Source organism: Equus caballus, chromosome 7 (assembly GCF_041296265.1).
Source record: "Equus caballus isolate H_3958 breed thoroughbred chromosome 7, TB-T2T, whole genome shotgun sequence".
Lineage (NCBI taxonomy): Eukaryota > Metazoa > Chordata > Mammalia > Perissodactyla > Equidae > Equus > Equus caballus.
In genome coordinates, this window is record NC_091690.1 from 78,588,865 (window position 1) to 78,660,953 (window position 72,089).

A 72,089-nucleotide genomic window follows, 5' to 3' on the forward strand; every position below is an offset into this window, starting at 1 on the left:
AGTGGAAGGAGCTAGCCTCCAAATGTCTGATACCATTTAATGACATTCTGGAAAAGGCCAAAATAGTAGTGACAGTAAATAGACTAGACTGGTGGCAGGGGCTTGGGTGAGAGCAGGAGATGATTACAAAAGGGCGTCAGGGAATGTGTAGGGTGGACGAAACTTCCATATCTTGATTTTGATGGTGGTTACAGGATTATATACATTTGTCAAAACTTGCAGAACTGTATACAAAAAAAAGTGAAATTTACTGTATGTAAATTATACCTTAATAAAGAGGAAAATATGTAGGAAGTAATAGTTGTAAATAAGTGAACCAGAAGTTTTTAGTATTCTGCTTCTACAGTCTTCTTTAAGAACCCATAGAAAAACTTCATTTCCGTCTTGTTATGTTTGTCAAGAATTTCAGTTTTACTGTTAAAAATACAAATATATTTATTCCTTTTATAATGAATTAAGTTTTAAAACTCATCTATTGAACCAATTCCTGGGTTCACCATTGCTCCCTGTATTGTATACACTGCCTGGACATCACTTTAAATCTTGCTAAAATTATTTTATTGGGGGTCTTTGGCATTATATTCTTTTAGTTTTTGTTTTTAGTTTGTCCTCACTCTTTAATGATGGTTTAGCTATGCATTGAATTCTAGTTGTGCAGTTATATGCCATCAGCACTTTTGAAGGTTTTCTTCCTTGCTCTATTAATGTCATTGAAAAGTCCACTATCATCTCATTGTCTTTACCTAGTGGGTAATCTGTCCTTTACCTCTGGGAACATTTAAAAGTTTTCATTAACATTGACATTCTACAGCTTCAGTACCATGTGTACTTCTTTTTATTTTTCCTGCTCAATAGTTAGAAAATTGTCCACTTTCTTCAAAAATCACTGGTGGCAGACAACAGTAACTCCAAGACACACAAACTCATGCACAGGATGCAGTGGATTGCCGAAGATCAGTGAATAAAATCTTGCAATTATAGACTCCACAAAGCACAGTCATACTAAACTGGAAATAGTCCAAGCTAAGAGGATCATAAAAGAGACCACAGGGAGGAATGTCAAAGGAGTATCCTGCAGATGCCACAAAAACCACCTAATCTCTGTGCAGGAAGGCTGACCATGAAAGGGGCCCTTGCTTCCTGGTCTATTTAGTCAGCAATTTATAAATGGGCCATCAGTGCCTCCCTTAGGGTGAGATAGAAAGCTAGAGTCGAGAAGCTCATTTAGTGAGAGAAGAGAGCAGGGATACCAGGCCAGGAAATATGCCCAAGAGGATTCATTAACATCCTGTCTCCTGGACCAGCATTTCCAGGGGAGACCATTTCAGCTGAGAAGATAAGTTCTTCTGAACTTAGGAGAAGAATAGAGAAGCCCCCCTCAGGACAGGGCCCTGGCTCACTGTTGCCCCAGGGAGAGTGAAGCCAGGCAGGGTCTCCCTTGGGCAGCTCTTCCAATATCTACTTCCTCCAGATTCCTGCTGCTTTCATCTTTGTTCCCAGAACCTAGCAAGAGTAAATGAACATCTGAGCATCTGGACCCAAGAACTCAGTCTGACAACAGTTCCATGTTGTTCCATAGAAACTACACAAGGATTATATTAGCTCTCTGTGTGTATCTACTGCATCTACAGAGAACACCTGCAGAGGAAGAGAAGGAGCAGGTGGGGCCCCGACCCCAACATTTGTCAGACTCTTCAGACTCTTAACACAACATAGCAAAAATTAAACAAATTGAATACTGTTGGAAAAGTTCTATCTTCCTTCCCCTTTTGTATGGGAACATCACTGACCTTCAAACAACTCCCAGGGCAGTCTGCATGGTCAGGTAGCTGGACTTCTCACCACCTGAGGTAAGGACTTTGTCTGTTTTTCAGGGAAGTGCGCAGCCTCTAGGAATGCTGAGTTGAGAAACAGAGCCCAAAGCAGACCCTGAGACTCAAGTTACTCTGTCTCGAGCTTTTCTAGCACTTTGGGCTCTATACCCATCCCAATTCCCTCTATTCTTGGTGTTCTAAACATGAAGAGGAATTAATAAGGATGATGAAATGGTCTGTGCTACATTCCAGGCCTGTGTATCTGCTTCCTGGTGGAAGTATTAATACCTGTCCTTAGACTCCAGTGGGCTTTTCTGGCCTCTGATAAGGCATTTGTGCACCAATCTGGTGGTAAATGCCTCCAAAGGGCCATCTAAGAGCAGATGATATGCCTGTCATACGCTCTAATATATTTTTACCATTAAAATCCTGTGGAACCATAAGAGACCAATAGAAACCAGTGAAATTTCAAAATATAGAAGCCACAATATAGGGAAATGATTTAGAGAAAGATGCTTCACTTACAGATTCTATAACACATATTCAGAGCTGGCTTTATCTGTCCAGTACCCATGATGCACGACACTGATATTTGTCAATCTCAGGTCCCTGTCTCTTCTGGCTTCTCTCTGGGATTGGGTACCTCGCTCCAACAGCAGCTTGCAGAACAAGAGCCCTTTCTCCTTGTCCCTGTGTTCCTTCAACCCAGTGTGGATACTCTGTCCCTGCAGGAAGGAGAGTGGAAATCTGGGTCAGCTGCTGGAGAGGGAACATAGGATTATAGAGCCTAAATTTAGATTCAACACATGCTCTTCTATTGCCTAAACATTTCACCATTTCCGTCAAACAGAAACACTCTGATCTTTCTGGGCAGGGCCTCATCTGCTATATTTCTGAGTCCTGCCAAGCTCACATTTTATTATAACCAGTTTAAAGAAACAAAAAAACTACGTTTGTATTGATCCTGAAGGTCTATCTCTAAAAGCAACACCATGTCAAACACACCGCCTCCTAGTCTCAGACAGTCTAGAATCCCTTCTCTCTCAGGCACATGGAGAGTGTGAGGCTGGTCCAGAGAGGCGCCTAAGATGGACACACTTTAGGTCTTCCAATGAGGCTTGTGTCTACAGCCTGGAGTGCTGCAAACAAATGTGGGCACAAGTTATACGGAAAAAGAAGTGGAATGTCTTACTGAAATCACATTTCTGTACCTATTTTAGAATTTCCTATTAAGAATAGGTCTATGCAGAACACTGGCTATTTAAATCATTAGTCAAACATTAGTCTTAAAAGATAGGTACAAAATTAATCAAGGGCATGGGTGCCAGAACATTGCTTTACTCTTAGGAGAGACATGATTTCATCTTCCCGAAAAATGACATTCAAGTTTGATGTCCTGAATAGTATTTTCATGTAGTCATCTCTTAATGTGTAGCTATTACTATAATGCTTGTTCTCCGTTTAGATGGTTTTTGCATCGAGATACAATTAAAAGAGTCAGCAACTCAGAGATCAAGAGTTCAAGTCAGTTAGTGGTGGGAAGGGCCTCACCTCATCTGATGCATGTTGCCATCCTCAGGGGCCTCTGATATTGTGAAACTAGGGGACCATCTTAGCAAAACTTCATGGAGAATCCATTTGGTTCCAGGCAAGTAAAGACACAACATAGAATGGAGCGCTGGAATTCCACCCGGGGAAGTGGCTTCATATTGACGGGGATTCGGAATGACAGTGGTTCTCCTGAGCTGCTGTGTGCCACAGTCGCAGTCCTGTACATGTTGGCCCTGACCAGCAACGGCCTGCTGCTCCTGGTCATCACAATGGATGCCCAACTCTGTGTGCCCATGTACCTCCTGCTCAGGCAGCTCTCGCTCATGGACCTCCTCTTCACATCTGTTGTCACTCCCAAGGCCATCGTGGATTTTCTGCGTGGTGAAAACACCATCTCCTTTGGGGGCTGTGCCCTTCAGATGTTCCTGGCATTGATGCTGGGCGGTGCAGAGGACCTCCTACTGGCCTTCATGGCCTATGACAGGTATGTGGCCATTTGCCATCCTCTGAACTACATGGTCCTCATGAGGCCCAGGATCTGCTGGCTCATGGCGGCCACATCCTGGATCCTGGCATCCCTCAGTGCTTTAGGACATACTTTGTATACTATGCACTTCCCTTTCTGTGCATCCCGGAAGATCAGGCACCTGCTCTGTGAGATCCCGCCTCTGCTGAATTTGGCCTGTGCAGACACCTCTAGATATGAGTTCCTGGTTTATGTGACAGGTGTTACTTTCCTGTTGTTCCCTCTTTCCATCATTGCTGCCTCCTATACACTAATCCTACTTACTGTGTTCCACATGCCCTCAAATGAGGGGCGGCAGAAAGCCCTCGTCACCTGCTCTTCCCACCTGAGTGTGGTTGGGATGTTCTATGGAGCTGCCACATTCATGTATGTCCTGCCCAGTTCCCTCCACAGCCCCAAGCAGGACAACATCATCTCTCTTTTCTACACGATTGTCACCCCAGCCCTGAACCCCCTCATCTACAGCCTCAGGAATAAGGAGGTCATGGGGGCCTTGAGAAGAATCTTGTCAAAGAACGTGCTCCTGACGTATTCTAACATCTAAGGAGGATTCGTGGCTTGACTCTCACCATTTCTTCTTCAAATCAAAATGCTATACACAACTGGTCTGTACATGACACTCTGCTGAGATGATACAAACCCTTCAAAAAATTTATTTTTAGGTTCTTTCTTGTTGTTGTGAGCATAGAGACCTTAAGCTGCACTCACATGGGACACATCACTCTGTCCTTGGAGGTCCATGTTGTGAAAGAACTAGAATGGAATGCATGGGAGTGCATCACTTTCACATAATTACCAAGTAGAGATAGTAGGGGCCTAATTTTCCATTTCAATCCAAGCAACAGTGAAAAACAGCAATAAGTTTAAGCTGACCAAACTCCAATAGCCTTTTAACATCAGAGGAGGACCCGTCTCAGTTGACCTAGATTCTTAGACAATTATTAGAAAGAAGATCCTTAGAAGATATGTTGGTCTTCTTGTTTATTAGGGAAATGATTTTTTGAGCAAATTAATAGGACAGAATAATAGATTTGTGACTGTATTTGTCCTCCAGGCTTAAGAATCAGTCCATATTAAATACATAAATAAAGATGACACCTATGTTGAGATAGTGGTAAAGGCCAATAGCGCATTTTTATATTGCCTAAAATTAAAACTAAAATAGAGAAATGAATAAAAGAGAATGTAAAGGACCTAAATTTGAAGTGATGATTAGGGACACAACAACAGTGAGGGACAACTGTTGTGTGTACTGCTTGAATCTTTAAAAAATGTGACCTTAGATGTCCAAAAACACATTATGAAACATCAAAACCATTGCAAGGAGCTTATGTTCTTGAGGTGAGCACATGTATATGTCAGTGTCCACAGGAAAGATGGGGTAAAATATATAATTCACTTTCTAGAAAACTCAATTATGCGAGGATTGAATAAGAAAATAAATGTCAGGTGCTTAGACCAGAGGCTGGCAAATGGTGCTTAAAACCTGCTGACTACTATATGAATAAACAGTAAATAGTCTTGAAAAACAATTTTTTATTGAAGTATAATTGACATATAACATTATATTGGTTTCAAGTGTACAACATAATGATATGATATTTGTGTATATTGCAAAATGATGACCACAGTAAGTATAGTTAACATCTGTCACCACACATATTTACAAAATTTTTTTCTTTTGATGGGAACTTTTAAGCTCTACTGTCTTAACAACTGTCAAATACGTAATACAATATTATTAACTATAGTCACCATGCATATATTATATCCCCCTGACTTGTTTATTTTATAATTGGAAGGAAAAAGCTTAACTTTAAATGACTAGATAATTTTCCATCATGTGAGTCCTCTGTGATATAGTTAGTCATTTACTTACATTTACTTTCGTTCCTCCCAATTTTTCTATGCGAGGGTTTGATTTTATCCTAGGTCAAATTTCTGGAAGGGGAATTAGGGGGCCATAGGCAATGACACTATTTAAAATTCTTGTTACGAAGAGTCAAATTGCTTTCCAGAAAGTTAGAAACATTTTGCATTCTGGGAGCATTATGTGGGAGTACCTGCCCCACTAGACTCTTTCTAGTCCTGTCTTATCATATGACCTCTCTTTGCCAGTTTATTAAGCATATTAATGAAATGTAGCAGATGTTTTCATTTATACTACTTTTTTTGTTTTAGCCTAGTGATTTTCTATAGTTCTTTACAGATGAAGATCATGCACTGTTTGACAGTTATATGTGGCAACATTTATTTTCACTTTATATTTTGGTACTAGTAGGATTTGTTGGATAGGAAGTGTTACGGTATTTATGTAGTTACATATTATATCCATTTCTTCCTTTGTATTTTTCAGGCAATTGTAGCCTTATAATTCCCATTTTTAGTTCAGAAAACTATCTTTATATACTTCTTTTAGATTTTCTTAGTAATTTAGCAATAAGTGATATTTATATTTATTTATAAAAATATAATTTGTAATTTATAAAAATATAAAAATAACTTTTCAATCTCTCTACAATTTATTTTCATATATGATATATGGTGAGGCTTTAAGTTAATTGTTTCCAAATAGTTGATTTCCTATTAGCATTCTTAATAATCCTTCCATATTATTTATTTATTATGATTATTTTTACAATCACTTGACTATATACTGTCTTCTTATAAATATTTATAAGAATGGCAATAGGCTGTATTTCTGGGCTTGTTTCTCTAGTTCTAGTGGTCTATTAAGACTCTTTCTGCCATTTTCTTCTCACCAACTTTTCCTTAAGTTTTATCATTGACTTATGCTTCCTGGAACTTTTGAATCATCTGCTATATGCCCCCCAAAAATCCCATTGGTATATTCATTGTGATTCTATTTAACTCATAAATTGATCTGGAAATTTTGACTCTTTGCAATCCTCAGTCTTACTTTCCAGGAACATAGTATCCTATTGCACCACCCTAATACAATCTGTTTGCTACTCTTTGAAAACACCATTTTACACCTTCACTCAGCTTACGACCTTGCATTATATACCCTTGAGAAAAGAGGAGTCCTATAGGATTTCTTCATCTTCCACTACCAAACTTACTGTGTCTTTTAAAAGAGCCCATCAGAGACCAAAACTTCCACTAGTATTCTTGATACTTAGCTCTCTTATTTCTCAAAGAAATTGATCTTGGATTTGCATGCTTCTCCTCTGCATCACCTCCATCTCTAGTGGAACATTGCTATAGGTTACACACATGCTCTCGTATCTCTCATCTTAAAGAACACTTCCATGAACCATAACACCCCCCCCCCCCCGCACATATACTCTCTTTCTCTTGAAAGATTTGTCTATACTCATATTTTCCACACCATTTTCTACCATTTATGACTCACACTACTGTAATCCGTCTCCCTCCTTGCCCCTCGCACTGCAGTTGTGCTTGTCAAAGTCAGCAATAATATTAATATTGCAAATTCAATATCAATTCTATGTCTCCATCCTACTCAAACTTTCAGCCACATTTAACACAATTGGCCACTCTTTCCTTCTTGAAATGCCTCCTTTCTCTGACTTCCAGACCACCACACACACTAGATTTTCCAAGTACTCCACTGGACTCAGTCTTCACTTGGTGCACTCTTCCTCTTCAACATGACATCTAAATATTGAATTGCCTCATAGCTCCATTGCAAGCCTCCTTTTCTTCTCAGTCAGCACTTTCTGCCTTGGTAATTTCATCGTCTCATGAGTTTAAATTCCAACTATTGATTCTTTTTATTTTACGGTGAGGAAGTTTGGCCGTGAGCTTATATCTGTGACAATCTTCCTCTACTTTGTATGTTGGTGGCCACCACAGCATGGCTTGATGAATTCTGTCAGTTTTCACAGGGGACTGAAATCTGCAAACCCAGGCTGCCAAAGCAGAGCATGCTGAACTTAACCACTATGCCACCAGGCTGGCCTCTCATCTACTGCATTTTGACTCCGAGTGATGTGGCCCCTTCTGAAGCCCAAACTCATCTAGATAAATGTTGATGGGACCTTTCTGCCTCGATGACTAATAAGCATTTCACATTTGCTCCTAAACTGAATGCTTGATTCATTCCCCTAAAATTTCTTCTTCCCATAATTTTTCTCATTTTAAAAAACAGCATTATCATCTGCACACTTACTCAAGCTAAAAATTTATATATAATCTTTGTTTCTTCTTTTTTGCCTTACTGCTCCCAAACAAGAAGGCCCTTTAAACTCTGCCTCTCCAACATAGTTCAAATCCTTTTAGTTCCTTCCATCTTAATTACTACTACTGAGTAAAATTGCTAAATCTACTCACCCAGTTGAACTTCTGGTACAAACTCCTATGCTAGGATTGAGACCGACACTAGAGTCTAGTCGTGACTTTGAAACCAGACTGCCCGGGTCTAACTCTCAGCTCTGCTTTCTTCTAACTGTGAGACTTTGACAAGACACTTTAACTCTCCTTTCCTCAAATTTTTATCTGTAAAGTGGGGTTAAAAATAGTACCTATCTGAGTTAGGACCAAGATGACGGCGTGAGTAGTCTTCTTTGTCTCTCCCCCTTCGAATCTACAACTAATTGGACGTTCATCGCTTCACAAAGGATATCCATATAGCATCTCAGGATGCCTGAGAGACCCGTGCTGCTATACATTGGAAGGCAGACAGACTTCACCCCAGGAGGAAGTGGAGATAGGTGGAAACTCTCCGACCCCCACCCCTAACAGCCTAGTACCTGCAAGCGGCTCTCTTCCAGCGGACGACCCCAGAACATTGCCACACACCAAGGGCAGGAGGGTGCGCACACCAGAGGAGCGATGGTGGAAACAGGTGACCACAGCCCTACCTAAGCCCCCCACGATTACACCTAAGCCCAGGGAGAAACTCCAGAGTTCCGCACCGGAGGCGGCAGGGAAAACTTCTACTCGCCATTAGCGGAGAGGCCCCACCCAGCATCCACAATTCCGGGAGGCTCCCGCAGAGAATCCCGAATGGGGCAGCTGCCCGCCAGCTGCCGCCGCTGGTCTCACAGACTGGGGGGCTCGGGGCAACCGGAGATCTCCTGGGAGAGGACTGGGGCTGGGTGGAATTCCAGCAGCTGGCTCCGCGGCCCAGGGGGAATCTTCAGGCTTCCGTCCCAGCAGCAGGCAAAGCCTCTAACCGCCATTAGTGGAGAGGCCCTTCCCAGCATCCAGAACACTGGGAGGCTCCCAGAGTGAATCCCAAACAGGGCGGCAGCCCGCCAGCTGCCACTGCCGGTCCCCCAGACTGCAGCTGTCACCCAGTACGGGCATGGGGCTACTGGAGATCTCCTGGGAGAGGACTGGGGCTGGGTGGAGTTACAGTGGCCAGATCCATGGCCCAGGGGGAAACTTCAGGCTTCTGCCCCAGCAGCAGGCAAGGCCTCTACCCGCTATTAGCGGAGAGACCCCGCCCAGTATTCAGAACACCGGGAGGGTCCCGAAGAGGAGAATCCCAGGCAGGGCAGCAGCTGGCCAGCCACCACTGAGCTCACGGTCTCTGGCTGTCCCCCAGACAGGGCAAGGGGCTCCCAGAGATCCTGGGGGAGAGGACTGGGGCTGAGTGGAGTTCCAGCAGCCTGGCTCCATGGCCCAGGGGGAAACGCTACAGTCTCACAGCAGCCTCAGTGAAAACCTCTGCACAGCACTAGTAGAGACCCCTCACCCAGCAAACACAAGGCTGGAAGACCCTGGAACAAAAGTAGCATAGCTAGGTGAGCTAACCACAGACTGCAGAAGATGCCCATAGCTCTGCTGTGACCTATAGTGGACAAGTGAGATTTTGTGGGCACCGACAGTGACAGAGCTGCAAATATAGGTGATCCTGCCCCTGGCCACTGGGAAAGCCTATAATACTGCTGCAGACCCTAAGGAAGGAGCACGTCTAGGTGGTCTGCAAAAGTAGGCACCAGCAGCCTGAAGCCCCCTTGTGACTGCCCCCACAGCTGAAGAGGGACTCCACAGGACCACTGTGACTATGAGGAGGGACCCAGGCCCAGTTAGCAACAGCTGATAGGGTTCCTGGTTGGTGCAGTATAAACAGCTGTTCCCCCACCACACCAGTAGAAACAAGTGCAAGCAGTAACTAAACTCTATCTCTATGTGGAGGCACAAATCTACACCATCAAGCAATATGAAAAAATATATTAAATCTCCAGAACAGAAGGAAAATGAGAAATACCCATAAAACAATCCCAAAGACAATGAAATATATAACATAAATGATGATGATTTCAAAACAGCCATCATTAAAAAACTCAATGAGTTAAAAGAGAATTCAGATAGACAACTCAACGAGCTCAGGAGCTATGTCACACAAGAGTTTGATACTATAAAGAAGAACCAAACAGAAATACTGGAAATGGAGAACACAATAGAGGAGATTAAGAAAAATCTAGATGCACTGAACAGTAGGGCTGATAATATGGAGGAAAGAATTAGCAATTTGGAAGATAGGAATATAGAAATTCTGCAGGCAGAGGAGGAGAGAGAATTAAGACTAAAAAGAAATGAAGAAACTCTCCGAGAATTATCTGACTCAATTAGGAGATGCAATGTAAGGATTATAGGTATACCAGAGGGAGAAGAGAAGGAGAAGGGGGCAGAAAGCCTATTCAAAGAAATAATGGCTGAGAACTTCCCAAATGTGGTGAGAGAGATGGAACTTCATGTGACAGAAGCCAATAGATCTCCAAACTTTATTAATGCAAGAAGACCAACCCCAAGGCATATAGTAGTGAAGCTAGCAAAAGTCAATGACAAGGAGAAAATACTAAGGGCAGCCAGGCAGAAGAAAATAACCTACAAAGGAACCCCCATAAGGCTATCAGCAGATTTCTCAGCATAAACTTTACAGGTTAGAAGAGAGTGGAATGATATATTCAAAACTCTGAAGGACAAAAACCTGCAGCCAAGAATACTCTACCCAACGAAAATATCCTTTAAATACAATGGAGAAATAAAAACTTTCCCAGGTAAACAAAAATTAAGGGAGTTCATTGCCACAAAACCTCCTCTTCAAGAAATGCTCAGGAAAACCCTCATACCTGAAAAATCAAACAAAGGAAAGGGGCTACAAAACCAAGAGCAAATGAGATAAGTAGAAGGACAACAACAGAGAGTAGCAGCTCTCCATCAGAACAGGTTAGCAAAAGTCAAATAAAACATTAAAGATTAAAGGAAGGGAAACACCAAGAATAAATATAACCCTGTCATTTTAACAACAAACTCACAACACAAGAAAGAAGGGGGAAAAATAATCTGACAATAACAACCTAGAAGGGGAAGAGAAAAGGGATAGAAGGTTTTAATTTAAGGAAATAAGAGGCTATCAGAAAATGGACTATCTCATCTATGAGATGTTCTATACTAACCATATGGTAACCACTAAACAAATAACAAGAACAAAGACACAAATTACAAATAAGAAGACACCCAGTACAGAAATTTACATACCTGAATTAGTAATCCAAAAACCATGGGACGAGAAGCAAAGGAAATGCAAGAGAACCGGAAAACAAGAGATAAAATGGCAGCAGTAGGCCCCCACATTTCAATAATCACTCTAAATGTAAATGGATTGAACTCTCCAACCAAAAGACACAGAGTGGCAGGATGGATCAAAGAACAAGACCCAACAATGTGATGCCTCCAGGAAACACACCTCAGCCCCAAAGACAAACACAGACTCAGAGTGAAGGAATGGAAGACAATACTCCAAGCTAATAATGAACAAAAGAAAGCAGGTGTCGCTATACTAATATAGACAAAGTAGACTTCAAAGCAAAACAGATAAAGAAAGACAAAGAGGGACAGTACATAATGATAAAAGGGACACTCCACCAAGATGACATAACACTTATAAATATATATGCACCCAACACAGGAGCACCAAAATTTGTAAAGCAACTCTTAACAGAACTAAAAGGAGACATCAACAACAATACAATAATAGTAGGGGACCTCAACACACCATTAACACCAATGGATAGATCATCCAGACAGAAAATAAACAAGGAAATTATAGCATTAAATGAAAAATTAGACCAGATGGACTTAATAGATATATATAGAACACTTCATCCAAAAACAGCAGGTTACACATTCTTCTCAAGTGCACAGGGAACATTCTCAAGGATAGACCATATCTTGGGAAACAAAGCAAGCATCAATAAATACAAGAGAGTTGAAATAATATCAAGCATCTTTTCTGATCATAATGCTATGAAACTAGAAATCAACTACAAGAATAAAGCAGGGAAAGGTGCAAAAATGTGGAGACTAAACAACATGCTACTGAACAAACGATGGATTATTGAAGAAATTAAAGAAGAAATCAAATATTATCTGGAGACAAATGAAAATTAAAACACTCCATACCAACTCATTTGGGACACAGCAAAAGCAGTCCTAAGAGGGAAATTCATTGAAATACAGGCTCACCTCAATAAACAAGAAAAATCTCACATAAGCAACCTTCAATGACACCTAACAGAATTAGAAAAAGAAGAACAAACAAAGCCCAAAGTCAGTAGAAGGAGAGAAATAATAAAAATTAGAGCAGAAATAAACGATATTGAAACAAAAAAGACAGTAGAAAGGATCAACAAAACAAAGAGTTGGTTCTTCAAAAAGATTAACAAAATCGACAAACCCTTAGCCAGACTCACTAAGAAAAGAAGAGAGAAATCTCAAATAAATAAAATTAGGAATTAGAGAGGAGAAATTACAACAGATATGAAAGAAATACAAGGGATCATAAGAGAATGCTATGAAAACTATATGCCAACAAATTGAACAACCTAGAAGAAATGTACAAATTCCTAGACTCTTACAACCTCTCCAAACTGAATTAGGAAGAAATCAAGAATCTGAATAGACCAATCACAAGTAAAGAAATAGAAACAGCAATCAAAAACCTCCCCAAAAATAAGAGTCCAGGACCAGATGGCTTCTCTGCAGAATTCTACCAAACATTCAAAGAAGATTTAATACCTATCCTTCTCAAACTGTTCCAGAAAATTGAGGAAGATGGAGCACTTCCTAACACATTCTATGAAGCCAACATCACTCTGATCCACAAACCTGACAAGGACAACACAAAGAAGGAAAACTACAAGCCGATATCACTGATGAACATAGATGCAAACATCCTCATCAAAATTCTGGCAAACCAAATACAGCAATACATTAAAAAGATTATACACCATGATCAAGTGGGATTTATACCAGGGACACAGGAATGGTTCAACATCCGCAAGTCAATCAACGTGATACACTACATCAACAAAATGAGAAACAAAAACCACATGATCATCTCAATAGATACAGAGAAAGCATTCGACAAGATCCGACATCCATTTATGATAAAAACCCTCAATAAAATGGGTATAGAAGGAAAGTACCTCAACATAATAAAGGCCGTATATGACAAACCCATAGCCAACATCATATTCAATGGACAAAAACTGAAAGCCATCCCTCTGAGAACAGGAACAAGACAAGGGTGCCCACTTTCACCACTCCTATTCAACATAGTACTGGAGGTGTTGGTCAGAGAAATTCGGCAGGAAAAAGAAATAAAAGGAATCCAAATAGGCAATGAAGAAGTAAAACTCTTGCTGTTTGCAGACGACATGATCTTATATATAGAAAACCCCAAAGAATCGATAGGAAAACTATTAGAAACAACAGCTACAGCAAAGTTGCAGGATATAAAATCAACATACATATATCAGTAGCATTTCTATACACTAACAATAAATTAACAGAAAAAGAACTTAAGAACTCAATCCCATTCACAATTGCAATGAAAAGGATAAAACACCTTGGGATAAATTTAATCAAGGAAGTGAAAGATTTATACAATGAAAACTACAAGACTTTCTTGAAAGAAATTGATGACGACATAAAGAGATGGAAAGACATTCCATGCACATGGATTGGAAGAATAAACATAGTTAAAATGTCCATTCTACCTAAAGCAATCTACAGATTCAACACTATCCCAATCAGAATCCCAATGACATTCTTTACAGAAATTGAACAAAGAATCCTAAAATTCATATGGAGCAACAAAAGACCGCAAATTGCTAAAGCAATCCTGAGTAAGAAAAACAAAGCTGGAGGCATCGCAATCCCTGATTTCAAAACATACTACAAACCTACAGTAATCAAAACAGCGTGGTACTGGTACAAAAACAGGTCCACAGATCAATGGAACAGAATTGAAAGCCCAGAAATAAAACCACACATCTATGGACAGCTAATCTTCGACAAAGGAGTTGAGGGCCTACAATGGAGAAAAGAAAGTCTCTTCAACAAATGGTGCTGGGAAAACTGGACAGCCACAAGTAAAAGATTGAAAATTGACCATTCTTTTTCACCATTCACAAAAATAAACTCAAAATGGATCAAAGACCTAAAGATTAGGCCTGAAACAATAAGTCTTCTAGAAGAGAATATAGGCAGTACACTCTTTGACATCAGTTTCAAAAGAATCTTTTCAGACACCATAACTCCTCAGATGAGGGAAACAATAGAAAGAATAAACAAATGGGACTTCATCAGACTAAAGAGCTTCTTCAAGGCAAGGGAAAACAGGATTGAAACAAAAAAACAGCCCACTAATTGGAAAAAAATATTTACAAGCTACTTATCCGACAAAGGGTTAACCTCCATAATATATAAAGAACTCACACAGCTCAACAACAAAAAAACAAGCAACCCGATCAAAAAATGGGCAGAGGACATGAACAGACATTTCTCAAAAGAAGATATAAGGATGGCCAATAGACACATGAAAAGATGCTCATCATCACTAATCATTAGGGAAATGCAAATTAAAACTACACTAAGATATCACCTTCACCAGTTAGATTGGCAAAAATATCCAAAACCAAGAGTGACAAATGTTGGAGGGGTTGTGGAGAAAAAGGAACACTCATACACCATTGGTGGGAATGTAAACTGGTGCAGCCACTATGGAAAACAGTATGGAGATTTCTCAAAAAGTTAAAAATAGCAATACTTTATGACCCAGCCATCCCACTGCTGGGAATCTATCCTAAGAACCTGAAATCAGCAATTCCAAGAGTCCCCTGCACCCCTATGTTCATCACCACATTATTTACAATAGCCTAGACGTGGAACCAACCTAAGTGCCCAGCAACTGATGATTGGATAAAGAAGATATGGTATATATACACAATGGAATACTAAGCCATAAAAAAGGACAAAATCTTCCCATTCGCATCAACATGGATGGACCTTGAGGGTATTATGTTAAGTGAAATAAGCCAGACAGAGAAAGACAAACTCTATATGACTCCACTCATAGGTGGAAGTTAACATATAGACAAGGAGAACTGATCAGTGATTACCAGGGAAAAGCGTGGGGCGGGGGGGGAGGGCACAAGGGAGAAGTGGTGTTCCCACAACATGACTAACAATAATGTACAACTGAAATCTCACAAGGTTGTTATCTATCATAACCTTAATAAAAAAAATAAATTAAAAAAATAGTACCTATCTCATAGAGTCATTGCAAGGTTTAAATGAGTTTATGTATGTAAAGTGCTTACACAGTGCCTAGGATGTAGTAAGCTCTCAGTAAGTATTTTTTTCTCACAGTCATCAATTCTGCTGAAACTCTTGAGTGGCACAATCCAGGCCAGTCATTTGGCCTTTAAATGTCATATGGAAACACAGTTGGTCACAGGTTGATTCTCCAGAAGCACACGTTGAAGTGGGATTTAAGATGTGTGTGAGATGTTTACTAGAGATTAACATCTGTGAAAGAAGGGAGAGGAAACAGGATTGGGCACAGGAAAAGCAGAAATTACAATGCAGGCTCCACAAAGTTTGGCCAACCTGGTGGAATGCTCTGGAGTGAGAATTGCCAGTCAGAGTTGTCCTGCACCAGGCTAAATTTGCTGGGATTTTCTGATATTCCCACCTAGATTGGTCACGGGATACTGATTGCCCCAGAAAGGTGAGATTTGAAAGGAGATGCTCTCTGCAGTTCAGACACATCCCAAGAGTTGGAAGCTGTCTGCTGAGCACACTCCCAACAGTTGTGTGCTTCCTTAAAAGAGGAGCTGGGCAGCACATCTTTCTGTCTCTCACATTATTTGGTAGACCCACCCAGGATTTTGTAATTTTCTAGGAGAATGTACCATTATTTGACCTTACTACTTACTATTAATTAAAGATGCAGACTTTTTTTTGAGGAAGATTTGCCCTGAGCTAACATCCGTGCCAATCTTCCTCTACTCTCTATACGGGTCTGGTTGCCACCATAGCATGGCTGATGAGTGGTGTGAGTCCATGCCGAGGATCTGATCTGTGAACTCGGGTCGCCAAAGTGGAGTGCACCGAACTTAACCACTACACCCCGGGGCTGGTCCCAAGGTGGAGACTTTTGTAGTTGTATCTTAGTTTGTGGTCTTGTGTCCTATGGGTTGCGAATAATTTCTCAGTAAATTAGTAAATAGTAAAAAATATAAACCACTAACCACAAGGGTTGTGATTTATTGTCCACTGGGACTTCAATCAATTTTGTATTCAACTTGACAATCTTATTTTTAACATTTAAAAATGCCTTTACTGATGCAATATATAAATCCCTGTTCCTCATACTTTTTGAATCAGTTTTGACATCTTGCAAAAGTTAATAAATATGTCATTCTATATTTATATGCATTATATTTTTAGCTTTTTTGAAAAAATTGTACTTTGATATGAGCAAAGGAAGAAGAAATAAAGACAGAGGTTTGTGATTCACCTGTCAGACAAAGAAAATGAGTGTTTACATATTGTGTAAAATGATAAATGTGAATTTTAATATCGTTGCCTATAATGGTCAATGAGCACAAAAGGGCTTAAGATTGGAAAGCTACATTCTAGTGAAATATAACAAATGTTTATAACTCACATATTTCAAAAGGTTTTAGAGCAGTTTTGTAAGAATACTTCCATCATTGCTAACTAGACAGGACTTAATTGTCATTAATATTTTTAGTCTCTTGGACTCTAAGTGTTTGTGATTGTGTGTGTGTGTGTTTGTGTGTGTGTCCCTAGATGACTTTCTGACTTGAATTGTATCTTTTTCTTTATTGCATAAATAATCCCACTTACTTCCCAAAACCCTTTTTTTAAAAAAATGCTAATTGGGAAGACTTGCAATTTAAAGCTTCAGGCAATATTCCCTTCATTTTTAATCAGAATTTAAAGAGCCTATGTTTTACAGCTTAATAAAAGCAAAATGAGAGTAATCTGAGAATGCAAAATGGTTCAGTCATTATAGAAAACAGTTTGTCAGTTTCTCATCAACTTAAACATACACTTACCATACAACTGAGCAAATTCACTCTGAGGTATTTACCCAAGAGAATAGAAAATTTACGTTCAATCAAAAACATATTCATGAATGTTTATAAAGCCTTTTTTTGCAATCAACAAACCTGGAAACATCACAAACGTCCTTCAACTGGAGAATGGATAAATGAGCTATATATCCATACAACTGGATACTACTCAGTAATCAATGGGAACAGACTACTAATAGACACAAGAATAGGATTAATCTCAAACATATTATGCTAAGTTAAAGGAGCTAGACTCAAAATTATGTCATTTATATGATGTTCTGGAAAAGGTGAAAAAAATGACAGTAAACAGACCAGACAGTGGGCAGGGGCTTGGGTGAGGGCAGGAGATGATTACAAAAGGGCATCAGAGAATGTGTGGGTGGATGAAATTTCTATATCTTGATTTTAGTAGTGGCTATATGACTATATACATTTGTCAAACTTGCAGAACTGTATATGAAAAAAGGTGAATTTTACTGTATGCAAATTATACCTTAATAAAAAATTTTTAAAATAGGAAATAATCATTTTAAATAAATTAATATGAGGCTTTTAATATTATGTTTCTACAGCTTTCTTTAAGTACCCATAGAAAAATTTCATTTCTGTCTTGTTATTTTTTAAAAGAATTTTAGTTTATACTTTTTTGAAGATACAAATATATTTATTCTCATGAATTAAACATGTCAACTCGTTTATTGAACCAATTTCTGTGTATGCCTTTGCTCCCTGTATTATATATATTCCCTAGACATCACTTTTCATCTTGCTGAAATTATTTTATTGGAGGGTCTTTCAAAATAAATTCTTTAGTTTTTTTATAATTTGTCCTCACTCTTTAATGATGGTTCAGCTATGCATTGAATTCTAGTTGTGCAGTTATATTCCATCAGCACTTTTGAAGGTTTTCTTCCTTGCTCTATTACTGTCATTGAAAAGTCCACTATCATCTCATTGTCTTTACCTAGTGGGTAATCTGTCCTTTACCTCTGGGAGCATTTAACAGTTTTCATTAACATTGACATTCTACAGCTTCAGTACAATGTGTATTTCTTTTTATTTTTCCTGCTCAATAGTTAGAAAATTGTCCACTTTCTTCAAAAATCACTGGTGGCAGACAACAGTAACTCCAAGACACACAAACTCATGCACAGGATGCAGTGGATTGCCAAAGATCAGTGAATAAAATCTTGTAATTATAGACTCTACAGAGCCCAGTCATATTGAACTGGAAATAGTCCAAGCTAAGAGGATCCTAAAGGAACCGGAGGGAGGGAAGTGGGAAACAGGGTCCCACAGATACCACAAAACCCACCGTAAGATCTGGGGCAGATGGATGACCATGAAAAGGGTGCTTGCTTCCTGGTCTATTAGTCACCAGTCTAGAAATTTGCCATCAGTACCTCCCTTAGAGTGAAATAGAAAACTAGAGTCTATAAGCTCATTTAGTGAGAGAAGAAAGCAGGGATATCAGGCCAGGAAATATGCCCAAGAGGACTCATTAACATCCTGTTCCTGGACCAGCATTTCCCTGGGAGACCATTTCAGCTGAGAAGATAAGTGCCTCTGAACTTAGAGAGGAATAAAGTACAAAGGGTGGGGTCACAGGATGAGAAGACAGAGTAGCCTCCCTCAGGAGAGGGCCCTGGCTCACTCTTGCCCCAGGGACAGTGAGGACAGGCAGGGCAGGGTCTCCCTTGGGCAGCTCTTCCAATATCTACTTCTTCCAGATTCCTGCTGCTTTCATCTTTGCTCCCAGAACCTAGCAAGAGGAAATGAATGTCTGAGCATCTGGACCCAAGAGCGCAGTCTGACAACTGCTCCAGAGCTAGATGGGCTCCCTCCCAAGGAAACTGTGTGACAGAAACAGTTTCTCCTAATTCTCCTAAGGTGGGAGAACAGGAAACCATCTTCTTGCTCCAAAGAAAGGACCCACGGACTGTATTATCTCTCTATGTGTCTACTGCATCTCCAGAGAACACCTGCAGAGGAAAAGAAAGAGCAGGCGGGGCCCTGACACCTACCTTAGTCAGACTCCCCAGACTCTTAACTCAACTTAGCAAAAACTAACCAAATTGGATACTGCTGGAAAAGTTCTATCTTCCTTCCCCATTTCCACAGGCACATCCTTGACCCTCACACAACCCCCAGGGCAGTCTGCATGGTCAGGGAGCTGGGCTTCTCATCACCTCAGGTAAGGACTTTGTCTTCCTTTCAGGGAAGTGTGCAGCCTCTAGGAATGCTGAGTTGAGAAACAGAGCCCAAAGCAGATCCTAAGACTCAAGCTACAGAGTCTTCCAGGTTCTCTAGTGCTTTGGGCTTTGGATTCCTCCCAATTCCCTCTATTCTTGGTGTTTTAAGCACGAAGAGAAATCAGGGAGAATGATGAACGTATCTGGGCTACATCCCAGGCCTGCATATTTGTTTCCTGGTGGAAGTAGCAGTGCTTGCCTTTAGACTCCCATGGGCTTTGCTGGCCTCTGATAAGGCATTTTTGCAACTATATGATAATAAATGCCTCCAAAGTGCCATCTAAGAGCAGATGATACAGCTGTCATATGCTCTAATATCTTTTTACCGTTAAAATCCTGTGGCCTCAGAAGAGATTAGTAGAAACCAGTGAAATGCAAAAATATAGAAGCCACAACATAGGGAAATGATTTAGAGAAAGATGCTTCACTTACAGACTCCCTAACACATGTTCAGAGTTGGCTTTATCAGTCCCGTACCCATGATGCATGACACTGATTTCTGTCAATCTCAGGTCCCTTGTTTCTTCTGGCTTCTCTCTGGTATTGGATACCACACTTCAATAGAGGCTTCCAGAACAGGGACTCTTTCTCCCTGTCCCTGTGACCCTTCAACCCAGTGTGGATACTCTGGCCCTGCAAGAGGGAGAAGGTGCAAGAGAGAGAAGGTAGGATTATTGAGGCTAATTACAACATACAGCACATGCTCTTTGTTGCCTACAACTTTCACCATTTCTCCCAAACACAAACACTCTGCTCATTCTGGGAAGGGCCTTGGCTGCTACTTTTCTGAGTCCTGCCAAGTTCATATTTTACCATGACCTGTTAAAAAGAAAAACAAAAAACAGAAAACTATGCTTGCCATTTATCCTGAAGGTCTATCTCTAAAAGCAACACCATGTCAAACACACCGCCTCCTAGTCTCAGACAGTCTAGAATCCCTTCTCTCTCAGGCACGTGGAGAGTGTGGGGCTGGTCCAGAGAGGCGCCTAAGATGGACACACTTTAGGTCTTCCAACGAGACTTGTGTCTACAGCCTGGAGTGCTGCAAACAAATGTGGGCACAAGTTATATGGTAAAAGAAGTGGAATGTCTTACTGAAATCACATTTCTGTACTTGTTTTAGAATTTCATATTAAAAATAGGTCTATGCAGAACACTAACTGGCTATTTAAATCATTAGTCAAATATTAGTCTTAAAAGATAGATTCAAAACTAATCAAGATCAAGGGTGCCAGAACACTGCTTTACTCTTAGGAGAGACATGATTTCATCTTTCTGAAAAATAGCGTTCAGGTTTGATGTCCTGAATAGTATTTTCATGTAGTCATCTCTTAATGTGTAGCTATTACTATAATGCTTGTTCTCTATTTAGATGGTTTTTGCACCGAGATACAATTAAAAGAGTCAGAAACTCAGAGATCAAAGTTCAAGTCAGTTAGCCGTGGGAAGCACAACACCTCATCTGATGCATGTTGCCATCCTCGGGGGCCTCTGATATTACAAAACTAGGGGACCATCTTAGCAAAACCTCACGGAGAATCCATTTGGTTCCAGGCAAGTAAAGACACAACATAGAATGGAGCGCTGGAATTCCACCCGGGGAAGTGGCTTCATATTGGTGGGGATTCTGAATGACAGTGGTTCTCCTGAGCTGCTGTGTGCCACAGTCGCAGTCCTGTACATGTTGGCCCTGACTAGCAACGGCCTGCTGCTCCTGGTCATCACAGTGGATGCCCGACTCCATGTGCCCATGTACCTCCTGCTCAGGCAGCTCTCGCTCATGGACCTCCTCTTCACATCTGTTGTCACTCCCAAGGCCATCGTGGATTTTCTGCGTGGTGAAAACACCATCTCCTTTGGGGGCTGTGCCCTTCAGCTGTTTCTGGCATTGATGCTGGGCGGTGCAGAGGACCTCCTACTGGCCTTCATGGCCTATGACAGGTATGTGGCCATTTGCCATCCTCTGAACTACATGGTCCTCATGAGGCCCAGGGTCGGCCGGCTTATGATGGCCACATCCTGGATCCTGGCATCCCTCAGTGCCCTTGCATATACCTGGTATGCCATGCACTATCCCTTTTGCAAAGCCCGGAAGATCAGGCACCTGCTCTGTGAGATCCCGCCTCTGCTGAAGTTGGCCTGTGCAGATACCTCCAGATATGAACTCACAGTGTATGTGATGGGTGTCACCTTCCTGATGCCCCCTCTTGTTGCTATCCTTGCCTCCTACACACTAATCCTATTTACTGTGCTCCACATTCCCTCAAATGACGGGCGGCAGAAAGCCCTCATCACCTGCTCTTCCCACCTGACCGTGGTTGGGATGTTCTATGGAGCTGCCACATTCATGTATGTCCAGCCCAGTTCCCTCCACAGCCCCAAGCAGGACAACATCATCTCTGTTTTCTACACAATTGTCACCCCAGCCCTGAACCCCCTCATCTACAGCCTCAGGAATGAGGAGGTCATGGGGGCCTTGAGGAGGGTCCTGGGGAAATACATGCTGCCGACACAGTCTACCATCTAGGAGGAGCTTATGGCTTCCCTCAAAATTCATTCCTCCTCAACATCAGGAGTTTTCTGCTAAGAGTCAAATACTCAGAGTATAAACACCATATTGCAGAATATATCTTTTGGTAGAAAAATGAAGGAATGTACCTTGACTTGTCAAATGATCTTTTAATTCTTCTTTCCAGGGGGTAATTTATAAGGTACGATTCATACTCTATTTAAAATTTACTCTCTATTTGCCCTAGTGGCTTCTGAGTTAAACGGGATTAGGGATTTTCACCAGCTTGGGACCTGACCTCTGACTTTTGGAGTCCAATTGGACAAACATGAGACCAAAGAAAAGAGAGTTTCAAGTGGGAGGCCTAAGCAAGGCCCATACATCAGAGGAGGGGACTTCTATTCACATAGCGTAGCACAAATTCTATGCTAAGTGACCTCGTTAAAAGATCAGGACCAATCTGGTTTTATGCCCAAACTAGTAGCATCACGTTCACTCCTTTTTATAACCATCACCCATTATGGAAACTGCCCCACCTGGATACCCAGTAAGTGTTTTTCGTGTGTGGGGTTTTTTGTTTGTTTATTTGTTTTTGACGTGGGAATATTTTATACTGCCTAAAATTCAGTTGCTACTGAAATGAATAAAATAGAAAATTAAGGCATCTCATAAGCAAGATCCATGGTAAACAACTATGCTTCTTCCTTGTCAACAGATAAACACACAAACAAAACAAAACTGGTTTCCCATTATTTCCAGGCTGTCTTCACACGTCCCTACAATTGCAAAGGGATCATATGATTGCTATGTGTGGATGTGTGAATCTGTGGATGTGTATTTGTGCTGAGAAAGGAGAGGACAACACATAAATTCGTTTTCTAGTAGCTTAAATATGCTGTTCTACTACCATTTGTTTACAAGTCTGGAAATATTTAAACAAAAGCTGGAAGTTGTCTTGAAGCTTCAGAAGATTATGGTTCATCAGAGTGGCACTATTTTAGGGAATGCTTCTTTTTCTGGAAATTGGCTAACACTTTTTCTCTTTTTTTTCAAAAGTAAAACCGCTCTGTTTCTTCTTTGACACTAAAAGAAGTTATTTTAAAAAAATTAATAAGATTAAGAATTCTAGAAATGGACAACAACCAACTAAATTCTCCTTACCCAGGGATAACCACTACACATATTTAGATGTGTTTCCTTCCTTTTTTAGTGCAGGCATGTATTTCACTGAGTTGATATGTACATGTAGGATAGAGATTTTTTTTACTTATTAATGTATAGTGAATCTTTCCCATATTATATGGTGACATATAGAGCAGTGACACAGAGCCTGGGGTCAGTTGTCAGAGTATTGAGATTTGAATTCAATACACCCCCACTTACTTATATAACTTTGAGGATGTTACTCAGCCTCTCTGTACCTAATTCTGTACATCTATAAACTGTAAATTGGCAGTAATAGTAGGACCTACTTTATAGTTGTTGTTGTTGTGAGGATTAAATAAAAGTTAGTAAATACAAATTTAAGTGTAAATATAAGTGTAGTAAATATAAGTGCTTTAGAAGAGCACCTGACGTATAACGAGTACTTAATAAATCTTAACTCCCACTTGAACAAGTAGCCTTCGAAATACTTTCACACGGTGACAATATTACATTATGTGGATGCTTTGTAATAGAATTGGCTATTTCATCACCATTATACGTTTAACATTGGTGGTGGTGGGTGGTGTGTTTGTGTAAAAACAACCATCTTGATCTCTTGTGTGTGACTGATTTTTTCCCCTCAGAATGAGTTCTCATGAATGGGATTAGTAAAACCAAGGTCAAAATCTATTTAACATTCTCAATATAAAAATACAAGTTGATTTTTTTTAAACGTTAAACCTTTTGGATTTTTACCAGCAACATATGTGTACTTAATCCACCACACATTTTTGCATGTTAATTTTAACGTATAAATATCTTTACTAATTTATTAGGTATAATATTTAAATGTACTATTTTAATTTTCATAAATTAACTTTTTTTTTCTTATTGAGTTGTTGGAATTCCTTACAGATTAGGGATACTGATAATTTGTTTTATTTGTGTTAATGACTCTTTTTCCAATTTGTTATTTGACCTTTTGTGTCTCCATGGCAAAAATGTTTAGACTGAGAGGTATTAAAATTATTTGCATAGTGAAATTTATCCATCTTTTCTTTTCTGTTTTCTTTCAGTGATTTTACTGTTAGGATGTAATTTTTCACTTTCTCTTAACTAAACAATTTATAAATTTTATTTTTTCTTAATCATTTCATAATTTGCGTTTAACTTTTTAAATTAATTTCTAATTTATCTTGATATAGTGATGTTTTAACTGTTTTCTAAGTTGTCACTTTCCTAGCAGTATTTTACAGTAATCTTTCCGTTTTCCACTAATTTCTTCTATTTCTTTTATCACATTTTGTGTTCTCATAAATGTGGTATTAAGCTACATTTCTTGGCTATCTCTTCAGTTTCAGCTTAATTCTCTTCTTGACGCTTTCTGAAGATATTTGATTCTCTCATCCACATGTTAAAAACTTATCAATAATTTGATTATCAATATATTCAACTTCTAAATTAATTTGTCATTTGGGCATTTTTTGCAGTGCTCAGCTATGCCTTCCAGAACACAGTGTACTGCTACACTTCCCAAACCCAGTCTCGATTCCTTTCTCGGAATGATGATTTCACACATTCAGTCTGGGCTGAGGATTTTACCCCATATTTCACTTGGAACAGAAAGTGAAGTGTAGGGCAAGAAGGGGAAGGGGAGGTGAAAAAGAGCAGCCCCCATCTTCCCATCTTCACCTGCCTGTATGTGTCTGCACATTCACATCTTGTTTTGCCCTTTTACAACTGTCTATCCAAGGCTGACCCCTCCACTAGTAATTTGGATCCCAATCTCACTCACCTACCAAAGATTTTGCTCCTGCAGAGTCTCTTTAATTTCTTTGATCAGAATCTCTTTAGTCATTTTCTCCCTCTCTTCTGGATCATAACCATAAGGATACAAATATGCTCTGATTATCCCATCATAAAAATCCATGTCCATGACTCCACATGCCCTTCAGATACTGACCCATTTTTTTTTTCAGCTTCTCTTCAGAGAAAAAAAATCTCAAAAGGTATGTCTATGTCCACTTTCTTCTCTGCTCATTTTCTATTCGTATTGTAATCCACAGCCAATCAAGCTCTGGTCTCTTTCCATGGACCTGTTCTTCGTCAAAATCATCACTGATGCTCCAAATAAAATGCTAATTTCTGTTCCCTCTTCCTTCAACCATTCAGCAACATTGGCACAGTTGACCACTCCCTTCCTCTTGAAATTGGTTCTTATCTTGGCTTCTAGATACCAACCACTCTTAGCTTTCCTCCTTCCTCCTTTAACTCTTTTCACCTTATGGAATCCCCTTCTCTTTCTGAATTTGGAAGTTCCCCACGGTACTAATGTGAACTTCTTTTTCTTCTCATTCCATAATTTCTTCCTGAATAATTTCATCTAGTTGCATAGGTTTAAAAGCACATGACTGCTTCCATAAACCACAGACTCATATATCTAATTACCTACTTGCTATGTCTAGTAGGAATTTCAACTAAATCCAAAACGTAAATCTTGATTAGTCCTCCTGATAATCTGTTCTACCCTCATTCTTTTTCATCTAAATCAGTAACATCATCCTTTACACAACTGATCAAACTAAAATTTAAATATAAATATTGTTTTCTCTTTTTGCTTTACTGCCCTGTCAAGTAAATCTTGTTGGCTTCATCTATACAGTACACTCCAAATCCATCACACAGTCCAAAACTGTTCCTGCTTTAGGTTCAATTAGTAGCTATTTTCCTAGCCTATGATGTTTTTTCTGTCAAATCTGCTTGGCTTAGTAGGGACGTTAGTAGGTCCCATCTTAAAAATGTTAACTTCTCGAAGAGGTTACCAAGCTAAGTGGCATGAACCTAAAGCGAATAGCATTATCACACGCTGTGTTTTGTCTCCATTGTGCTTATCATTATGTGAAACTTTCTTATTTATACTTTAGTTTACTTGCTTACTCTCTGTCTCCACCTTCCAAAATGAAAGCTCCATGAGAGCATGAACTATGCTATGTGTGTCTCATAGCTTCTTCTCCATAAAATCTAGGAAAGTATATAACAGTCTCTACAATAACAATGTGAAAAAGTGCATGCATGTGTATATCTTCACTGAAGGAAAAGAGGAATATGCTATGTTCTTAGGTGAAAAGATTTAATATTTTAATTTAAATACCTTAACTTTTGCTAAATATTCTATAAATTCACTGTAATAACCATCAAAATTCTAATGGCATTTTGAAAAGTGGGTTTTGGGGCTGGCCTGGTGGCCCAGAGGTCAAGTTCGCATGCTCTGCTTCAGCAGCCTGGGGTTCGCCGGTTGGGATCCCGGGTGCCGACCTATGCACCGCTTATCAAGGCATGCTGTGGCAGGCGAGCCACATATAAAGTAGAGGAAGATGGACACAGATATTAGCTCAGGGGCAACCTTCCTCAGCAAAAAAGAGAAGAATTGGCGGCAGATGTAAGCTCAGGGCTAATCTTCCTCACACACAAAAAAAAAAATGTAGATTTCAACAAACCGAGGAGTAGAAAGCTTATAAACTATCAAGAAAATTGTGAAATAGAAAGAAAATAAAACTTATGCCCTACCAGCTAAAGCTACAGTAATTGAAATGCAGCTAAACAAGTGCAATAATTGACAAATATGCCAATATGTGTATTGAAATTTAGTATATATTGTGGCAGCATTTGAAATTAAGGGAAAAAGAATGACTTAACATGGCTAAATATTTAGAAAAAAAATGTACCATACTATCTCACATACACAAATTCTTGCAAAAAAAAATTGCAGATATTTTAGGGATCCAGTGGTTAAAAACAAAGTCCAGTGTCAGACTGCCTACCTCAGATTCATGTCCCACTTGTTTCCCAGCATTGACATGGGGCCTTCTAATTGAGTTTCAATGAATGGAATGTGAGCAGATGTGATGTGCTCCTTCTAAGCTACAAAACTGTTCAGTGAACAACTTTTGTCTTCATCTCATGGATATTTGCATGCAGGACGACCTTGAAAACGTCAAATGGCAGAGCTCTCCAGCTTGGGCCCATGTATTTGCCACTCCATCCCTCAACTAGAATTTAATGTTAGTAAAAAAATAAACTTCTACCCTCTAAGCCACTGAGATTTCAGATTTATCTGTTAAGAGTTGGGGGTCAGCAAACATGTCCCTGGGGCTACATCTGAACTGCCTGCTTTTACAAATAAAGTTTTATTGTAACACATTTATTTTTGTATTATCTATGACTGTTTTCCTGCTACAGTGGCAGTGGTGGGTAGTTGTGATGGGGACAGTATGGCCCCAAAAGCCTAATGTTTATTATCTGGTCCTTTATAGAAAAAGTTTTCTGATCTTTATGTTAGAGCAACTAGTGTTACCTTATGTAAAGAAAAACTAGAACTAGCACTAGAACATAACACAGAAGACAATTTTTATTACTTTAGGAGTGAGAAAAGCCTGTCTTAGTAAAAACGAAAATCTGTGTACTCCCCCTAGTTTATTCTCTGCCTTCCTGACTCTTGCCCCCACCACACCTTTACCTGGTTACCTCTTTCATCCTTGAGTTTTAACCTAAAAGTCACCTCCTCAGGAAGGCACTCTGTGTGCTTTCTAAAAATCTATAACTATGTGATTTCATTATTCTGTCCTAGTAATTTTTGCAAAGTTCAATACCGAACTGGCAAATTCAACAGCCTTTTACCAAGACATAAAACTCTGAGACATTTGAGAAATCTTTCCTGGAGGGCCTCTCTTCTCACCACTTCTGACACACCCTTTCTCAGTTTCTCCTTCTCTTTCTCTGATTCTGAATGCTCTGGGCTTGACTGGTTATTCTTCATCCACCTTGAAATGTTGGTAACTCCACGGTTCTGTCTTTGATTCTTTCCCGCTGTCTTTCTCCAAAACCTGGTCTCATCCAGGATTGCACATCAGAGTTACCCTGGGATACCTTTGCAGAACATATGTAGTGCCTCCATCTTTGCTCCCCTTATGATCTGAGTAGGACTAGGTACATGCATTTTAATATAACTCTCTCAAGACTGCAAGGCGTACAATTGGTGTTCTGGTTTAAACCTTTGGCATGCATCCTTGGGTGTGTCAAACTTCACTCTCATTTATTTGCAGTAAACTTCTAAATCTATTTCTCCAGTCCATATTTCTCTCTTAAACTCCAGCTTTATTCATCCATTCAAAATGACGTTTCTTGAGCAACAGCAATGGCTAGTCACTTTATTACAATTGATAATACAGAGATCAACAAGCAGTCAGTCTTTACGCCATGGTATTTAAAGTCTAATGGAGGAGTCAGACATTAAGCAAATAATCATACAATTCATTTATGTAAAGGCCATCCCATTGCCTAAAAAGCAGTGTACAATTTTTAGTGTGCGTAAGAATCACCTGGGGCTTGTTACAAATGAGATCGACTGTCCTAATCCATGCTGTACTGAGAAATATTTTCAAACAGCAACTCAGAGACCATTTCAAATCATGATAGCAAAACTGTGGTCTACATTATAAATGTCTTACCACCAAGGCATAAAATGGTGTTCCAGCCTTCCTTTTCTTACCTTCATCCTCATTTTCCATCACTGTCCAATAAATCCCCAATGTTCAGCATTTTTAGAATTACATGATGGGCAAATTCTTTAGGATTGACTTTGAAGCATTTCTCAATCTAGACTCTCTGTCTTACTTTTCAGCTTTATATCTAACTATTTTCCTGATGTTACACATACTTTTAGAAAAATTCTACCATTTTTTGTTCCTTAACTGTGCTTTATTTTAAATTTCAGAAAGTGTTAAATTTAGAGTTTAAGGTCATGTTAGAAATAAACACTAGGAAGACTTTAATTTTTATGTCTATATCCCCAGCTTCTAGACATGTACCTGGGGTATATTATATATAATATATAATGAATATATTATATTCACAATATTTTATATATAATTATATAATATATTATTATATTATATATTATTATGTGTATTCATCAAATGTATTTTGAATATATATTTGATGAATACATGCAAAAATGAAGGAAATGTTCCATTTGCCAGAAATGTAATCTCGTATTTGTGACACTTTTATTTGTTTATTTGGTTCTTGGTTTGTTTTCTTTAGTTATAGTTGTAGGTCTACTCATCCTAATTTCCTTATTAGCTTGTATGGGCTTAGAGAGTAGAGACTGTTTACTTACCTACCTTTCATTCCTTTCCTTCTTCCCTTCATTCCTCCCTTCCTCCCTCTCTCCCTCCCTCCCTTCCTTTCTTTTTATCCCTTTCCTTTTCTTTCTATATTTCTTTCCTGTGTCTAACAAGGTATCTTGCTTTGAATAGGCAATTTGATGAATTTATCTGAGAAAAGATAGGAGAAGAAAAAAAAAGTGGAGGAATGGGATGAAAATGGGAAAAGTTTACAAGAAAATCACTTCTTTCCACATCTCTGAAATTGTCCTCATAACCATAGATCCCCACTTTCAAAAAGATTTTGTAGTCACTCGCCTGAGAGCACATTTGACATCCTTGTTCCTCAGACTATAAATGATGGGGTTCAGCATGGGTGTCACTGCTGAGTAGAACACAGAGATCATTTTATCCCTTTCATTCATTATCTTGGAGTATGGCCTCATGTAGGCAAATATTCCTGACCCATAGAAGAGGACAACGACAATGAGATGGGAGCCACAGGTGGAGAAGACCTTGAGTCTACTCTCGCCAGACTGCATCTGGATCACAGTGGAGATAATATTCCAGTAGGAGACAAGGATCAGGGAGACAGGAGTGAGCAGGATGAGCACACCCATTACAAAGATGGCCATTTCTGTGCTGTAGGTATCTGCTGAAGCCAGCTTCAGGAGGGCAGGAGGTTCACAAAAAAAATGGTTAATAACATTGTTCCCTCGGTACGGCAGATGCAGTGTGAATATGGTGTCCACCAGAGACCCAAGTGCTCCAATGGCCCAAGACCCGATGGCCAGCTGGACACATACCCAATGTGTCATGATAGTGGAGTAGTGCAGGGGCTTGCAGACAGCCACATACCTGTCATAGGACATCACTGCCAGCAGTGCACCCTCTGTACCCCCAACTAGAAGTAAAACAACTAGCTGTATTGAGCATCCAGCAAAGGAAATGGTTTTCCTCTTTGCCAGAAAGTGGACCAGCACCTGGGGGACTGTGGTAGTGGAAAAACAGAGATCAGCAAAGGATAAGTTTCTGAGAAAAAAGTACATGGGTGTGTGGAGCCTGGAGTCTATGTGAGTGAGCACAATAATAAGCAGATTTCCCAACACAGTCAGCACGTAGAGGATCAGAAAAAGGAAGAAGAGCAAGACTTGTATCTGGGGATCTTGCGAAAGGCCCAGGAAGACAAACTCAGTCACAGAGGTTTGGTTTTCTTCTCCCATGAATATTTACTGCTGTTTATATGTCAGCACCAAGAAAAGAAACACATATTGGTCAGTTATAAAAAAATAACTTAGGTGTTATTAATAAAACTGGGCTATTGATTTCTATCTCCTAACAGCTTTCACCTATCAGAAGACAGAGCTCTCTCTTTGCTCAGTAGTTCTGAAAATTGAAAGCGAGTTCTGATTTTCCCTCTCCTTGAATCTTTTGGTAGCACCAAAGGGGCGGTGCTGTCCTGAATCTGCTGTATGACCAAACCTTGACTGGACTGTGCATAGTCCTGAAAAGACTGGAGCAGAGCTCACAGTGCAGCCTTCCATTTATGTAGATTTGGGAAGCAAACAAATGGACGCCACTTAGATTTTTAAGTTAGATTTTTACGCTGCAAACTGTCTGATAACATTTATGAAGGCTGATTTTTTTCATTATTCTATTTACAAAATAATAAAAAAAAAAAAGCACTCTGAACAAGGAAGGGGAACTAAGGGACAATGTAGTAGTCTGTGATCCTGGCCCTTAAATAAATTTTTCTGTCATTTTTCTTCAATCTGAAGAAGGTGCTGGAGAACATCAGTGAAATTAGCTGCCTCATTGGTCATTCTGCACTCAGGAGCATCCTTTAAATGTGCCCTAATCTGTCCACCACACTCTTTTACCTCTCTTCACCAACGTCCTTTGGCCAAAATAATACTAACTATCATGTGTTGGGCACTCCTCTGGTGCCAGTAATTATTAATAGCTTCTTTACGTTCACTTTTTGTTTTAAATCCTCTTTTTAAGCCCATATGAGATAGTTGTTATTGCCCCCAGTACACAGACGATGAAACAACCCGCAGAGAAATTTTCAAATCAGTTCCCCTAAGCCTTCCCCACTCTTTCTGAATCCTGAAAATCTTTTTTCTAGTCAAAAGCTCATTGTAGAGATTCAACTTTTGCCCAATTCTCTTCACTTATTCCCCACATCCACCGCTTAGAAGACAAACCCACAGACCTTCTCCATTTTAAGAGTTTAGAACTAAACCACCATGGCAGAGCTATCTGTAGGCACAAAAATAACAGTCAGGCATATTTTAACAGATATTTTAAAACATTTTTGGGAGGTCTTTCCCAAATGACAATAGAAGGAATTAAAGGAACAAATGTTGAGAAAAGTGATAAAGATTATTTGCAGATAATTTGACTGCGTATCTTTAAAAAAAAATCAAAAAGAGCCAATTCAATCCTGTGATAACTGCAAAGAAATGAGGTCTGGTACAAGATGAGTAATTGAACATTCTCATGTTAAATACCAAAAGTAACCAAGCTGAAATTTTAGTAAAAAAATTCCTTCACAATCGCTAAACTTAACAAAACGTCCACTTAGGAAGCATTCAAGACCTATTAGAAGGCAACTTTGAAACATGATGCCTGAATTAATGAATAGACACTGATTTTATGACTAGAACAATATAGTCTTATAAAGTTATTCATTACCTCTGAATTAATCCATAAATTCCCTGAAATTCCAACCAAGCTCACAGAGGACTTTTATAAGGGAATTTAATAAGCTTATTATAAATTTTATCTAGATGAGTAATTTTGATAGTAAACAAGGTGTGGAAAAGAAAAATGAGGGAGTAGAGAAAACATATCCTACCAAATATAAAATAGATAATAAATTTCCCTTGCTTACTACTAGTGTATACTGAGCAGGTATAAAACATTTGACTGATAAGTATATTATAGAACTGAGGCAGATCCTAGTATGGATGCAATTTAACTTAAAGATGTCATCTTAAATAAGTATATTACTTTACAAAAGGTATGGGACAAGTGCTTATCATTTTAGAACATTATTATGCAGATGTATACATATGTATGTTTATACATACATATACTGTAAGTATAAACAATAATTAATCCCAAATGCATCTAATTTTTTAAAACATTTAAGTTTTCTATGAAATTATGTAGTGTGTTTATTTGTCTATCTATCCATCTTTGTGTGATAAAAGCTTTCCTAAACACACACACACACACACACAATCATAAACAAAAATGCTAACAAACTGGACAACATAAAAATATCAGACTTCTATGTAGTAAATACCACTATAAGTGAAATTTCAAAGTAAAATGAATCTGGGAAAATATTTGCAAAGAATTGAACAGAAATTTTTCATTATTTCTAATACATAAAGACCTCTTAAAAACCAATAATTAAAAACATAATCCATTAGAAGAATGGGGAAAGGATTTAAATACCCCATTCACAAAAAACAAGTAAAACTGAACAATAAACATGAAACAAAAAGATGAATATTAAAACAACAAATAAGATATCATGTTTTGCCTTTCAAGTAGAATTTAAAAGAATATAACATCCAGGTTTCGTGATATAGCAAGGTGACTATGATAGATTGTTCAATGAAAGTAAGCCACAAGACTTTATATATGATATCATTTTAATCTTTTAAATGGAGTGTGAATGGATGTGTGTATTTGTGGTATGTGTGTATTTCCATAGGTATGTCTCCTGCAGTGAGAGTCCACTGGTCATGGACTGCTGTCATTTGCAAGGAAACTGCATAGCTCACTGGTTGGAAGTCGGGGTTCTTCAACTAAACTGCAGGGTTTGAATACAGGGCTTTTCTAGGTGATGTGTGACCACAGAAAATTACTAAGCTTTTCTGTGCTGGGCTTTCCTTATCTGTGAAATGGTGATCTAAATAATACATATCTTATAGTATTTATGTAAACATTAAATAAAGCATAAACTATTTAAAGAATCTAGGACAGCAAACAAGCGTAGCTCATAATATTATATAACATCCCATTATAATAATGAGATCGTGACCTGGAATCAACTGCAAGATTAGGAAAATGGCTGTTAAGGACAAAGCGTAGGCATACATGGCTGCTGTATATGATTGGGGAAGAGGCTTATTCCACTATTTTTACTGTTTGCAATATTTTGCTCTCTGTTCATCCTTTATGACCGGAACTGTGTTGCCAGCAAAATTCAATGTCAAGGCCAATTGTAATAGGGGATAATGAGAGGTTTCTGAGTCTGTGGAATGAAGGACAAAGACAAGCATTAGTTTGATTTAATCATGTTATTCTCTCTTTTGTTTGAAACTCTTTTATTATAGATATTTTCAAACACATATAAAAGTAAAGAGAATAGTACAATAAAATCTCAAGTATCTAACAATAAGATTCATATCTGTTAATCAATTTTGATCTATTGATCATTTAATTTATTAGAGTTTGATTGTAATAACAAAATATACTTAAAACTACTTAAAAACTCCTTTATCGTTGAAAGTCTAAAAGATAAATTATTGTCATGTAAGTTTGAAATTAGAACCTAGCCTTTCCCCAAAGTTAAAACTTAAAAAACCAAAATTAAGCATATGTAAGGATTCTTAGGAAAGCTACTGCATCATATCAGGATAGTTTGTATATATGGTTTGTGGATCCAGAGGAAATGGTCTGTTCATGGTGATTATCCCCAGCAAGTGGGATTCTAGTGGGAGCAGGGCAAGCGGCTGAGGGGAGACTTTCATTTTTAATGCCAACCTGTATTGTTTGAGTTATTATACAACTTAGCCTGAATTTTCTACATAAAAAAGAAAATAAAAATTCTTTTAAATAATTGTTTAAAATGAAAACATGAGGGAATAACAATGATGAGACAATATGGAGACAGCACAAATTATAGCAATGAAAATAATATTAGAATAGTGAAAAAAACAGAAAGATAAATCATTGGATCAGAATAGACATTAGAACCAGCAAAGGCTGTGTAAAAATTATGTAAATGCTTCCAATAAGCCAGAAAAGTGCACATTATTCAATAAATCATGCTAGAAAAATTGAGTAAATAGTTGGCAAGCAAATGAAGTTTGCCTACCTCATTCATTATAAAAAAAACATTCCAGAGGGATTAAGGATGTATGTCTGTGTATAACGTAAAGACACACATATACAAAAACCTTAAACATTTAAAAATAAGGTGATTTTTCATTGATCTCCTGGTAGAATTTTATCTGAGCATACCAACAAAAGTATAAACTATGAGAGAAGACACTGATACATTTGACTGCAAAAATACTTTAAATCTCTACACATTTGCTCAAACAACACAATAGCAAGAAAACAAATAACGTGATTAAAAAGTGGGCAAAGGAATTGAATAAACGTTCTCAAAAGAAGACATGCAAATGGGCAACAGATATGTGAAAAGATACTTAACGTCAGTAATCACCAAAGAAACACAAATCAAAACCACAATTATATATCACCTCACACCCATTAGAAGAGCTATTATCAAAAAGACAAAAGATAACAAGTGTTGGTGAGGATGTGGAGAAAAGGAAACCTTTGCACGCTGTTTGTAGGAATGCATTTGGTACACAGATTGTGGAAAACAGTATGGAAGTTCACCTCAAGATTAAAAATACAGCTACCACATGATCCAGTAGTTCTCATTTCTGGGTATATGTTCAAAGGACATGAAATCTGTATCTTGAAGAGATATCTGGACTCCCTTGTTCATTGCAGCATTGTTCACAATAGCCAAGATAGAGAAACAACTTAAGTGTCTGTCAACGGATGAACGGATAAAGAAACTGTGGTATGCATACTACATATTTTATACATATATAGAATAGAATATTATTCAGCATTAAAAAAGAAGGAAATCTTGCCATTTGCAACAACATGGATGAACCTAGTGAACATCATGTTAACTGAAATAAGTCAGATGCAGAAAGACAAACACTGTATGATCTCACTTATACGTAGAATCTAAAAAAGCTGAACTCATAGAGGCAGAGAGTTGAATGGTGATTACCAGGGACTGGGGGATAAGGAAAATGGGGAAATGTTGGCAAAAGGGAACACAGTTTCAATAATGCAGAATGAATAAGTTCTGGAGATCTAATGTACAGCATGGTGACTATAGTTAATAATACTGTATTGTATTCTTGAAAATTGCTAACATAGTAGGTCTCAATTATTCTAACAAAAAAATTGTAACTGTGATGTGATGGATATATTAACTAGCTTGATTGTGGTAATCATTTCAGAATGTGTATGTGTATCAAAACATCACACTGTATACCTGAAATTTTAAAGTTAAAAACATGGAAAAATAACTGTAACATACACAGCAGATCAAGGATTAATATCCTTAGCATAGAAACTCTAATGATAAATTAATGAGAAAATGTTATAAATATTACAGGAGAAAAGCATAAATGTGAACTGACAATTCATAATGAGTAAAATTCAATATCAGTAACTGATATTAATCATAATGAGTAAAATTCAATATCAGTAAAATTAAACAGTGGCAAATAAGATTAGATGCTTTTTTTGGTAATCAAATGGGCATGATTTTTAAAAATGTATAATATTCAATGGTAATGAGATTCTTATTTTGGTTGCAATATAAATTAATAAGATAAATTAATGAGAAAATGTTATAAATATTACAGGAAAAAAGCATAAATGTGAATTGACAATTCATAATGAGTAAAATTCAATATCAGTAAAATTAAACAGTGACAAATAAGATTAGATGCTTTTTTTGGTAATCAAATGGGCATGATTTTTAAAAATGTATAATATTCAATGGTAATGAGATTCTTATTTTGTTGGCAATATAAATTACTAAAACCTGCATGAGGGGTAATTTGTCAATATATAGAAAGTGCATTAAAATGAGCAATATACTTTGATAAAGTAAATTTCAAACATTATTTTGTCATAAATAAATTTAATATTTGGTCAAAAAGTAATATGGCAAAATGAATCTGTGAGGATGTTTATCACAATATCAATTGTAATTATATAGCTTTGAAGAAAGACAAATATTCTTAAACAAATATAGAACATCTAAATGATGAAATACAATGCAACCACTGAAAAAATGTAAAATTATTTTATGACACCAAAAATGTTTGCATTATATTTAAGATAGAAAAGTGGTTATAAAAATATTTTACACTATAATTCTCATATTAAAATTTGTCTCACACGAAGTGTGCATGTGTTGTGTTTTTCTGAGTGATGGGATTATAAGTGACTTTTTCTTTTTATCTTTATGTGATTTTATAGTTTCCAAGTGCTCTATAATAAAAACATTGTTTAGTGATCAGAAAATAAATAATCTTTCACTCAATCCTTTGTAATCTGGAACCCGCCTACTTCTTCACTCTCGTCTCTTGCCTCTTCCTATGTTCTGACTTTATGTTCTGGAACATTATAAATATCCTTTTCTAAAAGCTGCTATTCATTGAGAGGTCCTGCATTAAACTCTTTAGAGTCATTATCTCATTAATCTTTAGAATGACCTTACTCTTTGGTAATATCATCTTTCCATTTTACGTAAATAATGAAACTGAGCCTTAGAATAATCAAGTAAATTTTCAATAACTGGGATTGGAATCCAGGTCCCTGGATCCAAGCTCCATGCTCTTAACCACTTCACATACTGTCTATTTTTCAAAACCTAAAAATGTCAAAATAACAATTAATGTGATAAAGAAGAGCAAGAGTGAAACCAAGCAGACTTCCATTTTGCTGTGCACTGACACGAACACTAGCCTTTCTTGAGACTTATTATTTTCTTGTTTTCTCTGTTTTTCTTAATTTTGCTTTCATCTCTTTAATTTCATTACTAAGTATTCTCAATACTTTTTATTCTAAAGAGAAAAAGGCAGTATAATTTACCATAGCCAAGAGGTGGAAGCAATCCAAGTATCCATCAATGGATGAATGGATACACAAAATGTGATCTATACATACAGAGGAATATTGTTCAGCCTCTAAAAAGGAAATCCTGTCACGTGCCTTAACATGAATGAGCCTTGAAGACATTATGCTAAGTGAAATGAGCCAGTCACCAAAATAGAAATACTGTATGATTCCACTTATATGAGGTGTCTAGAGCAGACAAACTCATAGAGACAAAGTAGGATGGTGATTGCCAGAAGTTAGGGGAAGGGAGAAATGATCAGTTGTTCAATGGGTAGAGAGTTTCAGTTTTGCAAGATGAAAGAGTTCTAGAGATCTGTTACACAACAATGTGAATATAGTCAACACTACTGAAGTGTACACTTAAAAATGGTTAAGATAGAAATTTTTATGTTATTTGGCTTTTTACTACTATTAAAAAAATGATATTTTCCACAGGAGAAGAAAAGTGAGAAAAGCAGCCACAACTTCCCTTGATGGTACCGTTCTTTGTTATCCATTATCTAACTTTTGCTTATGCTTTTATTACCCAATTTATCAAGTACGTGCTCAGCATTTACTACACCTACTTCTTGTCATATCATTGACTCTTCTAATCCTTTCAATCTCATTTTTATTTCCATGACTGTATTGAAACCAAAGACGCTCTTTTATCCAAGCAATAGACTTTTCTCATCCTGTATCCCCTTCAGTCTCTATGGCATTTGGCATAATTTAACCATAAATATTTCTTAAAATCTCTCCTTTCTGTGATTATAGGAGACTGTATCTCACTACTTTCCGTCTTCTCTTCTGCTGTATCTTAATTATGTTCTCTAAACATCCCCAGGTTGTTACTTCTGATTTCTTCTGGTTGTCTACATCCCATATAGGAAAAAGAATTACAAAAAATTGCAAATTATACTACTACAAAATTATGCATCCTTATCTTAGCTTCCTATCATTCTTGCAATTATTTTCAAATTCTCTGAGTGGTCTGTCTTCTGCCAACATATACGTCATAAATTTAGCCTCTTCCACATCTTTTATCCTACTCTTCAGCAAAAAAAAAAAAAATCTGCAGTTCTCCTAAACTTCACATTCCTTCACAGGAGCATTCTGGTCCCTCTGACTTTCACCATCTATTATTTGCTTAGAATCAGTATCAATATAATCGCGTTCTTAAAGTTCTTTACTCAGTGCACAAGGTACAGTTGACTGTTATCTTCACAATGTCCAGGAAAATATTTGTACATATTTCTTTTCATATAGTTGTTACACTGTCTTTTAAGTATTTGATTAAATGTTTGTCTGCCTGGACTGAGTGATTTCTTCAAGATAGTAAAACATATATCATTTATCTCTACTACATACACGTATATCAATATCACCTGACACACACACACATATACATACATATAGAGAGAGGAAGTTTAAAAGCGAGTTTAACGAGTGAATAAATAGACACATGCCAACACTCCATACCAACACGTTAGCACACCAACAGATTCATCTCTCAAGAGAAATTTAAGTGAGAAGAGGGGGCTATGTTGGCTGTTGAGATGTTGACTCCGATCTGGGTTTGGGAAGATCTTGACTGAAAATCCCAGGATTGATCACCAGGTTAAAGAGAGTGAATGAACTGACTGACAGCCACATCTGGATGAAGAAGGATGAGTTCAATGTGACAGGAGCCAAGACACCAGGACCTGTGCTTGCCTGCACATATCAGCATACTCAAACAGCCTTGTGTGGCCATCCAGGGACATCTGACCACACAGAGATCCTGTCTGTATCCTCTGGGGCAGAAGGTTCAGGTTTCATCCCCATCCTGCCTACTCCCAGTGTCCAAACCCAAGTGGCTAAAAGGATTACGGAAGGAATCCCAGAAAGGAGAGCATGGAAAAAGTGAGGGGCAAAGGAGAGTCTGGCAGATTAGCTTTTGGTGTGAAAGGAGAGGCAGTGGGTGTTCACAGCCCTTGCAGTCACTCTAGTATCCCTTGTCTATAGCTTAATCCTCCCCAGAGGAGTTGAAGAAGAGGATTCATGAGGCTATTACTCAGGAGAAGCAGCTAAAAAGAAGAGCACACATTCTCCCTAGAAGCCAGATGGAAAAGAGAGAGGGGCAGGAGAGTGATAGGCAAAGCCCACCCAATGAACGGAATCAAGACTTCAGACTTCCTAAGAGGCTTAATCCCCCGGATAACCCTACTCACTCTCACCTGGAGGACTGGCTTGAGACAAACACAGGACAGGGGGTCAGTGCTGAAGAGAGAAGTTAATGAATGGAGGAAGGTGTTGTTTCTGCAATCTGCTAATCCATTTCCTAATAGGCAGCCTCCTCTGCAGTTTACCAAATAGTCTGAAGGTTGGAACATCATCTGGAATATGAGTCTTATTCTATCCCAAGCCAAAGAGCACCATTTTATTAAAATCTCAGATTCACCAAGCAATCAGTTTAGAGGATTTTTCTGGAAGAAAGTCTTTAAACCTGAGGTCCTAAGGGCTGTTGGAAACAGAGCATTCCCTGGAGAAATCAGTGCTGTTAACTTTTTTAAACCTTTCTACAAGGAGAGAAATACCCTGGGGCATTTTTTTATTGTAATCACAAACTGAAATACTTGAATCTCATCTGATGTCAGTTTCTGTACTACTGTTTCTCAAACCAGTCTAAGGACCTCTGAGGTCTCCAAATTTTCTGTAAGAATTTTAAAATAGAGGTTTCAATAATATGTTCACATAAAAGGCAGCTGATATAAGTATATTCTGCATCATCAGGATGAGGCCCCTGAACTAAGACCTGCCAGGGGATTTCAAAACCCTTGTCTGCAGTTGTACTCGAAATGCTTTAATTGTCTTCTACTAACAGGAAAAAATAAACAACTCTAAACTACAGCTACATGACGCAGCATAAGATGTCATGACTGTTTCAATGAAGGCTTTATTGTAGCTGTAGGGGAGAATTTGATACCCTAAAATGTGTCTCTTTGGCTTGATTATTTTTAAGAACAAAAGACTCAGGAAGAAAATTTGACTTTCCCCCAACTGCCTAACAGAATTTAAGATAGAAGTCCTTTTCCAGAAAGGAGCTATCATCGTAGATAACTATACCATAATATGAACTAGACATGGTAGACAGGGAGGAATCTAGCAAGGCCCATTTGATCAAAGCCCTCTCTATGTCTTACTGTCTTTGTAAGGCACTGCAAATATTTGTTTACCAGACATTTGCCTTTCCATTTCCATTTCTGTGTGAATTACCCTCCTTCCCCTTGAAGTCCAAAACCACTATTCCCAATATTCTCCTTTGTCTTTAGCTGAAGATGGTATTTAAGGTGGTGGCTTGAGCCATTTTGTCAAGTTACTCAGTTTTCCTGGGCTTCTCCTATGTATACATGTTATTAAATTTATTTGATTTTCTCCTGTTATCCTGTCACATATTAATCTAATTTTTAGGCTAGCCAGAAGAACCTGGAAGGGTCGAGGAATATTTCTTCCTCCCTCACATAGCTATTCAAATACAGAAGAGTGGTGTGATAACTAAGTCAGCATATAACACAGGGCCATAAAAACAAATCCAAAAGAGAATTCTTGATTTCCCCACCAAACTTCTTCCTTTTTAAATGTCCCCATTATCCACAGCATTGCTCAGGTCTAAGACTTATCAGGGATACTTTATTCCTCTCTTTTTTCATCTTGTACATCTTACTTACCCACTTGTCTTACCATCTTCCCTTCTTCTCCATTGGCACAATACTAGTTAAGACCACCATCTCTCCCATGGGCTACTGTGATAGAGCTCAATCTTACTGACTGATTTTCTTATTACCTTGCTTGTCCACTTACAGTCCATTCTCCATATACACTCAAAGTGACCTTTTAAAAGCATAATGTAAGGATGAATTTTTATTGAATGTAAAACAAAATCAATAGCCTTTTCAAGACTTCTAAGACTGTAATTGGTGGAATTGTGTCACTCAAAAAGACATATCCACTTGGAACCTCAGAAAGGCACCTTATTTTGAATAAAAGTGAAAAGAATATTTAGTTAATAAATGAATTAGATATTCATTCAATAAATGAACTTATATAAACTGTGCTATTGAAATCAATGTTGTATGGATTGACTTAAAACAAAAGCAACAATTATACACCAGTGACATAATGAAGGATTATTTCCTTTAAAAGCTGAAAAACTAGGGCCGGCCAGGTGTCGCAGTTGTTAAGTGCGCACGTTCCAGTTCGGCGGCCTGGGGTTCGCCAGTTTGGATCCCGAGTGCAGACATGGCACCACTTGGCACGCCAAGCTGTGGTAGGTGTCCCACATATAAAGTAGAGGAAGATGGGCATGGATGTTAACTCAGGGCCAGTCTTCCTCAGCGAAAAGAGGAGGATTGGCAGCGGTTAGCTCAGGAGTAATCTTCCTCCAAAAAACAAAAAATAAAAACCTGAATATTTGCTCTAGAAAAATGGACAGTTCCCAGAATGTGGTGACTTCGGGATCTTGTTAGTTTCTCACATGCTATTAATCGTCTAGCCTTTACTGCACAGTCATTGATAGTCTGGCATCCAATCAGAAGTTTGTGTTTCATTTAAAAATATATGTCAGTATCTGTATTTTCTTACCCTCTTGACTCTACCAGTTTCTTATTGAGGTTAGTTATATGTTTTTATATAAAGCAAAGTGATCCATCCACTTTTTCAGTGATCATTCCAATTATGTGATATGACTTCTCTTATACTAAATAGCAAGCAAAGAGGAAGTGGTAAGGTGAGCTTTTGAATGGTCATGAGGCAACAGTATGTCTAAGGTAGGAGCTGTTATTTATAACATAGCTTCTCAAAGAATCTTTAGTGCAAGACCAATCTTTTGGTTCCCTGCATAGGTGGATGTTAGTCCACGTAATCCTAAAATAATATACATAGCATGTATACAGTGAATCTAGTATTGCTACACATTTATTCTTGCATACAAAATTATTCAATACACAATGCATTCAGTTCAATATGGACATCATCACATAAAATGAACACCTTTGGATACTCAGAACAGGCCATGAACACTGAAGCTGGAGCAGCCAGAAGTGGATGTGGCAAGCTTGACTTTCATCAGGGCTCATTTTCTGGCACGTGTCATCCTTACCTATGATCAGTTTGTTTGTAGATGCCCTAAGAGAAGGTCACGAAGTAAGAGAAGAATTCCCAGTTGAAATTGCTCCCAGTAAAAAAGTGCTCCCATACTCGTCTCACTTCGTGAAAGGAGAGTTTGAGTATGGTTAGCCGCACCATCTTTACATGACAAAATCCCTACAAACGGCTCCAAGGTAGACAGGGTGGAATGAGTCAGGGGATATATGTAAGTCTGGTAAATGAAGTACAAAGAAATGAAGTATGTTTGCGTCATGGGATTTCTGTCAGGAGCTATGAAGAAACATGGGGGGAAATGGGCAGGACAGTGATGGTCCCCAGCTATGTTTTCATGGCTCACAGGCCCTGCAACCAGGGACGGGAATTGGTAGTGTCCCTACATACAAATAAAGCATTGGGTCAATTCCACATAATACCTGGAGTTAGACCTTTAGTTGGGGGTTAGCGAGACGACAACAGTGGATTTTCTGCCATGGGAGGAGCAGTGTTCCTGATAAACATTGGTGAGAAGCTACAGGTAGGTCACCAGTGGTGCCTCTTCTGGAACATAGTAGTAATTAGGAAAGACTAAAGGGCCCATTTCATCTCACAGAAAAATCTCCACCTTCTGGGATTGCTTCTCAAATGTCATCCATTCTCTTCTTCTTCCCAAAAAGAACTTAATGGGTACTGGCACAATCAAATCTGCGAAGAGGGGAAAGCATGTCTGAGGAGGGTCAGTTGTGGTGTATTGGTGTCACAAGGGTTTCTAACCTGATGGTTCTGATGTAGGCAGGTTGCTTTTCAGTTCCAGTTCACTCAAGTTCGCAATTGTCCTTATAGGGTAGCAGTGTGTGACGTTTGAAAGATGTTTGCTGGAATATGAAATCCCACACATTATTGTCTATGCCAACAGCTCTCCCATATGTGGTTGAATTGGCTATAACAGTATGCTGGGACTCCACAGCAAAAAAAACAAAAGAAAAGAAAAGAAAAAAACAAAACTAAAAACAAGATTCCTTATCAGAGTTTCAAGGTAAAAAAAATTGTTGATATTTTCTCACGGGAAATTCTAGATTCTAGCGTACTGACATGTGGTAGAATTCCAAGATCTGTGGGTGGTTGTAGATGATGTGAACCAATAATTCAGTATAAATGAAGATTGTGTTCAATATTGTAAAATATTTATATGATATACTATAAATATAATTTATATATAATATAATAGCAAAAAAGCTGTTATGAGGCAAGCAAATTGCAACCACAGAGAAAAAGATTGAGCAAGATTCAGTAGACAAATTTGAAAACATCCTAGATGTACAAGGGTACTCTACGACCCTTACTGATATATCTGCTTAGAGAGAGTTCAGAGAGAAAGCTGTTAAAGATGTTGAACCACCTTGGAATGTTTTCATCCCCACAATTGTATATCAACATAAATCTCATTGCCTCTGAGAGGCTCTACCTTCCAAATACTTTCCTAAATGCCTCCTTCACATCCTTGTTCCTTAGGCTGTAAATGAATGGGTTCATCATGGATGTCATGACTGAGTAGAACATGGAGATCTTATCCCTCTCATTCGTTTTATTGGAATTTGGACACTGTGTAGGTAAATAATGTTGAGCCACAGAAGAAGACAACAACCATGAGATGAGAACCACGGGTAGAAAAGACCTTGAACTTGCTCTCACCTGACTGTATCCAACCCACAGTGGAGATAAAATTCCAGTAGGAGAAAAGGACGAAGGAGAGAGGACCAAGGAGAATTAGCACACCCATTGCAGAGATGGCCATCTCAGCTTTGTAGGTTTCTTCTGAAGCCAACTTCAAGAGTGCAAGAGGTTTACAAAAATGATTAATTACATTCTATCTGTGGTATGAAAGACATAAAGTAAATGTCGTGTCTACTAGAGACACACAGCTGCACTAGCACAAGATCCTGTGGCCAGGTGGACAAAAACCCTGTGGGTCATGAGGGTGGAGTAGCGAAGGGGCTTGCAGACAGGCATATGGTGGTCATAGGACATCACTGCTAGGATAGAACTCTCTGTACACCAAGCTACTAGGAATACAATCATCTGAATGGAGCGCCCGGCAAAGGAAATAGCCTGTCTTGTTACTGGAAAATAGAATAGCATCTGTAGGATGATCATTGTAGAGAAACAGAGACCAGTAAATGACAGGTTTTTAAGGAAAAAGTACGTTGGTGTATGAAGTGGAGAGTCAACATGAATTAGCAGTATGATGAGCAGATTCCCAAACACAGTCAGTCGGTGTAAGGTGAGAAATATCACAAATAGCAGGATCTGGGTCTGCTGATCTGAAGAAAGCCCCAGCAAGATGAATTCAGTCAAATAGGTTTGGATTTCTGTGCCCATTAATGTTTATTTCTGTCCACATGTCAGCATAAATAGAGCAATCAAACATTGACGATGATGAAGCACCAAATCCTGATGGGGAAGATCTCACTGGAAGAACAAATTCTTGTAAACATTTAAAACACTTGACTTTCTAAATTTCCATCTCTATGTTCCTACTAAAGCTATCTGAAAAAGGATGCTAACATGTTATATGGATTTGAAAAGATATAGAGTTCTGTCTTTAGAAGAAACCCTAGGGCTTTCTTTTTTCTAGTTTACTTTTTAGTCAGCAGACTTTCACTTTCATTTCATCAAGGAGCAGAACAAATAATTAACTTTTCATTTATGTTTCCAAGGGATCCTTTATCATCCTTCCAAGTACAAAGGGAATTTTAAGAGATCATTTTAGATCATGTTATAATCCAAGTCCTGGTCGTTTCCTAAATTCTTCACTGGATCAGAGAATCAAGCCTGGATGGCAGTACTCAAGAGTAGGTCATGATGGGATCTTATCATCACAGAGCCAAGATAGTCGAGACGATGCAAGATTTAGGCAGCACCACACACTGTGGAAGTATCTAGTGCCCTTCAGGGAGACCAAATGCAGCCACAATAGCTGTCTGCATAGCTGCAATGTCTTATCTGGCACAACAGAGTTTGAGCTCATTCATGCCACCATTTGTATCAGAATATCCAATCCGTTGAATAGGTGCATCAGTAGGAAATCAGCCAATGGTCCAATGCTTTGAAACCAGGCATGAAACACTATTCAAAGTCTATGCATTGCAGTACATCAGGAACAAGCAGAGAATAACATGGCTGAATCCAAGCTAATGGGGAAAGAGATTTGAAAGAGTTAGAGAAGGGAGCAGGGTCCCGGGAAAAGGGCTGAGACTCAGGGCTAGAGTCTGATATCCCTGGGAAGGATTGAAGTACTAGTCCTAGAACTGCTGATTAGAAGGGAGATGTCAGAGCCAAAAGACAGCCCCTCTGGCAGGGCCTTCATGAGATAGAGGGAAGTCAAAGACTGCAAACATATAAGGATTTGTTTTCATATATAAGACCATAGATCTAGCTGGCAGTATAGGAAAAGTGTGGTCACATCAGCTGTAGTTGGACGACTGACTCATGAGCTGCCAAGTATGACTTGATTTCAAGACCAATGGGTGACAGTTGCCACCTGTATTTATTAAAACTTAAATAAAACAAAATATCATCTCTTGTAATAATATAACTATAGTTAGAAAATACTTGTTTCAATTTTATTTGTACATATATTATTTGTGTGTGTGTTGTGTGTACTGGGTCACAATGTAAACTGTTTTTCTTATTAATGGTCATTATAAAATCTTTAAAAAGAATATTGATATAGGTAAAATATACTTAAGGACATCAACAAAATAATCGATTACTGATCTCATTTTCCAATAATTTTTGATAAGTGCAATTTTTTCACTGCTTTATCATGGTAAACTTACATGTAATGAACTGTGTATATTTTATGTGTACAATTTGATGAGTTTTGACATGTGTATATAATAATAAGCTTTTTAAGATTCTTATTAGTTTATTTACGATTATTTGTTTACAAGCTATCTCCCTGACATGGTTCTACATTTCTCCAGGGTAGTAGTCCTACCTCACTCCATATGTCTGCATCACTCAGCATAGAGTAAATTTTCAAGAAATATTCACTGACTGATGGAATTAATGAAAGAGCAACTGGATGCATCCTGCAATAAGCAGTCTGCATTCACACACACAGGCACTGGCACTCATACACACTCAAATACTACTGAGAACTAATCATCCTATCTAAAGCATAGTATAAAATTTGGAAGGCACAACAGATGAAAGTCCAGCTTCATGATATCCTTGGAATGAGGAGATCCTGTGACCAATCAGAAGGAGAAACACAAGGTATGATCACCTGGACTAATGGTGCAAGTGAGAAGGCATCAATGGCAGTCATTATTCCAGTAGAAATAGGAACAGGCTTTCAATATGCAATCCTGTTCTCTTTCTCATTCTTAGCCCTAGAGAGAATATATGGAATGTGGTGCCAAGCTGAATACGAGGGTACTGGGGCAAGGAGTGCCCACACACCCAGTATTAGCATTTATGGAGCTCTGGATCCTTCCCACCTCCCAGAAAATGGGTGGTGAATTTCAAGAAGCTTTTATCTTGCATCCCAGGTATTCCCTGAGCCCAGTGAGTGTCACCAAGAGAGAATATGCTATGAGTGAAAGAGGAAGAGAACACGTGTTTTAAGAGGGATGAAAAGTCAGAGTACAGCAAGATTCTGGTGTTTTAAAGGATGTAGCTAGATTGAGAGATGATAGAGCTTTGGGTTTCTTGGGCCTCTCAGCGCACAAACTGACACCCTCAGGATGAGCCCAGTGGCAAGATTTCTAAGACTGAGGAACCTAGAGAAGAAAGAAAAAGAAAAATCTCCTCGCCCAAATAGACTATGGGGTGTAAAAATAAGGAGGTTGCTTCTCCCAGGACGGACTCATGATTTCTGGTTCCGGAGAGACTTGGTCCCTTCAGCATCTTCCCCTTTCTTACCTGGAAGCCTGAGATGAATTTGTTCTAAAGATGGGGAAGTACAAGTGAGGGGACTTCACAGTGAGTATAGCAGAGTGAGATCCAGAGATCCAAGCTGCAGATCCAGAGTTGGGTATTGGATTCCTGGTGATTCTCAGCCCTCTCTCCTAACAGCTGGGCAGGAACTGGACATTTCAGTGGATTCCATTCCAAGCTCGGACTGTATTCTTGAATGAGTTAAACACTTATTTTTTGAGTGCCAGCACTGAACCGAATCTTTTTCTGAGAGGATTCTTGAAAGATGAGGCCCTGAGAGATTACGTAAACAGAAAATTCCCTAGGGTTCTCCTTGGGCACAGTTCATTTGTATTATCTCCACTCACAGTGAAATACCATGGGACATTGTGTAATTTTTTTGCAATCATAGATGGAATTCTGTGAATCTTCTCTAATTCAAAATCCTTCCCTACACAAAGGAAAAATTTTCTAGGCTCTGAGCTTGAGAAGGACCCAAGGATTCGTCCATTCTGTCCCTTCTCTCATTTTTAGAGCAGAATCAAGTGTGTAAACTTCATTCAAGCGGAAATCTGTGCATCCTTTATTTTAAATCCTCAGAAAAGTGGAAATTTTCACCCTTCTTCAGTATTTCTCTATTAAAATGGGTTACAATTATTGTTCTTTTGAGGATGTAGTGGTCACTGTTAAACAATGTTATCTGGTCCTAAAAAATAACAGGTTTGAGAAAATTTCTGTAGAAATTAAGGGTTTGAACCATATGAAAATACAAGGACAGATCCATATTTTTCTGAGGGATGCTAGGTTGAAATTACTCAATGTTATATTTTCTCATCAATGTTTATTTCTTTTTATATGAAAAATATTGTAACTTTATTATATTGGTTACTAAATTTTCTCCATCCACTTTTTCTTTTAATGGTAGCACTAATATAATTATGTATTTATTGCTCAAAAGTAATTTAAAAATTCTATCATTTAATGTTTTTTATATTTCCTAATATGAAGTTTCTATTGAATCTAAACTCCATTCTTTCCATTATAGATATTTAATATAACCTAACTTTTATTACAATTTTTTTTCTTTTTTGGATTGTCTATCAAATTGCTATTTATTCTAATGAACAATGTTGAGTTGGGATTTCATATGTTCTTACAACTATCCAGAGGAATGGGACTAATTTGCCCATTCAAGTTCTCTCTGCTGTGTTGCTGTTGCTTTTATTTTATTCAAATCAGTTTGCCGCAAATATATTTTCAATCTGTTAGTATATTGTAAAGAACATTTTATATTTTCCTCTTAATTGGATTCAAAAGTTAATTCCTAATTACTTAACTCTTTAGTGATTATTAGACTTTTCTCTATAATTTACAAGATTTAGTAACATGTCCACAGAATGGGATGGATGAGAAAGAAAAAAAATCAAGAAAGATTGAGATCAAATTTGGAAGATTGTGTAGATGCTTGTGACTTTTGTCCTGATAAATTATACGGAGAGAATTAGTGCTACTATTATTACTATTTCCATATTATAGAAAAGTATAGTGGAATTCCTATACATTTAGTGACTAATCTGAGGTCAGAGTTGAACTAAGCTACGACTCTAACCTTGGTCTAGTCCTAGGGCTCTCTCTCTTACCTCGTGCTGTACCATTTCCCAGCATGTGACCCTGGCTCCAGGTAAGTATCTACAAGGGAAGTTAGTGTTCTGATGCTGCAAGAAAATAGGTAATAAAAATAGGTAATATAAAATAGGTAATAGAAAGGATTTTTTTGTTGTGCTGACAGTAGAATAGTGATAAAAATGACCCTGTCCAGAGATTTAAAAAGATGAGTAAAAAGATATTTAGTGGAATAGAGTTGTTTGTTCCTTTATGTGATTGTTTTATAGAGAAAAGTTCTTCTTTGTGCTGTGAGTAATCAACTACGTTGACCCCTTTGGAACCTTTGTCATATATCCAGAGTTAGCACATATGGGAAAGACCTATGGAAGGAACGGGAAAGACCACTTCCATTTCAGATGTCAATTTTGAACACTTGTTCACATTCAGCAATAATAATTGGGGCAGAGGCGTTAAAGGAGCAGGTTCCCCGCAGAGAACTCGTGTACTATGATCCTCATTAACAAGTGTGCTGGCTGCTTTCACACACCAGCTTTAAGGCATTAATATTTTGTAACGAAGCTTATTTGTAAATAATATGTCAATAGAAAGCACTTGGCTGTCTTAATGTAACATGGGCCACTGGAGGGACTGATGCTAGAATCCAAAACATAGATATCTGATAGGAATTTTTTCCAGAGTCTGGAACTCTGGTATGGATCTGGGAAGATCTGTGCACAGTAAAGCGTCTAATATTATATGACTACAAGTTCACAATAAGAAAGAGATACGAACTGAGAGATTTTGCCACTAGCAACTAGTAGTAAAGTCTAACATTTGTGTCTTTATTCAATATCTTCATTTTTCTCTTGAGTTTTTATTTCCTTCTTTAAATAGACCTATCAAAAAAACGTTCTAGCAAACTTCCTATGTGATTGGGTATAGGATTGTTGTAGGGAGAGGAAAGAAAAATATGAAGTGAAAAATAAGATCATCTCTGAATGAGAATTTCAAGCAGATCCTGGGATGTTGATCAGAGGAATGAATACATCCTTAGCTATTGAAACAGATGGCTGATGCAGACAAAATTTTGTCTCTAAGGCCAAATGAGGACTTACCTCCAGTTTGTTAGATTTTCAGAATTATCAAAATGTGGAAGGAGATAGCTTAAGACGAAGAGCAGATATGGGGCCTCATCTAGAGGCACTAGGGCTTCCATATGACATTGGCATCTACAGTCTCTGGACAGAAGTTAATCTCCCCAGTACTCTCCTGAAGGCCTCCATTACCTCCTTGTTTCTCAGACTATAGATAAGTGGATTCAGTACTGGAGTAATGATAGTATAAAATAGAGAGAGGATGTTGTCCTGTTGAGGTCCATGGTATAAACTGGGCTGGATATACATAAACATGGCAGTCCCATAGTACATTCCTACCACAGTCAGGTGAGAAGAGACCATGATCAGAGCTTTCTGCCTTCCCTCTCCTGAGGACATGTGGAGTGTAGCAACTGGGACAAAAGTATAGGAGGCAAGGATAGCAGTAAAGGTGGGTATGAGGAAGGTCACACCCGTCATGTACACCATGAGCTCACATCTGGAGGTATCTACACAGGCCAACTTCAGCAAGGGTGAGTTCTCGCAGAGCAGGTGTTTTGTTTCCTGGGACATGCAGAAAGGAAAGTGCATGGTATATGAGGTGTGTATCACAGCATTCAGGACTGCCAGGATCCAAGATGTGGCCATGATTAGCCAGCAGATCTTTGGCCTCATAAGGACCATGCAGTTCAGAGGATGATAAATGGCTACATACCTGTCATAAGCCATGAATGCCAGCAGGAGGTCCTCTGCACCTCCCAAGGTGAGGTCTACTAACATCTGAAAGGCACAGTCCCCAAAGGAGATGGCGTTCTCCCCAAGCAGATGATCCACAAGTGTTTTGGGAGTAACTACAGATGCAAACGCCAAGTCCATGAAAGAAAGCTGGCTGAGCAGGAGGTACACGGGCACCTGGAGCCAGGCATCCATTGCAGTGACCGGGAGCAGCAGGCCATTGCTGGTCAGGGCCAAAATGTACAGGGCTGAGAGTGTGACACACAGCAGCTCAGGAGACCTGCTGTCATTCAGAATCCCCACCAAGATGAAGTCACTTCCCAAGGTGGAGTTCCAGAGCTCCATTCTGTGCTTCTTTAGTTATCTGAGATTTTACAAAATCTAGGTAAGGTAGGTCTGATGTGATCACTGGGGACTCCCTGGATTTACAGTGTTACAGCCTTTGGTCAGCAGGAATTAACTGCTCAGTTTATGGCACCATATTATACTCTTTCATTCATCAGTTAACTCCCCAAGTATGTACTGATCACTTATTTTTAAAACAGCACATTTCTTCCCCGTTTCTGACATTTCCTTCAGTGTTAAAGGAGTACCATTTGTGCAATAAATTTGGACTTGTCTTTGCCTCATCATCCCACTCACTTCTTCTGAGAAACAGGGAGCAAATTAATGGGAAATATTAAAGGGAAAATCTGGGCAAATACTATGCAGCCTCTTTCTCTTCTTTTTGAGAGTTGAAAGGTCTTTAAGGAGGCTTGATACACATCCCCATCTCTCTCCCCCAGGTTTTGAACCAATTGAGAAAGTTATTTGTGCAGACCCAAATATTATTTCTTTTTTTCATAAAGCAAAAACTGAAGAATGTAGCTTATAAGTCAGCGGACAATGGGATCCCTAATACCAACCCCCAAATGGATATAATTATCTTTGCAATCAAGGCAATGCAGGGCCAAGTCAGTACTTCCCACAAAGAAGGGCTAGTGGGACAGGGGAAGAGAACAAGCCAAGTAATGTCATTGTCTTTCCCCCCAAAAGAGAGAAATTTATTCCCGCTTATTCTCCAATTTGATTATATTCCTCCCCCTCCCTTGGGAAGAAATAAGGGGAGAGTCAAGACTAGGTATCTTACCTCCCCTCTCACCCCTATTGTGTGCCAGGCACTATGATAGTTCCCAAGCACAGTGGGATACCAGTCACACTCTTGTGAGGAACATTTAAAAATGGGTGTAATTACAAATTGTAAAATGTATCACAAAGGGAAAGAATAGACAGTAATTCTCACATAGATTGGTAATTAAGGAAAATCTCTGAGAGAGTGAATTTTAAGCTCAATTTGAAAGATAAGCATAAATTATCCAAATGAAGAGAGGTGAAGAGATATCAGGCAGAGGATACACCATGTGTAGAGTCTCCAAAATAGAAAAGAGCTTATAATTTCTGAGGAGCTAAAGGAAGCCTGATGAGGTGGGTACTACTTGAGATAAATTTGGAGAGAGACATGCTCCAAATCATGCTTGGCCTTTTAGGGCATATGGAGTGCAATGCAAAGTTATTTAATACATATGTATACACAGGTGTGACGTCATGGAATTTATATTTTAAAAAGATAAGTCTTATAGTTGTGTGGAGAAGTAATAGGTAGAAGGTAGATAGGTATAGGTAATAGGTAGATAGGTAATAGGTAGAAGTAGTACTAAAGGTAGAAGATGGACAAGAGTACACAGAGGAAGATATATGCAGAGATGATTGTGGTCATCCAAGTGAGATGGACCAGGGAAATGGCACAGGTATCATGGATTCAAGATACATGTTGGAAGTATAATCAACAATTGGTGATCTGATCGACTAGATATTTTCAATGGAAATCAGGCAGAAGGAGCCAGTTTGGGAGGTGATGAATACAAGAATTGAGAGTGTTTAAGGAACTGGAAACTCTCAAGAGGATGAAGATTATTTGCTCAGCGTGAGTAGATGAATGGGATAGATGGAAGGGCACAAGGTACTGACTTAGTGGGAAAGCATGGAATGCAAGGGCTGTTTTCTCTTGCAAAATGCATAGTTTGCTGATTCTACATCGTTGTGTCCTTCTTACTAATACCATCCTAGCCCTCATTCTCTTTTTGTTGAAATTTTGTGATAATGATTTATACCTCATATTTTGACTTATCTAAGATGTTGTGAATAAAACACAATTCAAGTAGTCAAAGTCCCTGGGCTTTATATTATATCTTTCCCACAGATGACATGATCTTATTTAAACATTTTGATGCTCAAGTTTCTCACCTATAAAATGGGAATAATATTAACCCTACATGACTATCTCAGAGATCTCTTATGAGAAGTTCTACACAATTGTCATCATATTTTTTTAATTTTTAAATTTTTTACTTTTATGGCTGTCATCACAGAGTAGAATCTTAATTTAAGTATTTAATTTGCTAAGTATGAGTAATTCTCTCGTTGCCTTCGAAAATCTCTCTTTGTCTTTGACTTTTGACAATTTGATTGTGATGTATCTCAGTGAGGACTTCTTTGGATTATTTCCAATGAGCCCAATTTTGGATCCATGGGCTTCTTGAATTTGGATGTTGATTTCTTTCTCCAAATTTGTGAAGTTGAGGAAGCAGGAGGAATGTGTTAAAGGAGTGTAATTGAGAAGTTGGAATCAGATAAAATTATGGTAACTTTATGTTTAGACTGGAGGCAAGGAGGTGAGGATGGATACAAATGTTTATCAATTAATAAAAGGAGGAATAAGATCAAGGGAAGCTAGTAAGGCAGGGCTGGTGGATTTGAGAGTGATTACATCTGAACTCAATAATCTCAGTTAAGAAGGAAACATGATTATCTGCTAAAGGCGCAAAAGTGAAGCATGAGAAGAGGGTGAACTTTTGAATGCTTGGTGAGAAGAATAGGAGATGTTGCTAAATAAGTAAAATCAAAAGGATTTCTTGATGGAATTGAGAGATTAACTAAGCTTGAAAGGCAGGAAATATCACCAATGTTTTGGGTTGTGTGCAGATATTTTTTTCTTAATCCTAGGTATAGAATCAGAGAAGGTGGGTGGCACTGACGTAAAGTTGGAGATTTGTAAAAGAGGTAGTATGAGAGACAAGAAGTGCAAGGGAACTGAGAGAATTAGTGAGAGAACCTTCAAAACTCAACCATGGAGTTCAGGCTGGATGAGGATGAAGAATGATCTAGAGAAGATTGAGTAAAAGAAATAATAGAAGGATCAGGAAACATTTACTACTTTTGAGGTTGAAAAATTGTGGCAAAAACTAAGACATGTGAGAATTGGAAGAGCAGCTGGTTATAATTGAAGAGCTGAACATGTTCTTCAAAGTCAGAGGTGGAGCAGTAATCAATGGGGACAAAGCCATAGTGAATCCATTGGAATGGGTAACTTAAATTGTCTAAACATAAAAGTTACTTGTTATAGCCAAGACAAATGACAGCAGTAAGGAATCAGAAAACTATGATCTAAGTGCCAAAGTCTTCAAAAGATATGAAGGAATGACCAGAGGGCTGGGAGTTAAAAATGACAAGGAATAAAATTGCCTGAAGGAGTAGAAACATTATATGAGAATAGAGATGTAATGGTTTGGAAAGTGCTAGTGGGAGACAAGGAGAATGCCAAGCCCACCTCTCAACCCCTGGATAAGTAGAGTGTTGTGGAGTGATCAGAATCCACCAAAGAGAGCCACAGAAGTACAAATTTCTTAAGGAAGAACCAGGATTTAGTTTAGTCAAGGAAGTAGAAGGAGTATTCTGCAGATAAAGGATATAGAAATGTTTGTGTAAGAAGGACCAATGGTTTCAGAGAACATAAAGAAATGTTCTGAGGTAAGAAAGTGAGGGTGGGTGTGCAGTGTGAAATTGGGTCAAGGGAGAGCAAACACAGAGAAATATGAAAAGAAGAGTAGCTGAAATGATAGCCATTTATAATTTAGATGGTGACCAAGGATATTAGGAATGTGAAGCCTGGTGAGTTAGTTGAGCTCCAGGTCATGATTTCCTATTATTTCCCAAATTAGGCCTTATTTCTTCCACAATCCTGTCAACTTCCTTGGAGGTTGGATTACTCAACCAATGAGTAATTACTAATCCCATGAGAAATAGATTAATCCTCATCTGGATTACTACAGCAGTCTCCTAATTGATGCCCCTAGATTCTGTCTTATCCCCTGCAATCCACTTTCCACACTGTGGTGTTACAGAAATCTTAACATTACAACTCTGATGCTGCTCTCTTACTTAACATATTTTAATGACTGCCCTCAAGACCAGCTCCAATCTTCTTGACATCCTATTTCAACAAAGTTCATGATGTGTCCAGGCAGACCTATCCTGCCTCATTTCTTACTATGACCCCTAGTCTCCCCACTCTCCTGCATCCTTCTCCAGACGCCACTTCCCTCCATAATGATCAATTTGGAATTCTCCAGGAAGTTGTGTTTTCTGTTGCCTTTGCACCTGCATCTCCCTCTGACTGGAATGCTCCATTTCTTTCTTCTCTTCCCATCCCTCTTGCCCTTGATCTTTTTCCTTGGTTAAACATTAGCTGTCACTATCTCTTAGAAGCTTACTTGGCTTCTCTTAGAGTGAACAGCTGTCCTAACTATTGTACTCAAAGACTCTTATACTAATCCTTAAATTTAAGGATTGTGTCTTACTCACAGTGTTTGTTCAATGTATGCCCCAGTAGCTAAATTACAGAATATCCTTAATGATTATTTGTTGAATGACTGAGACCAACATTTGTGAGGTGTCCAAGACCTAGGGTAAAGGTAACGTTTCCTGACTAGGGTCCTGCTCCTATTTCCTAACCATTCACTTACAGACACCTCGTAATATCCTCCCAAACAGAGATGAAATCCTTACCTCAGATGGAGAGCAGATTGCTGGTAGATTTCACTGCAGGCTGTGTAGCTTGTTTGGTGGTACCAGGAAGCACAAACAGAAATTGGCAAGGAAAGGAAGTGGTTTTTGCACCAGTACTGGGGAGGATACCCAAGGTAAATGCTTAAGCTTTTTAAAATACTTTCATTCCCACTGGGCTCTGGAGAAAAAGCCATATAAAAGAAAAATCCAAGAAGGGATATGGAAAGAGGACCTAAAGGAGAACCTGCAATGCCTGGCCTCTGTTTTCCCAGCAGTGGCAGTGAGCTAAGGCCCTGTCCTTGGGGATGGCTCTTCTGCCTCCCTATGTGATGACAATGACTTTGTCCTTCTATTCAAAAGCTTTATTTAAAGGGAAATCTCTCCCTAAATGACATAATCCCTCTCTAGAAATGCTGGTCTAGGAGATAGGATTTTAATAAATCCCCTGGGCTTGATTCCTGACCTGTCACTTCTGCTTTCTTCTCTCAGTAAATGACTCTGTGCCCAGATGGAACCCACACCTGTAAAGGAAACATGGAACTTTCCACATCCCTCACAGTGACTACACCTCAGGCTAGTACTACCCATCTGCCCCAAGTCAAGGGGTACAGTGAAGACCCTATGGGGTCTCAGAAGAGCTGTAGAAGCAGGACTCTCTTAGTCTCTCCCCAAGAGGTATTCCTTTCATCGTACATATGTAAGTATCTCAGAGAAAATAAACTGAGGCTGATGCATACAGGGTTTCCTGCTTTTTTTTCTCTCCATTGTTCTGTTTTTTCTTTTTAATTTTCTCGTTCAATATTTATTGAACTCCTACTACATGCTAGATACAAAATGCTAAATTTTTCAGCAATGAAAAAAATAGACAACTGCCCCTTCTGACATGAATCTTACATTCTGGGAGGAAAAACAAGAAATAAGATTTTATAAATGTTATATTGTATATTAGAATGTTTCAAGTGCTTTGGAGCTAAAAATCAAGGTAAGGGGAATCGGGAATATTGGGAGTTATTGTTATTTAAATAGGGTGATCAGATCAGACTTTACTGACAAGGCGACCTTTGAGCAAAACTTGAAGAACATTCTAGGCAGAGAGAATTGGCAGTGAAAGGGCTCTGAGGTGGTACTGAGGAGGGCAGCAAGGAGATCAGTGGAGCTGGATCAGAGTGAGTGAGCTGGGATGTGTTAGGAGATGAGGTCAGAGAAGTCAGTGGAGTAAACATATAGAGCCATTTAAGGATTTCATCTTTTACTCTAAATGAAACTGGGAGCTATCGAAGTGCTGTGAGTGGAGAATCAAAATAATTTGTTTCTTCATTTAGGAGGATTCCTGTTTACTCTGTTAAAGACGTTAGAGGGACAAGAAAGGAAGCAAGGAGACTAGTTAGGAGGATACCGCAATGACACAGGAGGGAGCCAATGGATCAGAGGAGTGGTGGTGGAAGAGCTGTTAAGAGATATGATTCTGTATATATTTGGGGAAAGAATGTGTATATTTATAAATGTGAGTATTGTCATTTTGCCTCTGCTCAATTAAGCCACATGATTAGAGGTCTTTGCTGATGGCCCCTATTTTAATCCATTAAAAATTCTCTCGGGGCTAGCCCAGTGGCGCAGCGGTTAAGTTCGCAGGTTCCGCTTATCGGCTGCCCAGGGTTTGCCAGTTCGGATCCCAGGTGCGGACATGGCACCGCTTGGCAAAAGCCATGCTGTGGTAGGTGTCCCACGTATAAAGTAGAGGAAGATGGGCATGGATGTTAGCTCAGGGCCAGTCTTCCTCAGCAAAAAGAGGAGGATTGGCAGTAGTTAGCTCAGGGTTAATCTTTCTCAAAAAGAAAAGGACAAAAAATTCTCTCTGATATTGAGATGCATTTATGAATTCATCAAATAGTTAATTCCTACTAATTGCCAGGTACTGTGCTAGGCACAGTGGACCCAATGGTGGAAAATACATAGTTTCTGTTCTCTACATTGTAGTGGGGAAGATATCAAGGCCTGAAGAGATAGCTCACTTCTGAATTCAGAAGGTACCAGACAACCCAGAGTTTGCTAAGGAGGTAGATTTCCATAGACTCCACAATGGCACACCACCCATCTCCCCTACACACACACACACACACACACGCACAGGGGCTGGATAAACAGCGGGGAGTCATCTTCGTAAGAGAAAGTGGAGTCCATAGGTGATTGTTCTCCATTCCCTTTTGCTCCCTGGCTGGAGGATTGGAGGGCATGAAATTTGTGCTTTCCCTCAAGAAGAGGAGAGAGCTTCTAATTCAGAGACTGGATGTTTGCTGAGTCAGAAGACCTACAGATCCTGTCCCAATGCCTTTCAAGTGTGAGGAAAGGAACTTAGGAAGAGAATAAATATTACTCTCTCTACGTGGTCCTAAGGAAACTCTTACCTTCTGTAGTCTCTGGCTAAGATTTCTAAAAACAAACCCAGAGTCTCACTCTGCCAGTGACTGAATTATAATGCCAATTGAATTCCTAAGCTCCCAAAGCATCTTCCGTTAAAGTGAGGCATTGATTGGAAAAGGATGGGATCCTGAAAATTGGATTGGGGACATATAGACAGATCTCAGTGACTCTGGAAACATTGTTCTGCTAAGCTTCTTTATCAATAGAAGCAACTCTTCACTCTTGCCTGAGAAGTTAGCCCTTCTTTGCCTTAAAAAACCTGTAATGGCCTCCTCTCAGGTTGTTGCCTTAGAAAACAATGCCAATTCTCTTCAGGGCCCACCCTCACCATCCTTCTTTGCTTCTAAACTTATAAGTAGATGCATGTCCCAGCAGACTCCAAAGGGTAGGGTACAAAGTGTAACCCCTGAGATACGCTATATATCAGAAGAACAGCATGATTTTTATAATGCATACATACAGAAATATGGAAATTATGTGTGGGAATGGAGCTTGTGAGTGTGGAATCATGACGAAAGGAAAAAAAGTTGGATCAGCCTGAATTTATTGATACAGTCTTGGTAAGCAGAGAACCTGGATTCAGCATTTCAGCTCAAAGGGTTAGAAAGGGCTACAAAGATTGTTTAGTTGGTTGGCTGCAACATGGACCCAAAGTTGATCTACTACAGTAAATAAAATTTCAGAATCAAAATTGCCTTGGTTTACTGTAAAGTGTCCAAAGTCTTAGGGAGATAAAGCTGTTAGAATGTGTTTATCACATAAGACCTACTCACCTACTCCAGGATAACACATCTTTCACTATAATGGTGAGAAATAAACTCATGAGGGGAGACCCAGCATCCTTGAAGAGTTCTGTAGTTGCTCTTTTCTGTAGGTCAGAAATTGCTACCATTGAGCAGGGATCCCTAAATGCAATCAGGATAATGGGACCCGGGGGTGGCATGAGCCAGGTGATGGCACTTAATCATCAAAGATAAGGGGAGTGTGGTTACTATAATGGATGGAGGGGTGAAAGTGGTAATCATAGTAGTCTGACTCAGATTTGTGTTATGGTTAGCTGGTGACAATATTCCTAGAAAAGAAATAGAAGGCAGCTTACTAAATTTTCACTTGATCTGTATAAGTGAGAGAGTTCTAGGTCAAGTGAGCAGAATTCTAATTGAGTCACCAAATGAGTCCCTCAACTAATTCACAGAGGTGAGCCAGTTTACAGACGGAGAGCTCCTTGAATGAATGAGGAGTCTGGGTCCCCGTGAGGAAGAACCCTGCTACACCACCAAAAATTTGTCCTGTTAATCTTTCTCCCAGCATTCCCCAAAGGGACCTAGAGTCATTAACCAGACTGACAGGCACTGGGGAAAGAGAAATAATTAGGTTTGGGGAGGCTTAGTAGACATTGGCTCTGAACTGACATTAAATCCTGGAGACCCAAACCATGACTGTGGTCCACTAAATAGAGTAGGGGCTTATGGAAGTCATAAGATCAGTGGAGTTTTAGTTCATGCCTGTCTCACACTGACTCCAGTGGTCCCTGAACCTATCCTGTGGTTATTTGCCTGTTTCTGGAATACATAATTGGAATAGACATAGTCAGCAACTAGCAGAATCTCCACATTGGGGATTTGACTGATATGTTGAATGAGGGTTATTATGGTATGGAAGGCCAAGTGGAAGCCACTACAGCCACCTCATCTACAAAAATAGGAAAGCAAAAGCAATGCTGCGTTCTGGAGGGATTGTAGAGATTAGTGATATCATCAAGGACTTGAAATATGCAGGGGTGGTGATTCCCAAATATCTCCATTCAGCTTGCCTACTTGGGCTGTGCAGAAAGCTGATGGATGTGGGTAATTATACTGGATTTTTGTAAGCTTAACAAGGTAGTAACACTAATTGCAGCTACTGTTTCAGAGGTGCTTTCATTGCTTGAGCAAATTAGCACATCCTCTGTTATCCGGTATGTAGCTATTGATCTGAAAAATGTTTTTGTTCTCTGTATCTATTAGCAAATACCTCCAGAAGCACTTTTCTTTGAGCTGGCAAGGCCAGCAATATACCTTTACGGTCTTACCTCAAAGGTATAGCAACTCTCCCAGCCTGTGTCATAATTTAGTCCACAAGAGAGAGACTTGATCGCCTTCCCTTCTCACAAAACATCACAATGATCCAATACACTGATGACATTATCCTTACTGGACCTGATTAGCAGGAAGTCGCAAATACACTAGACATTGGTGAGACATTTGCATGTCATAGGTTGGGAGATAAATCTGACAAAAATTTAAGTGTTTCCACTGCAGTGAAATTTCTAAGAGTCAAGATATCCTGTCGAAGATAAAGGAGGCCACATCTGGCTTCTCCTACAACCGAAAAAGAGGGACAACATCTAGTGAGTTTCTTTGGAGTTTACAGTGTATTCCTCATTTGAGTGTGCTTTTCCAGCTCATTTACCAAATGGCTCAAAAATCTTCGATTTCTGAGTAAGGCTCAGAACAAGAGAAGGGTCTGCAACACATCCAGTCTGCTATGCAAGCTGTTCTGCCACTTGGGCCATATGATCCAGCAGATACAATGATACTTGAGATGTCAGTGGCACATAGAGATGCTGTTTGAAGTCATTGATAGACCCTTATAGGTGAATCACAGCACAAACCCTTAGAATTTTGGAGAAAATACCTGCCATCTTCTGTAGATAACTACTTTCTTTTTGAGAAACAACTTCTGGCTTGCTACTGGGCCTTTGTAGACAGTCATCACTTAGCCTTGGAGCACTAAGTTACTATGTGACCTGGCTCCCAATTATGAACTGAGTGTTATCTGACCCACCAAGCTATAAGTTAGATACATGGACAGAAGTACTCCATTATAAAATGGAAGTGGTGTATATGAGATTAGGCTTGAATAGGCCCTGAAGGCAGAAGTTGCATGAGGAAGTGGCCCAAATGCTCATGGCCCTTACTCTTGCTGCATTACCTTCTATCAGCAGCACATACATGTAACCTCATGGAGAGTTCTCTATGCCCAGTTGATTGAGCAAGAGAATATCTTGGACCTGGTTTACAGATGATTATGCACAATATGAAGGGACCACCCCAAAGTGGACAGCTACAGCAATACAGCCTCTTTCTCGTACATCCCTGAAGGACAATGTTGAAAGGGATTCATCCCAGTGGACAGAGACCTCCGTCAATGCACTTGGTTGTTCATTTTTCCTAGAAGGAGAAATGACCAATGGTACAAGTCTGTATGGTCTATATACTTATAGGCTGTGGTCAATGGTTTGCCTGGATGGTCAGAGAATTGGAAGGAACATGATTTGAAAATTGGTGACAAGGAGGTCTGCAGAAGAGGAATGTGAATAGAGCTCTCTGAATGGGCAAGAATCATGAACGTGTTTGTGCCCATGTGAATACTCACCAAAAGTTGACCTTTGTAGAAGAGTATTTTAATAATGAAGTGTAAGGATGACCCATTCTGTGGATACTAGTCTGTCTCTTTCCCCATTCACTTCTGTCATGGCCTAATGGGCTCATGAACAAAATGACCGTGGTTGCAGGAATGGAGGTTGTACGTGGGCTCAGCAACCTGGACTTCCACTCACCAAGGCTGGCTTGGCTACAATCCATACCCAATCTCTCAGCAGGGAAGACCAACACTGCACCCCCAATATAGTGCCATTCCCTGGTGTGATCAGCCAATTACCTGGTGATGATTGATTATACTGGGCCACTACCAACATAGAAGAGGCACAACTATATTCTTACTGGAAGAAACACTAACTCTAGATATAGATAGGCCTTCCCTAAACACAATGCTTCTGTCAAAACTGCCCTTTGTGGACTTACTGAATGAGTTATTCACTGTCATGGTATTCCACACAGCATTACTTCTGATCAACAAATGAAGTACACTTCACAGTAAGTGAACTACAGCAATGGACCCAGGCTCATGAAATTCACTGATCTTACCATGTTCCCCACCATTCTAAAGCAGTTGGTTTGATACAACGATAAAACGACCTTTTGAAGACGCAGTTACAGCTCCAGATAGGCAGCAATCCTTTGTAAGACTGGGGCAATGTCCTCCAGGATGCTGTATTTGTTCTAAGTCACCACCTAATATACAGTACTGTTTCTCCCATTATCAATATTCATGTGTCCAGGAATCAAGGAATAGAAATTGGAGTGGCTCCATTCCCTATTACCCCTAGATAGCCATTAGTAAAATTTTTGGTTCCCATCCCTGTGACTTCTCTGGTCTAGAGGTCTTAGCTCAGAACAAAGGGATGTTTCCACCAGCAGACAAAACAATGATTCCACTGAACTGGAATTTGAGACTACCACCTGGCCACTTTGGTCTCCTTGTGTATCTGAACCAACAGTGATTGATCCTGAAAACCAAGGGGAAATTGAGTTGCTACTATACAACGGACGTAAGGAAGAGTGAAACTGGGATACAAGTGATCCCCTAAGGTATCTCTTAGTACCATCACGACTGTGACTAAAGTTAGAAAATTACAACAACCTAGTTCAGGCAGGACTTCTAATGGCCCAGACCCTTCAAGAATGAAGGTTTGGGTCACCCTACCAGGCAAAGAACCTTGAACCACTGAGGTGTTTGTTGAGAGTAAAGAGAATATGGAATGGGTAGTTGAAGAAGGCAATTATAAATACTAGTTAAGACCATGTGACCAGTTGCAGAAATGAGATTTGTAGTAGTTATCAGTATTTCTTTTGTTATGAATATATGAATATTAGTTATACACACACACACACACACACACACACACACTATTTGGTTTATATATTAACCAATTTTTTTTTTGTTTTCTTCTCTCCTTTCTCTTTTCTTCTCTCCTTTATCCCTGGTCATGGAACATAAGATATAGTAATAAGTTAACTCTACATGACAGTATTTAAGTTACAAGATATCAAGTTAGAGTAGTGAACTTTCCCAAGCACTTTGCATCTTCTGGATGCAAAAAGAAAGGGTTAGTATATTTTTGATTATACACAGGATAGTTTTATTGTGTTAGGTGGAACTATGACTTTGTTATTGTCTTTATTTGGAGATTAAATGTGGTTTAAGGAATTGTGTGTGATTGCCAAGTTGACGAGGGATGGACCATGATGGTAAGTTTTATGTGTCAACTTGGCTAGGCTTTAGTACCCAGTTTTTTAATCAAATGCTAGTCTAGGTGTTGCTGTGAAGGCATCTTGTAGATGTAAAGTCCATAATGATTTGACTTTAAGTACAAGAGATTATTCTAGATAATCTAGAAGCGCCTGATTCAATTGGTTGAAAGGCCTTAAAGCAGGACTGAAACTTTCCTGAGAAAGAAGAAATTCCACCTGTGGGAAGCAGCTTCAGCTCCTGCCTGAGAGTTCCAGGCTACCCTTCCTGATAGCTTGCCTCATGAATTTCAGATTTGCCTTGCCAGCCCTCAATTGCATCAGCCAGCTCCAGGTAATAATATCTTGATATATATCTTCTACTGGTCCTGTTTCTCTGTTGAACTCTTACTTATACACTCAATAAAAATTTTGCGGCAATGAAAAGAAAAATTACCTAAAGATGGCTTCTAACCAATTTAGTCACTGGGAAACTTCCTGTTATCCTTAGTTTTGACAATTTATCCATTAATTTTTGCTAGTTCATCATCTGATGTATGTCCGCAAAAACCATAGCCTTTACCTCTCCACCTCTTTCTCTGAAGATTTCTATCCAGACAGTTCAATCTGTCTTTACTTCTTGAATGCCATTCCTCTGATTTTGAATAAAGTAACATAGCTATAAATTGGAATACAATTCTAAATACACAACATAATTATAAAATCTAATTACGTATAGCTTTCCATTTTCAATTTTTGAAATCCAAGTTATGGACAAAGTTGTCAGTTATACTAATTTCTACTTTTCTGCATCTTTTAAACATTTAAAGGTAAACATTTAATGTATTAAAATAAAAGAAATATAAAAAGCAAACCCATAACAATAAAAAGAGGGAGGAAAATGGACTGCTATAGAAAGAATAAGACAACTTTCTCAGAAATCCAATTGATCTAGTAAAATAGAAGATAAGCAAGGACACAGAGGATTCACGTAACAAATGATCTAGTGGCTACATAGAAAACTTTAAAAATTAGATAGTCTAGACCAGGAAAGGAATGTCAGGTTATAAATATAGATGATAGTTGAGGTTATAATAATGAATGATGCAGGGATGCTTAATTAAAATGAAAAAGCATTTATTGAATAAAAAGTAATCCTGTGAAATTTTAGATAGCAATAATTGTCCATTAGTGATTAATAAAGGTTTTCAAGCAGAAGTATATACAGCATAACTGCTATCTGTTGACAAAAAGACTAGAGAACTCAAGCATTGAGGTAAGAAATTATATGATTCAAGCTAAAGCACCTTACGTTATTTTTAGCGCCTACGTGAGGGCCGTGGCCCATAACACTACATTTTTGACTACAGAAAACTGGTACGTATTAATAAGACTACACAGTGGTTAGGCTAAAAGTAATGAAGGCCAGGAGAATATAACAGGTTTAGATAAATTGGAAATTACTACAGTTGGTGAAATATATTAATCTATATAAAACTAAAAACAATCTCATCTGACCTTATATAAAAATTTAATACAAAGTGGGAGGACCATGTAGTTGCAATGTACATAAAGTCAAAACAAAGCAAATATGGTATATCAATCAATAACACAGTTAAAAATTATGAAATGTGGTTTCCAAAGTGTTGGAGTAAAACAGTATGCCTGCCGTACTTAAACTCTTGGCAGACCATACTTCATCAATTCACCCATCCGATATTGTTGCTGAGCCAGACAGAATCCTTCTGTCTTCTATCATTTTATAATGGTTGAATGAAAGCAAACACTACTTCTTAGAATATTGCATCCACCTTTCTAAAGTAAAATAAAAATAAACTAGAAGGAAGATGTTCTGGGAAACCTGGGAAAATCTTGCACATCCGGGCCAAGTACCATCTAAGCAAAAAGCACCTTTGTGGCCTCTTATCAATGACAATGCTTCCTTTACCTGGAAAGGAGTGGGCTTTACCAAGTTGCCACTAGTTTTCTTAGGGTCTAGACCTCCGACTATTACACCTAAAAATTAAAAATGTAGACGTTCCAACAAAGGAAGAGAACCTAAGTTTGACATTATATACTATATAATATTATAAACATTATAATTTTAACTATATATATAATTATAATTATAAACATTATAAAATTATATATAGTATATAATTTCATGCTTTAGTTCTCTTCCTTTGTTGGTATTTCTACATTCCCTATATATTATACGTATAACACATATATATCCATATACATTATACATATAATATATAATCATACATACATGTATATATCTTAATATTATACATACAATATACATAATCATATATGAGTATTGTGTATATGTGTATAATCGTGTTCTCTCTTTGCCATTACAGCTTAAGATTTCAAAGAAGTTTGTCTGTCATATTTTCCTAAATTTAAAAAATTAGTTAAAACAAGACATCATCAAGGTCAATTGATTATAAAAGGAACCAGTCTCCTAACCCCCTTGGAAGCAATAAACAGGCCATAGCCGTGAAATTGACTACAGCAGAACCTCTCTGTGTACTCTTCCTAAAATAGAGAGGACTTTTAAAACAAGACAAAATCAAAATGAAAAAATCTCAGGGGCTTGTCCAATGGTGCAGCAGTTAAGTTCACACATTCTACTTCAGCGGCCTGGAATTCATTTGTTCGGATCCCAGGTGCAGACCTACACACTACTTGTCAAGCCATGCTGCGGCAGGCATCCCACATATAAAGTAGAGGAAAATGAGCACAGCTGTTAGCTCAGGGCCAGTTTTTTCAGCAGAAAGAGGAGGATTGGAGGCAGATGTTAGCTCAGGGTAAATCTTCCTCCAAAAAAAAAAAAAAAGAGGAAAAATCTCACCAACAGAATTCTAAAAACTAGTTGGATAACTGATTATTTTTTAATATCTTCCAAAAAAATAAAATTATTTTATAACTCTTTTAGCAATATATGTCTCATAGAGTTCTGATTATTTCACTCACTGCCTAAAAAGGAAACATTTAATGAAGGAAAGGAGATTTTCTTTTACATCTGGCCCCTTATCTCTAAATTATTGTACTATGTCAGTTTGTTTACAATTGCAGACTTTCACCTAATGAAGGTGTTTTTTGAGGTTAAGTCAAATGACGAAAAGAGAAGGAATATCTGGATGTCTTCAGCAAAGAGAATCTCTCAAGAAAAGGGATCGGCCACTTGCCATGGTTTTTCTGATGGCATCTTTGACATCCTTGTTCCTCAGGCAGTAGATGATAGGATTGAGCATGGGAGTAAAGACTGCATATATGACTGAGATCAATTTGTTAGAATTAAATGAAGTAATAGCCCGAGGTCGGACATACATGAAGATCACAGCTGTGTAGAAGATGACCACCACGGTAAGATGAGAGGCACAGGTAGAGAAGGCCTTCCACTGCCCAGTGGCTGAGGGAATGTGGAGGATGGTAGAGACAATGAAGACGTAGGAGAGGACAGTGGCTGAGAGAGGAAACACAAGGATGATGATGGCTAGTGCAAAGTCCACCAACTCAGCCATGGAAAAGTCCGTGCAGGCCAGTTTGAGGATAGGGGACACATCACAGAAAAAATGGTTCAAGATATTATTGCCACAGAAGGCAACTTGGGAGATAAAGTATACTTTTGCCATGGAGATGGTGAAGCCACTCACCCAGGAACTGATGGTCAGCTGAATACAAAATCCTGTGGTCATGATGACTGGATAGCGAAGAGGCAAACATATAGCCACATAACGGTCATAGGCCATGGCAGCCAATAGCACACATTCAGTACAGGCAAGTGAGATGAAGAAATAGAGCTGAGTCATACATCCCAGGAAAGAGATGGTATTGGGACGAAGTAGAAACCCAGTCAGCATCTTGGGGACTGTGACAGATATATACCAGGTCTCCAGAAAGGACATGGTCCCCAGAAAATAGTACATGGGCTTGTGCAGGGACCCAGTGACCCATACAGTGAGGATTATGACCAAGTTTTCCAACAGCACAAACAAGTAGGTGATGAGAAAGAGGAGGAAAAGTAGGACCTGCAGCCAAGGGGAAGTTGGGAAGCCCACCAGGATCAACTCACTAATATGAGTGATATTTTTCTTCCACATGCTTAGGACACCAAAGACAAAGGATTTAATGACAATAGCACCAAACTGAACAGTGAAATCAACAGCAAGGGACCCTTAGGCTACAGGTACTTTATCATTAAACTTAACCCTGGTGTCATAATCTGGTCCTAGGGTGTGATTTGGGAGTCATGAGAGTCCATAAGACCCTCTCCAGAAAATCAGGCATTAGTACAGTATCGGAAAACAAATGCACCACAGACACAAAACTAAGGATCACAAAGTAGAATAATGAGGTCACACACAGGGTTCAGGTCTTGAGATCTGGGTCAAAAATAGGTATTCAGGTAGTACTAGGAGTAAATACTTTCCTTATCAGCATATTCCCAGATTTCAGGGGCAGCTATAAGGTAGGAGACCACAGTGACTGGAATAAGTGCCAACGATGGTCCAGGAAGGAAGACAGGGAAGCAGGAAAGTTCAGAATCTGTAGACAATAAAAACAGAATATCAACAGGATAAAACCCTCCTGGCCAGGAGAATTGCTGACTTTGGCCTACTCCTCAACTGTATTGTACATCTGTACATCTTTTGAAGACTCTGGCAAAGATGGTTAAAAATTATCTGCCTATTTTGGGGGTCATGGCCTGAAAAACTAAATGAAGTATGTCTGCTCTCTCAGAATAATTAAATGCATTTTGACTTTTTGGATGGTTTCAGATAACACTAATAATAATAGTTATAGATGTATATATATGATATACATCTATAACTATTATTTACATATATTAAAATTAACCCTATGTAGAGATATACATATATGAAAAGTTTGTATGTAATAATTATGTATAATATATATTTATATAATAATTATATATGTAAAATAATTCACATTTGCTCCCGAATTAATTCGTGTGATTCATCAATATCCTCTTCAAAAAGACTGATTCAAAATTGTTATACTGCAGGAATGAGCATTGCTTGATTAATTCTATCTCCTCCTTGACTCTGAAACTCCTCCTCATTATGGACACGGCTTGAGGACAAGTTGCATAGGGAGCTGCCTTGGGAGAGGAGAGTCAGGAGATGCAACAACTCAAAAGGGTTCTGGGCTTCCCAGAACACAACATGATCTTAGGAGAGAACTGAAATTTAAAAACACTTTCTTCATAAATGGAAATAGAAGAAAAAGAGAAGTAAAGATAAAAGTCAGCTTAAGACTATAAGTAAAATTATGATAAAAAGATACTTTTCAAGGAGACCAATAGAGATGATCTAGAAAAAGAAATGCAGAATTAAGGGAACTGGACATAAGAATAAGATGTGGAATTTCCTAGATAATTAGTAATTATTTCTGATATATATATATATATGTACTTTACGGCCTAATACCCCCAGATCTACAATATAATAGTTAGTTATATGTATCGAAAAGATTACCACAGTGAAATAGAACTCAAATTTGACTGCTTTCTCCCCTAAAATGAATGATCCTTTAATTAATGTTAACAACTCTCTCTGGGAGGTAATTTTTACCAAGAGGTTTGAGTCAATGTGGAAACAGCCTAAATCTGAACAATTACAGAACAAGGTTGTGAAGGAATGTTTACATGAGAATGCACACTCAGTCGTGTCTGCTATTTCAGAAATCACAGAAAACAAAAGAGTTACACAACAAGAAATTCAACATGGACAAAAGAAGCCCCAGTATTCCGAGAGTACTACAGAATTAAGAAGCTACAGAGCAGTGGGACAAATAATTGGAAGACCTGAATTCTAGTCCATGATTTCTCTCTTGTTAACTTTATAACCTGAAGCAAACCTCATCTAAACTTCAGTTCCCTTAAGAATGAAAAACAGCTCTAATACTAAAAATTCAACAAATCATTCATCAAGACAATTTACGGCATTGTTAGTGGTTAAGATAAAGATTTTTTGATTACTTATTGGGGCCTAGCCCCACACTGCATATTGAAATTATAAAAATGAAAAAGTCAGATTTCTCCATTCAAAGTCTTGAGAAGGAGATAAAACAAGTAAAGAAGCCACTGCAGTTCAATGTGTTACGGTCATGAGAAAGATACATGCTCAGGTAGCTCCTAACACTGTCTTCAGAGGTGTCCTTCAAAGAAAGCAATGGGGCTTTCTAATCTGCACCTGGGCAGCGAGCCCAAATTTTGCTGGAGAAAAATCACAACCAAGAATACATGATATCAGCATAAATTTATGCTCATGGAACTCAACTGGCTCACAAACAATGGCTGGCTATCCTACACTATGTTTTAAATCACTTCACACTGCACTTTTCCCAAAGACTCTTGCGTCTGATTTCTAATCTGCCACCCCTCTCCTTCCTCCAACTCTGAGCAAAAAATTTTACTTCTTATTTTACAAAGACAAATGAGGCTACTGGGAGCATATTTATTCAGTCTCGTACTACCAGAACGTTGTGCTTACCTTCTGACATCTCTGTTTACTCCTTCCTTATTTATTAGCTAAAACTGATTTCTCCATCTGCTCTGGATCCTATGCGTTATCTCAGGAAACTCATCTATCAGAAACAACATCTCTTTCTGTATATTAAAATCATTCCAGGGCTGGCCTGGTTGCATAGTGGTTAAGTCTGCATGCTCCAATTTGGTGGCCCAGGGTTTGCAAGTTTGGATCCCGGGCATGGACCTATGCACTGCTCATGAAGCCTTGCAACATCCCACATACAAAGTAGATGAATATTGGCACAGATGTTAACTCAGGGACAATCTTCCTAACACACACAGTAAAATCATTCTTTTCACAAATATTCACAGAGCACCTACTATGTGAAAGGCACTACTCTAGATGCTTGCTATAGGTCACTGAACAAAAAAGACAAAAACAGACTAAAAGCCCTCATCTTAAGAAGTTACATCTTAGTGGAGGGTTACAGGCAGTAAATACTGTCCTTCTCAAGAAGCTGTGTAAATGCAATAATAAAAATGTAGGAACTGGTAAGTTCTATGGAGGAAATAGATAGAGAAAGTTAAATAAAATCAGGAATGTGTAGAGTAATGGCAGGTTCAAATTTTAAGTAGGATGGTTGGGATAAGCCTCATTGAACAGAGTCATGAAGAAGGTGAAGGCATTAGCTAATGTGGCTGTCTGGTGGAGGAGTTTTCCAGACAAAGGGAATAGAGAGTTCAAAGACCCCAAGGTAAGGCACAATGTGAGGAACAGCAAGGAGTCTAGTATGGTTGGAGCAGAGTGAGTGGAAAAGACAAATGAAGTCAGAGAAGTAAGGGTTAGGGGAGATGATGATGAGCGTATCACCATGGTCTTTTTAAGCACTTGTAAGCCTGTTGGCTTTTACTCTGGGTAGACTGGGGCCACTTTGGAAGGTTTTGAGCAGTTGGGTGACCTGATCTTATCAGTGTTTTAAGAGTTCTTCTGGCAAGTTCTTCTTCTCTGGATAATTTCCTACAAGTGTTGAAGTTGACCAATCAATTATCTCTGTTCCAGAAATAATCCTTCTTTACCAGTCATATTTATGTATCTGCTTCAGAACACTGTCCCATCAATTAACCCCTCTCTTTCCTTGCCTTTGACTGTTTACTTTCTACTGCTACTACCTCTCTGGTAATGTCAAGGTCTTTCTCACTTTAAAAATATTAGTTTCAGTTTCCCAATCCATGATCCCGCTCTTCATCCCAACCCCCATACCTTTATCCCTACCATGGGCCAGGTAGTTCCAGGCACTCAAAACACCAAGACAAACAGACATTGGAGCTGTCTAGTATAGGAGAAAGAAAGGAACAGAGAGTTAGAATATAATGTAATAAGCATTGCAATAGAATATTGAGGATTCTAATACTCAATAGAATACTGTGCATTGGGAAGCAAGGGTAGAGAGAGAATAATTTTTTGCCGGAGGCACCCAGAAAGCCTTCACCAAAGAGATGTCATTTGAATGGAAATGAAGCATTGTAGAGTTTTGGGGGAAAAGAGAAATAGCAAGGAGAGAAAACAGCAAATGCAAAGGCAGACAGTAAAGAGACAAAGCGTCGATAAGATGATTCACATTTTGATTAGAAAGAATTGGTGGCATGGAGGAAAGAAATGGCTCAAGACAAGACTACAGGATGAGGTTATATACTATTAGTCCTAATAATTCACACTTTTATCTATAACTTTTTACTAATTCTCACCATTTCCAACACACTGAGTCATGGAACATCTGACAGAATACCTCTTGCCGCAGTGACCACATATGGAAAACAAGATGAGTCTCATTTACATATTCTTTAATATTATCCTGAGGTCTCTTGATATTTTAGTTTTGAAACTTAGAGTAAGTTGATAGTATTGTATTGCCTCAGACATGACCTAGCTCTCTACATATACCCCCCATTCTGGACATGAATGAGGGCCTCATGTCCTACACTTACTCTCTGCTGAACACTCACCCAGTTTTCCCATTGGCTTTCATGATCTTCACTCCTCATCTCTGCCTTTGCCTGTCCAATCTGTCCAATAGTAAGAATATTCATCATTTACTGGGTACCCATCCTATAGCAGAATTTGTACAAAGTCCTATACATATTTTGTATCACTTAATTCTCACAATAACCTAATAAGGCAGATATTCTTGCTCCCACAAGTAATAGGGTAAATAATTGGCTAAATTCATACAAGTAAAAAGTGGTAGATATGGAGTTTAACCTAAGACTGTCAATCTGTATACTCTTTCTACTATGCAATAATCTTCCTTCTCTAAGTATTGCTTCCCATCTCTCTCTCTTCCCACTGCCACACTCCCAAGTCACACGCCAAATATTGTAGAACA

General features: G+C 38.7%; 5 protein-coding genes and 1 pseudogene across 5 annotated transcripts; 2 read left to right on the forward strand and 4 right to left on the reverse strand.

Moving 5' to 3' along the window:
• Positions 1–3,484: 3,484 nt before the first annotated feature.
• On the forward strand, positions 3,485–4,435 carry OR2AG2C (olfactory receptor family 2 subfamily AG member 2C). Its single transcript, XM_001499948.4, has one exon. The coding sequence runs from the start codon at positions 3,485–3,487 to the stop codon at positions 4,433–4,435; it is 951 nt and encodes a 316-aa protein (XP_001499998.4).
• Positions 4,436–21,110: 16,675 nt separating this feature from the next.
• Positions 21,111–22,061, forward strand: OR2AG1 (olfactory receptor family 2 subfamily AG member 1). Its single transcript, NM_001391436.1, has one exon. It carries the CDS (start codon positions 21,111–21,113, stop codon positions 22,059–22,061), a length of 951 nt encoding a protein of 316 aa, NP_001378365.1.
• Positions 22,062–29,646: 7,585 nt separating this feature from the next.
• On the reverse strand, positions 29,647–30,576 carry OR2D39 (olfactory receptor family 2 subfamily D member 39). The gene has a single exon (NM_001391437.1). The coding sequence runs from the start codon at positions 30,574–30,576 to the stop codon at positions 29,647–29,649; it is 930 nt and encodes a 309-aa protein (NP_001378366.1).
• Positions 43,889–44,806, reverse strand: OR2D42P (olfactory receptor family 2 subfamily D member 42, pseudogene; annotated as a pseudogene).
• OR2AG23 (olfactory receptor family 2 subfamily AG member 23) lies at positions 50,185–51,129 on the reverse strand. The gene has a single exon (NM_001391438.1). The coding sequence runs from the start codon at positions 51,127–51,129 to the stop codon at positions 50,185–50,187; it is 945 nt and encodes a 314-aa protein (NP_001378367.1).
• A 15,226-nt stretch (positions 51,130–66,355) lies between these two features.
• OR6B9 (olfactory receptor family 6 subfamily B member 9) lies at positions 66,356–67,312 on the reverse strand. The gene has a single exon (NM_001391439.1). It carries the CDS (start codon positions 67,310–67,312, stop codon positions 66,356–66,358), a length of 957 nt encoding a protein of 318 aa, NP_001378368.1.
• Between the last annotated feature and the right edge of the window lie 4,777 nt (positions 67,313–72,089).

Bases quoted from the DNA above. Each gene is read 5' to 3' on its own strand.
- OR2AG23 (NM_001391438.1), bottom strand. From the start codon at position 51,129: ATGGAGCTCTGGAACTCCACCTTGGGAAGTGACTTCATCTTGGTGGGG.
- OR2AG2C (XM_001499948.4), top strand. From the start codon at position 3,485: ATGGAGCGCTGGAATTCCACCCGGGGAAGTGGCTTCATATTGACGGGG.
- OR2D39 (NM_001391437.1), bottom strand. From the start codon at position 30,576: ATGGGAGAAGAAAACCAAACCTCTGTGACTGAGTTTGTCTTCCTGGGC.
- OR6B9 (NM_001391439.1), bottom strand. From the start codon at position 67,312: ATGTGGAAGAAAAATATCACTCATATTAGTGAGTTGATCCTGGTGGGC.
- OR2AG1 (NM_001391436.1), top strand. From the start codon at position 21,111: ATGGAGCGCTGGAATTCCACCCGGGGAAGTGGCTTCATATTGGTGGGG.